We start from the raw sequence: 72,089 nt of genomic DNA, 5'->3' as shown, positions 1-72,089 counted from the left end.
GAGTAACCAAGTTAAGCGAGCCGGGAACCCTAGCGATGCGTGGACCGTTGACTGGGAACCTGGAAAACATTTTTAGGACTTAAATAGACCCTTATTGAAGAATAAATATCATTAGAAAGATCAAAGAAAAATTATATAATTAGTACAAAGAAAAGTGAGAAATCGAAAAACGGATAAAACGAAAAATCGGAATGCAACCAGCAGGGCATTATGGTCATTTGACATCCCGAAGTGTCTTTTGACCTAAATGTCCATTAAAAATAAATAATATTACACTTAGAAAATAAAATGAAAAATTAAATTGAGGGTACCTAATACAAATAGCCAAAATGGAGTGAAAAATGTGTAAATAACACATGTAAACATATTATATGATTTAGTCCAAGTAAGTGGACCACTAAAGGAATAAATTAAAGTTAAGTGGGACATGTGTACACCTAATATGCAGCTGAAACTTCATCTTCCCTAAGTCCTCTCAACATAGCCGAATTGAAGGAGAAAAGAAACCTCCATTGGCGTGTTCATGCAAGCTTGGTCCACTCCCCCATTTCAACTCCAATCACTTTGATAGCTTCATAAAAAATTGTCCCCACAGCACAAGGAAGAGTTTGATACCAATTTTAAGAAGTTTAATCAAGGTTTGACAAGTTTCAACCATAAGGTAAGTTAGTATTTTTGAAGATAGCTTTGTTAAATTTTGTGTGCATGTTATGGGTGTTGGATTTGTGAAGAAAATTTTTGAGTTTGAAGAGTTATTGTTGTGTTCATTTTGGACAGCCATGGAGTCATGTATTTGATGAAATAATTGTGCATATATTTGATGAGAAATGATGTTGATCATGATGATTTAATAACCTAGTGAATTACTTCACATGTATATGGTGAATTTTGCACTTGGAATGGGATTTAATGAATTGTAGGACACTTTGGTGTTGAAGGACAATTTCGGCAGCCTTGAAACTCTTGGATAAGTGTATGTGTTCATGAAGATATGGGCAGAATTGTGGCATTAAGGATTGATGGATATGTGTATGAAATTGTTGTGTAAAGTGTATGTAAAAACTAGTAATGTTTGTGTGTATGTGTAATGGTATTTGAACTTTGGGAATTAGAGTTATATTTGGTGTGTTGAGGATAATTGTAATCTGCCCAAAGTGATGTTAATGTAAAGTAATATATAGTTTTGGTAATGTACCAAAACAGATTTGGTAGGGAAGCAAACATATTGCAAGGTAAATGTGTGTAATTGATGTGTGTTAAGCAAAGTAACTAAGGGCAGTGTACATTTTAGCCAATAAGTTTAAATGTGTAACCTCAATTGGTATGAGACCAATTGGAGGTGAAACTAGGCACAAAATGTGCCAACTTTCATTGAGAAAACATACCAAAATTCTGCTTGCAAGGTGACCTAAGAAAATGACCAATTCGGATTAGGTGCAATTAGGACCTGAAAAATGACCAATTGGGCAGCAGTGAGTGTTTAGGCCATAACTCACTCAAAACAGGTCCAATTGACCTGAAATTTTAACCATGAATAGTTAAGACCCATACCTACAAGTCTTATGAAGACACCAAAGCCCAGAAATGACCAGAAGCAAGTCAAAAAGCTTGCACAAGTTCGGGTCCAAAAACTGGCCGAACCAAAGTTGACCAAATTGACCTAAAAATGACCTAATTTGATACCAATTGACCAGCAATAGTATAATGACCATAACTTGGTCTACTTAACTCGGAATGACCTAAAATTTTGCACCGCGGTCCATAAGACATAGATCTACAAGTTTGTAGTTTTGAACGAAACCCGAAAACCGAGGGAACTAGGCCGTCCGGCTAGGTCAAACTAGTATCCAAGTTGCATTAAAATGCACTAAACAAGGAAACGAGTTTGGTAAAACGTACCAACCCTAAAACCCTATCAAATATGACATATTAATAACGTTAAGACCTAATTTACCTAGAAAACATCGAGGGTCAGTATATTAGGTGATTAAGCAAATAAAGGTATTCAGTGAATTGCTTATCGAACATTATCGTCATAAACAATTTAATTTAGCACTGAAACACTTCAAATTGTGTTTCTCAGTTAACAAGGACAAAAGGGAAAGAAAAGACAAATATCAGAGGTTTGTGCACAACAACTGTTTCTTTTGAATTATTTTCAATTGAAATAAATATTGACTATTTGTATATTATTGTTTTAAATTGTGGAAATGAGTTTGATGGACACTTATTGATTGAAAAATATTGTGAATGGTTTGAAACTGTGAAAAATTGTTTGAATGACATTGATGGATACTTATTGATTGAAAAGCATTGAAAATGGTTTGAAACCACAGCTATCATGTATATTGATTGTATTCCTCATTAGCTTGTCTAGTGGGACGAAATGAATTCCCTCTCTGGCTGAAGTGTTGAGGTGTGTGCCTGTTGAGGACGAATTGGATGAGTACTCATATTTTTGCTAGCTAGCTATGTTATTCCTCATTAGTCATCGACTTTTGGGACGAATTGAATACCTCATTAGCCATCGGCTTTTGGGACGAATTGAACTATGGATCATGATTAAGCTGTGTGTGATTTGTTGAATTGCATTGTGAGATTGTGAAATGAATTTAAACTCTTATTGGCATATATTGTCTTTTGAATTCAACCATGATCTGACTTATTGAAAATTATTGTGATATTGACAAATGGAGTTTAAATTCTTATTGACAATTACTGTCTTGAAATTGACTATGGTTTTAAGTATCCACTATCGATATGATTTATGAATTGTGATTTAAATTGTATTTGGTTAATGTTGGAGACATTGTCTCTGATAGCTTTATTTGCATATATCTCAAGAGATCTCCGTGTATAATGAGTATACGATTTTGCATTTGTAATGTATGTATGTACATTTTGTTTTTGGTTTTGAGCAGTTGTAAATTCAAATTGTACCTTGAAGTTGTAAATTAATTATGAGTTATTTGACTTGTAAAAATTGTATTATATTTCCTTATCTCAGACTTTGAAAAATTTCTATGGAATTGAGTTGATAAATTATTGTGTTGAGAAATGTATTGGAGTTGAGATTTGGAAAATTATTGAAGTTCTTTTTTTGTCCAAAATACAGATGGCACTCTGCCAAAATTTTCTGAAATTCCAAATAAACCAACGAGTTAGTTGTTTCACTTGATTCACCAAAGTCTTTAACACCTGTAAATAGTGCTCACCACTGTAAAAGAAGTAAGAAAAGTTTTTAAAATCCCTTGTAGTATATTTAATGGGTTATCAGTAGACGGAGTTGGTAATTCATTAGGTATACTACGGGATCATGTTATGCCTTACAGAGGGGTAGGGTGTAACACAAACAATGTGATTATTCTTATTTATTTTATTTTTTAAAAAATTTTTATATTTATTTATTTTATAATTACCTTGAAAAAAGTTATTAAAAAACACTTTTTAGAAAAAATAAAAAATAGAAAATGCACAGTGACACCAAACACACCTTAAAAGTATTGTAGCTTTGTTGGTTATGGCATAAAGTGCCTCCATTTAGTCTTGGGTTTAATCCATGACAGCATCTCATGTGTGTGTGTGTGTGTGTGTTTTTTTTTTTTTTTAATAACTTGGATTTTCATTTCAGACCCAGTTGGGTTTCTGGTTCACTGATTATCCAATAGGTTCACACCGAGTTATAGTGTCAAACCAAATTAGATTTTGATCCAATTTCCGATTAACCTGGTACACGTAAAAGCGGTTTGGTCCGAGTATAACAATCATACTCATATGTTTAGAAATATACCTCACTTAATATTTAATCTCGTAAGTTATATGGGGGGAATATAATTATTATACGAATCAATATAAATTATTTTTCTTTTTATTTTTTATTGTCATAATAAAATTAATTTATTAGAACTTGATAATTAAATTAAATTTTATTATATTTGTTTATCATTTAATTCTTTCAACTCTAAAACTTTATAGTTATATAGACAATTTGTTATATATTCTGAGTTTTCTTTTTCTCTCTGTTGGATCTCTTTTTCCCTAGGCTTAGTTGTCTTAACTTTTGCTTGTCGATTTGCGGCCTTCCTCTAACCCTCTAGGCAATGGAAGGCTTTCCATTCCTAACCCAATAAGCGGTTTTCCTCTCTATTGTTCGTTGGATGTAAATACTATTTGAGTGCCTACTAGTGAGAAATTCTTTGTGGATAAGGCATCTTTGGAGTGCTTTACACCAGCCATGCTAACTTAAGTACAGTCAATGAATTACCTACTAATATAAAATATAGTCGGTAATGTTTTTGATCAATTTATATTTTCTTTAAATAAAATACAAAATTCTTTTTTAAATTACCTACTAAAGTCTATTTAGTCGATAAATACCTACTAATCCACAAAGTAGTCACTAACATATTTTGTCCAATTTAAATTTACTTTTGCTAAAATACAAAATCACTTACTAAATTACCTACTAACTTAATTATAATCGGTGAATTACCTACTAATAAGAAATATAGTTGCTAATGTTTTTTATCAATTTATATTTTGTTTTACTAAAATACAAGATTCTTTTTATATTACCTACTACAATACATTTAGTTGATAAAATACCTACTATTCCAAACATTAGTTGCTAATATATTGTAATATTTAATTTACTTTATAAAATTTTTTATTAAATTACCTAGTAACTAAATATGGTTAGTGAATTCCTACTAATATGAAATATAGTAGCTACTATTTTTTATCAATTTAAAATTTATTTTTATTAAAATAAAAAATTCTTTTTATAGTACATGCTAAAATACGTTTAGTTGGTAAAACACTTGCTAATCCAAAACGTAGTGACTAATATATTTTGTCCAATTTAAATTTGTTTTTACTAAAATACAAAATTCTTTTTTAAATTACCTACTAACTAAAATATAGCTGGTAAATTACTTCAACTCAACTCAACTCAACTAAACTTTTATCCTAAAAATTTATTGGGGTCGACTATATAGATTCTCTTTCTCCACTCTAAACGATTTTGGGTTAAATCTTCCGAAATATATAATGTTTTTAGGTCATATTGTACTACTCTCCTCTAGGTCAGTTTAGGTCTACCCCTTCTTTTCTTTCTATTCTCTAACCCAATGTGCTCTACTTCTCTAACTGAAGCCTCCGTATGTCTACGCTTCACATGACCAAACTACCTCAATCTCCCTTCTCTCAACTTATTTTCAATTGATACCACTCCTACATTTTCTCTAATACTCTCATTATGGACTTTATCTAGTCTAGTGTGGCCACTCGTCTACCTTAACATTCTCATCTCCGCAACTCTTATCTTAGACACATACGACTCTTTCATTGCCCAATACTCACTATCATATAACATGGCCGGTCGTATGACTTACGGTAAAATTTTCCTTTCAATTTTTTTGGGAATCTTACGATCACATAAAACTCTCGTGGCGTATCTCTACTTCAACCATCTAGCTTTAATCCTATGACTAACATTCCTCCTCACATCCATCCCCCATCTACTTAAAGGATTAAGCTGAGATATTTAAAGTAATTATTTTGGGGCAATACCACTCCATCCAAACTAACTCCTTCCCTATCGTCAGCTGGTAAATTACCTACTAATTTAAAATATAGTCAGTACTATATTTTATCAATTTATATTTTCTTTAAAAAAAACACAAAATTCTTTTTTAAATTACCTACTAGCATCCATTTAGTCGGTGAATCACCTACTAATATGAAATTAGTTGCTAATATATGTTGTCCAATTTAAATTTACTTTTACAATAATACAAAATTTTTTATAAAATTACCTACTAACCTATATATAATAAGTGAATTACCTTCTAATGTGAAATATAGTCGTTAATATTTTTTAATCAATTTAAATTTTTTTTTGCTAAAATATAAAATTCTTATTATATTACCTACTAAATTGTTGTTAGTCAGTAAAATACCTACCGTTCCGAATATTACTAGCTAATATATGTTGTGCAATTTAAATTTACTTTTACTTTTACTAAAATGCAAAATTTTTTATTAAATTACTTACTAACCAAAATATAATCAATGAATTACCTTCAAATATGAAATATAGTCTTCAATATTTTTGATCAATTTAAAATTTTTTTTGCTAAAATATAAAATTCTTTTTATATTGCCTATTACATTGCTATTAATCGGTAAAATACATACTATTTCAAACATTAGTCGCTAATATATGTTGTCCAATTTAAATTTGCTTTTATTAAAATACAAAATTCTTTATTAAATTACCTACTAACCAAAATATAGTCGGTGAATTACCTTTTAATATGAAATATAGTCGCTAATATTTTTTATTAATTTAAATTTTCTTCTGCTAAAATATAAAATTCTTTTTATATTACCTACTAAATTGCTATTAGTCGGTAAATTACCTACTAAGTTTTGGAATAGTAGCTAATATGTTCTAAATTTTATATTTACTTTTACTAAAATACAATTTTCTTTCTTAAATTACCTACAACCCTAATATTAGTTGGTAAATTACCTACTATTAATCAGAGTAGTCGGTAAATCAGTATTTACATTGTAAAATTACCTACTAAATATTAAGTAGTCTGTAAATCACCGAGTAAATTATTCATATTGCCGGCTAAATATCAAATAGTCACTAATAAATTATTTATATACTATTTATTTTTACCCAATAAGTTACAAACTAAATATTTTGTCAGTAAAGTATTTACAATAGTAGCTACAATTAGCGTGCCAACTTGACTCCATAATTAGTTACTAATTTGTTTATTCGGTAACGCATTGTAGGTAAATAGTCAGTAAATTAGTCAATAACTATTATTTGTATTTAACAATTTTATTTAACCTTTTATTAGTCAGTATTTACAGACAAATATTTTATTATCGATAATTTTAGTAGCTATTTTTTTAATTTCTTGTAGTGAATGGAATTGCATATTATCTAATCAAATTGGAAAATAAGCGAGAAGATTTTATATATATATATGATTCCGAAAATGGGACATCAATTTTTTAAATTTATTAGGAGATCAATATGATCCACCAACAAATGCAGCAACACTAACAAGTTAATTAAAGAATTTTGATTTGTAGATGTTGACCCCGTGTAGCTCAAAATGAGCATTGATTTTGATGATAACAAAACTCAAACAGAATCTATCTAACCCATCTTTAAAGTGATGTGTAGATTCTTTGTCTTATTCCTAAAGTATTTTTGAAGTTGCATCTAAGGAGAAAGGATACTCAAAGGCATTTCAAGACAAATCCAAAATAAGAAAAGAACAAGACTATGGAAGCCAAGACTCAAAGAAAAGGTATGAAAGGCATAGTGTTAAAAATTGAGTCTTAGGTCTTTTGTGAAAAGAATGGATGAGAATTTAGTCGAATGGAGCTCAAAAATGAAATTTTATTTTCTGATTACTTTTTCTCATCATGACCTTGGACACTACTATTGAAACATTTTTTTTTAAGGTCTAAATCATTTTACATTGCAAATTGAGACATGCAGCTGTTGACTTAGTTTGCTAACTGGTTTGCTAAAATTTCTAGTTTGCTAATGTGTTTGCTAAAAACGTTAGTTTACTAAACAGTTTACTGACTGCTACCAAAACTTCATTAGTTTGCTAATTGATCAGAGCTGCTCAACTTCACACAAAAGGACAAAATAACGGTCATTTTGTCTTGGGTAGTGTGTATAACGTTCCAAAAGGGTTTCAAACGGTCTAAAATGATTTGGGACTATAAATACACCTTCTTTACTTCATTTACACTTGATGAAAGCTTACATTTGAACTCCAACTTTGATTTTTCATTTATTGCTTTCATTCAAGAGCTTTAAAGTCTTTGAACTACCATTGGCAAATCAACTCATCTCTTCTTTATAGTTTGATTTGTATTGAGTAAGAGTGAGTGTTGAAACATTAAAATTGCATTTAAGAGAGGTTGTACAAGCACCTATTGAAGCTTGAGAGAGTAAGTGCTCGAGATAGCACTTGTGAAGGGTTCAAGCTACCTTGGTAAAAGCTTGGTGTTGAAAAGTTGTAAAGGGCTTTTAGTCTCTTGCCTTCAAAAGAGCAAATAGTGGAGAGAAGACTCAAAGAGGGTTCTTTAAGAGAGTGGATGTAGGCTAGTTAAGCCGAATCACTATAAAAATCATTGTGTTTGAGCTCTCTAACCTTGACCTCCTTACTTTTGTGCAATTTAAATTTTTCTTGTTATACATGATATTGAATGTTGGTTGAATAGATTGAATTGATAAACTTAAGAATATATTGAGTGACATGAGAAATTAGTTGTATATTGTATGATGCATATTTTGTTAGATATTACCATATACATTGATTGAGGCTTGAATTGCAACTTAGGAACTCATTGTTGAAACACATATCACTATCATTTTGTATAGAGAAGCATCTAGTTGAACAAAGCCACAATTTTTCATTAGGCTACAAGCAAGGGCCGAAAAATTGTTAAAGTCCAATTCACCCCCCTCTTGGACTATTTTGGGACAACAAATTGGTATCAGAGCTTGTCTCTCTTGCTTAAGGTGTTATAACCTTAGAGTGATCCATAATGGCTGGTTCATCTAGCAATACTGCCGGTATACCCGCACCATTAGCTGAAGGCTACTCAATCACTAGACCATCACTCTTCAATGGCACTAATTATTCATTTTGGAAAGTAAGAATGGGAAATTTCATACAATCTGTAGATATTGATGCATGGAGAATTATTAAAAATGATCCACATGTTCCTCAAAAGAATGGTCCAGGAACTACAAAAGTTCCAAAACATGAAGATGAATATGATGACAATGATTGGAAGAAAATTTCTATAAATGCTAAAGCTATTAATATTTTGCATTGCTCACTTGACCTTAATGAATACAATCGTGTTTCAGGATGTCAATCTACTAAGGAAATTTGGGATAAGCTTGAAGTCACTTATGAAGGAACTGATGTCGTCAAAGAGTCCAAAGCAAACCTTCTTATTCGAGATTATGAGCTGTTTGAAATGAGGCCAGGAGAATCAATTGCGGATATGAGCACAAGGTTTACCGATCTTGTAAATCTTCTCAAAGCACTTGGTAAAAGATTTGAGGAAGCCGAACTTGTGAAGAAAATTCTTAGATCACTTCCAAAATCTTGGGAAGCAAAGACTAAAGTTATCCAAGATACCAAGGATTTTAAAACATTCACATATGATGAACTCATTGGCTCTCTCATTGCACATGAGATGGTATATAAGAAAGATGAAGTTAAAAATGAGCAAAAGAAGAAGAAAAGCATTGCTCTCAAGTCAAACAAGGATGAAGATAAGAAGAAAAGAGTTGCATTCAAAGTTGACTCAAGTGACAACTCAAATGCTTCAAGTGATGATGATGATGAAATGGCTATGCTTGCAAGAAAATTCAAAAAAGCTTTCAAGAAGGGAGGAAGCAAATACAAGAAATTCTTGAAAAAATATACTCCTAAGGATAAACATTTCAGAGATTCAAAAGAAAAAATTGTATGTTATGAGTGTCACAAACCTGGACATATCAAGCCCAAATGTCCATTACTCAAAAAGAAGAAAGGAAAAGAAGATAGGAGCAAGAAAGCTATGAAAGTAGTATGGAGCAACAGTGAAGAATCTTCAAATGATAAATCAAGTGACGAAGAGACTGCTCTTCTTTGTATGATGGCACTTGAAGAGAATGTCGAGAGTTCACAAAAGGAAGAAGAAAGTGACAATGAGGTAAATTCTTATGAATCTCCTAATGTAGAAGAACTTGAACTTGCATTTGCTAGAGTATATGATGAGTATAGAAATTACAAGAGAAAATGCACTAAAATGAATTTAGAGATTGAATTATTGAGATCACTAAATATTGCCATTTCCAATGTGTATAAAGAAAATGAATTTTACAAAGGACAAATTGCCTTGTTTAAAGAACTAGATTTAGAGTTGAAAATCTCAAAAGAAACATGTGAAATCCTTATCGAGAAAAATAAAGTTCTTGAAGCTAAAGTAGAGTCTTTGACAAATGATTTGGCAAAATTTACAAAAGGAAAAGAAACTCTAGATGTACTTCTTGGAACCAAAGAATTTCAAATGAGAAATATGGAATTGGTTTTAATGGTTTTATGAACTATGACAAGTACAAGAATTACTTCATTAAAGCATCTACATCCTCTTTGCCTAATGTTACATGTTATTATTGCAATAAAAGAGGTCCTATGATTAGTTCTTGTGCACTTAGAAAAGGTCATCTTAAGGTAAAGAAGGTTTGAGTACCAAAGGGAACCTTACCTAAGGTCACTAACCCCCAAGGGCCCAAAGTTGCTTGGGTACCTAAAGCTCAGTGATTAAATTTCAGGTTTGTTTCAAAGGGATGAAGGAAAGTGATAAATGGTATATAGATAGTGGTTGTTCAAAGCACATGACTGGTGAAAAGGACAAGTTTTCAGAAATTACAATGATAGATGGAGGATATGTAAAATTTAGAGATAAAGGAAAAGGAAAAATAATTGGAAATGGCACAATTGGAACCAAACCTTGTATTGAAGATGTATCGCTTGTTGAAGGTTTGAAATACAACTTGCTAAGTGTAAGCCAACTGTGTGATAAAGGTTTTGAGGTAAAGTTTACTTCTTCTCTATGTACAATCAATAACTTAGATAATGACACATTGTTCATTGCAAATAGATCAAATAATGTTTACTTGCTTGACATGAATAATTTTGAAACTAATCATGATACATGTCTGGTATCTCTTGATAACTCTAGTTATTTGTGGCATAGAAGACTGGATCATGCAAGCATGCATACACTCTCAAAATTGTCTAAAAAAGAACTTGTTAATGGTCTTCCTAAGATTAATTATGAAAATGAATTTCAATGTAGAGCATGTGCACTAGGAAAGCATACTAGAGCATCTTTTAAATCTAAAAATATTGTGTCTACCACTAGGCCATTAGAATTGCTTCATCTTGATTTATTTGGACCCGTAACTCCTACTAGTCTTGGTGGGAAGTCATATGCTTTAGTTATTGTTGATGACTATTCAAGATATACATGGACATTTTTCCTTGCTCACAAAGATGAAACTTTTGAAAAATTCACCTCTTTTAGTAAAATGGTTCAAAATGAAAAAGGCTTTTGCATCTCATCTATAAGAAGTGACCATGGAACTGAATTTGAAAATCATTTATTTGAGAAATATTGTGATAAACATGGAATCAATCATAATTTTTTAGCTCCTAGAACACCACAACAAAATGGGGTAGTAGAAAGGAAAAATAGGACTTTGCAAGAAATGACTAGAACTATGTTGAGTGAAAATAATTTGCCAAAGCACTTTTGGTGCAAGTCATAATACATCTTGCTATGTGTTGAATAGAGTTTTGATTAGACCAATTTTGAAAAAGACCCCCTATGAGCTATGGAAAGGAAGAAAACCAAATATCTCATATTTCAAAGCATTTGGTTGTAAGTGCTATATTTTAAATAACAAGAAGGATAACTTAAAGAAATTTGATGCTAAATCCGATGAAGGAATTTTTCTTGGGTATTCAACAAAGAGTAAAGCCTATAGAGTGTTCAATAGAAGAACTTTGGTTATTGAGGAAACTATTCATGTTTTGTTTGATGAGACTAACCCTTTTATCAGAAGGAAAAATGTTTGTGATTATAATATTGAGCAGGTTTTTGGAAAAGAAAATATAATATTAAGTCAAGAGATGGAACAAATTGATGAAAAAGATGAAGAAACTCAAGGAGAAACTACAATAGATGTCCATGATGCCAACGAAGATCAAATCAATGAAGAAATACCAAATTTGGAAGAATTACAAGTAAATGAGCCCCAACATGAAGATTTACCTAAAGAATGGAGATTCCATAGAAATCATCCCTAAGAAGACATTATTGATGATCCATCTCAGAGGATGATGACTAGAGCACAATTGAGAAGATATTTTGGTAATGTTGCTTTTGTTTCACAAATTAAACCTAAATGTTTTGAAGATGCTCAAAATGATGAAAGTTGGATTCTTGCCATGCAAGAAGAACTAAATCAATTTGAGAGAAATAAAGTTTGGAATTTAGTGCCTAAACCAAAGAATCATTCAATTATTGGTACTAAATGGGTTTTTAGAAACAAAATGGATGAAAAAGGCAATGTTGTTAGAAACAAAGCTAGACTAGTGGCTCAAGGCTACAACCAAGAGGAAGGGATTGATTTTGATGAAACCTTTACTCCGGTTGCTAGAATTGAAGCTATTAGAATGTTGTGTGCCTTTGCATGTTACAGGGATTTTATGCTTTATCAAATGGATGTCAAGAGTGCATTCTTAAATGGTTATATTGATGAGGAAGTGTATGTTGCACAACCTCCAGGCTTTGAAAATCATGAGCATCCAAATCATGTTTATAAACTTACTAAAGCTTTATATGGTTTAAAACAAGCTCCTAGAGCACGGTATGAAAGGCTTAGTAAATTCCTTTTATAAAATGATTTTCAAAGAGGCAAAGTGGATACAACACTTTTTGTTAAGAAGCATCATAATGATATGCTCATTTTGCAAATTTATATTGATGATATAATTTTTGGTGTTACTAAGGAATCTCTTTGCAAGAAATTTTCTAAGATTATGCAGAATGAATTTGAAATGAGCATGATGGGTGAGCTCACATTCTTCCTTGGACTTCAAATTAAGCAAATGAAAGATGGCATCTTCATAAATCAATCAAAGTACATCAAGGATATGCTAAAGAAATTCAAGATGGAAGATTTGAAAAGCATAGGCACTCCTATGAGTTCAACAATTAAAATTGACAATGATGAAAAAGGTAAAGAAGTGGATACAAAGCTTTATAGAGGTATGATTGGCTCTCTTTTGTACCTTACTGCATCTAGACCAGACATGCACTTTAGTGTTTGCTTGTGTGCAAGATTTCAATCATGTCCAAAAGAATCCCATCGAAGTGCAGTTAAAAGGATCTTTAGATATCTCATTGGCACATACTCAATTGGTTTATGGTATTCAAAATGTGAATCATTTAATCTTGTTGGTTATAGTGATTCTGATTTTGCTGGAAGTATACTGGATAGAAAAAGTACTTCAGGTAATTGTCAATTTCTTGGTCTTGCACTAGTTTCTTGGCACAGTAAGAAACAAACTTCAGTAGCTTTATCTACAACTGAGGCAGAATATATAGCTGCTGGTAGTTGTGTTGCTCAAATCTTATGGATGAAACAACAATTGGAAGATTTTGGTTTAAAATATAATCTTGTTCCAATTAGGTGTGACAACACAAGTGCCATAAACTTGATCAAAAATCTAGTCCAACATTCAAGAACAAAACATATTGAGATCAGACATCATTTTATTAGAGATCATGTTCAAAATGGAAATATCAAAATAGAGTTTGTTGCCTCTAAAAATCAACTTGCTGACATTTTTACAAAACCACTTAATGAAGAAACCTTTTGTAGAATTAGAAGGGAAATTGGTATGTGTGAACCACTTGCTTGAAATGTAAGTCATAATAATTTCATGTTTTACATTTTGTTTAATATGTGTGTGATCTGCTGTAATATAAGTTTGCTAAGAAATCTTTAAAGAATATTAGCTAACTTGTTTGTGTACTCGTAAAATTAGTTTACTAAGTTGTATGCTAATATTGCGTGACTAAAATTAGTTTGCTATATCATGTACTGTTCAAATTTCAAACCAAAAGGTGATTGTGCTTGAAATTCTCTGCGTGTCCAGCAATGCATTTATCTTTTCACATTTGATATCACATTCTCAGTGCTGTGTCAGACATGTAGAAATATATATTTGTGCATATAAAGATAGATAGACTTGTTTGAAATAATAAAAAAAAAAGAGGAGAAAACAGGTTCAGAGAAAGTACACTGAAATAGAAAAGCGCGGGACTCAAGAGAACTTAAAAACCTCTGCCACACGAAACCGTCACCCTCTCTCTCCTCTGCTTCGGTTCACGACACCTCCAAAATAGACCCATTTTCTTTCTGGCAAAATTTATCCAAACCCATCAGACCTCTCGTCTCTCCTTTCTTCTCCACTCCCAAGACACCGAAAAACCAGTGTTCAAATTCACCATTTTTTTTGTCAATGGCTCGTGCTAAACGGAAGTCTCCTGTTGCTGCGGCTGCTTCGTCTTCCTCATCAGCCTCCGACGACATCCCTGTCGCCACATTACGAAAAATATTGAAAGGGAATAAGAACTTACCTGAATCGAAATCAACCAGTGCCTCTTCCAACCCATCCAAGGCTGTCGAACCTACTGCATCGGCACTAGATAAGAAAAAGAAGCTACAGAAGTCAGGGATTGATACCCAAAGAAAAATGCGCGCCGTAAAATCTTCGGGCTTAGTGGATAAAGCACTGTTAGATTGCAAATTTATCAAATGGGAGTACTTTAATTAGGTAAACTTTCAATTCAAAGAGCTTTTTGAATTTCAAGCTTGGATGGATGTGTGTGAATGTACAAATGAGTATTACCCTAGGCTTGTTCAAGAGTTTTATAAGACTTTAAGAACAGTTGATGATGAGAACAAATTTGAGGTAGTTTTGAATGACAGTGTATATGGTGTCGCTGTTGAATTGATAGCTACGGCTTTAAACTTGCCTAATGATGGAAATAAAATTTCCACACATAAGGATGTTGCTAGGGTGGCAGGCTTCAATTTGGTTGAGTTTGAAAATGAAGTGTTCCCTGCTAACACTGCCACAAATGAAAAGTCCACTAGCACCAAAGCTTTTCAACATATCAAAATTATTCACAGTATGGTGAACTACATTTTCTGTCCTAAATCTGGTAGCTATGGTTATTTGAGTCATCTGGACATGTGTATTATGTGGCACATTGTTAACAAAGTAAGGCTGAATTTGGCTTATTTAATTTTCAAGAACATGTGCAAAGCTTATGGGATTGGAAAACTGCCTTATGCACATCTTTTGACTGCTGTGTTTAAAGAGCTGAATGTGAATGTCTCTAAGGAAAGCTCTAGGACTAATTTGATTGTGCTCAGAGAAATTCACTCTGACACTGATGGGAGAAAGAAAAGGTTTGAAAAGGGTGGTTCTTCCTCTGCTAAGGTTGGTTCTGATTCTGCTAGTGAATTTTTGTGTGAGATTCAAGGGCTAAAAGCTGCTGTTAATGATCAACTTAGTTCAACCCATCAGTCCATTGAACTTTTGCGAAAATTTATGGATGTGGTTGACTACAAAGTGAGTCACCTGCTTACTCAAAATGAGGAATTGAAGAGGCTAATTGTGGATCTTCAGCAGGCCAAGGAAATTGGTTTTCCAACTAAAGTTGAGGCTGCTACTCAAGTCTCTGCTCATAGTACTGGTAAGGGTGAAAGTAATAAGATTGGTGAGTCTCCAGCTGCTGTGGCACATGAAAGTGACCAAGTAGCTGAACTTGAGCTTGAACCTGCAGTAGAAGCTCCTGTTGAGCATGCTAGTGACCAGGTCATTGAACTTGAAATTGGCCCTGCAACTGGTGTACCTACTGAGCATGATGGTGAAAAGGTTGTAGAACCTGAAGGTGAGCTATCTGTTAAACCTCCAAGTGCACCACCTGTTGAAACTGCTGCTGCCCCTACGCAACAGAAGGAAGCTTCTCTCAAGGATCACTAAGAGAGTGCTCCAACTCAGCTATCTGCAGTTACTGTCCCTGTAGCCAAGAAAGGGAGAAAAAGGACTAAATCCACCGTGTCAAATCCATACCAGTCCCTAGCTGCTGCTCTTCAACCACCATCTGATGAAGATGAGCCACCGAAGGATGATCAAGTGGCTGACCAAGGATCTCAGCCCCCTGCTGCTAAACCAACCAGGAAGAAGTTGATGCCTTCCAAATCCACTCACAAGAGCAAAAGACTTAAATGATTCCCATCTAATCTGGATTTTTAGTTTCCTATCTGCATATTTAGTTTACTAGTCTGTTTGCTAATATTGGTTTTTAGTTTGCTACTGTTTATCTTACTGCGCTTAAATTTGGGCTAACATGATTCTTTTTGGTTATTTTCTCCTGTTTCCTTTTTAATTGATGACAAAAAGGGGGAGAATAGGATGGTTATGTGAATATGTGGTATCAAAATAGGTTGGATATGGTTATGTGAAGTGAATATGTGGTATCAAAATAGGTTGGATATGGTTATGTGAATATATGTGTTGAATATGTGTTTATAGGATGGATATGAATGTGTTGATACTTGTGTTGATGGATATGGATATGTGAATATGTGTTGATACTTGTGTTGATGGATATGTGTTTATACTCGTGACAACTGGAAATTTTTTTTGAGAATATTGTGAATATGCTTTATAGCATAAACTCAGGGAGAGCTTATGTACAGAAAATAGATTTCTCGGAAATTATGTGCATATATTTAGGGGGAGCATTTTCGGCATACTATACTGCTTAGATTTACATACTCACATAAACTTTAACACACTTTTATTTTTGATTGTTGATTCAATTGAGTTTTGTCATCATCAAAAAGGGGGAGATTGTTGACCCCGTGTAGCTCAAAATGAACATTAATTTTGATGATAACAAAACTCAAACATAATCTATCTAAGCCAATTTTAAAGTGATATGTAGATTCTTTGTCTTATTCTTAAAGTATTTTTGAAGTCGCATCTAAGGAGAAAGGATACTCAAAGGCATTTCAAAACAAATCCAAAATAAGAAAGAACAAGACTATGGAAGCTAAGACTCAAAGAAAAGGTATGAAAGGCATAGTATTAGAAATTGAGTCTTAGGTCTTTTGTGAAAAGAATGGATGAGAATTTAGTCGAATGGAGCTCAAAAATGAAATTTTATTTTCTGATTACTTTTTCTCATCATGACCTTGGACCCTACTATTGAAACATTTTTTTTAAGGTCTAAATCATTTTATATTGCAAGTTGAGACATGCAGCTGTTGACTTAGTTTGCTAACTGATTTGCTAAAATTTCTAGTTTGCTAATGTGTTTGCTAAAAACGTTAGTTTACTAACCAGTTTACTGACTGCTACCAAAACTTTATTAGTTTGCTAATTGATCAGAGCTGCTCAACTTCACACAAAAGGACAAAATAACGGCCATTTTATCTTGGGCAGTGTGTATAACATTCCAAAAGGGTTTCAAACGATCTAAAATGATTTGGGACTATAAATACACCTTCTTTACTTCATTTACACTTGATGAAAGCTTACATTTGAACTCCAACTTTGATTTTTCATTTATTGCTTTTATTCAAGAGCTTTAAAGTCTTTGAGCTACCATTGGCAAATCAACTCATCTCTTCTTTATAGTTTGATTTGTATTGAGTAAGAGTGAGTGTTGAAACATTAAAATTGCATTTAAGAGAGGTTGTACAAGCACCTATTGAAGCTTGAGAGAGTAAGTGCTCGAGATAGCACTTGTGAAGGGTTCAAGCTACCTTGGTAAAAGCTTGGTGTTGAAAAGTTGTGAAGGGCTTTTGGTCTCTTGCCTTCAAAAGAGCAAATAGTGGAGAGAAGACTCAAAGAGGGTTCTTTGAGAGAGTGGATGTAAACTAGTTAAGCCGAATCACTATAAAAATCATTGTGTTTGATCTCTCTAACCTTGACCTCCTTACTTTTGTGCAATTTAAATTTTTCTTGTTATACATGATATTAAATGTTGGTTGAATAGATTAAATTGATAAACTTAAGAATATATTGAGTGACATGAGAAATTAGTTGTATATTGTATGATGCATGTTTTGTTAGATATTGCCATATACATTGATTGAGGCTTGAATTACAACTTAGAAACTCATTGTTGAAACACATATCACTATCATTTTGTATAGAGAAGCATCTAGTTGAACAAAGCCACAATTTTTCATTAGGCTACAAGCAAGGGCCGAAAAATTGTTAAAGTCCAATTCACCCCCCTCTTGGACTATTTTGGGACAACAGTAGAAAGCAAAGAAGTGATAAGAGGTGCAAGAGCAATGTAGTAAGTGGAAAAGCAACACCTGTTATATAAGATAAATTCAATAGCACAAAATAGAAGGTGAAAAGCTTTGTCCAGGAGCAAAATGATCAGAGTCAAGAAATCTAATGGTGAAAGTTCAGTCAAAGGTGAAATTGTAGTTAGAAATACTGATGAATCCAAACCTTCCAAGGAAGTAGGTTCAAAGCTGAAAAAGAGGAAGCTACCAAACCAAGCAACACAATAAGAGGGAGAAAACAATTTAAAAAAATACTAAAAAAAAAAAACAAAGATCCTTTAGGGCAAGACATAGATACCTCACGCATGGAAAATCTTAAGGCACATAATGTGCACTCTTTACAATAAAATGACATTTAATTATTGTTCTACATCAAATATTCACTAACTTAAATTAAAGAAGTTGGTTTAAGTTGGTATTCAAGAGTGAAACAAGGTGTGCTGTTAATGGTACTATTTTATTTACAGCCTAAATAATTAATTCACATGTAGCTTTAATGATTTTGATTCCAACATATTATTTTTTACTTGATTAATTATATGTATTAGCAGTAATTTAGAATCATGCAAAATTCTATTTAATCCATTTTCTATTTCAAAGAAGACTAATTTTTTTAAATTCTCTCAACATATAAAGTTGGCATCCCTCAATAGGATAAACAATACCCACCAAAATGAGAAGAATTAAATAGAAAATCCTAAAATGGATAAACATAAATCCACTTTCACACTATTTATCAAACAAGTGATAGGCAATTGCAAACTAACAAGTCATAGGCAATTGAAAACCTAATGGTTCACCCTTAATTATTATTACATTATTGAACTCAACTCACGTACAAGTCATATGAATCAACACCATTCAAAGGGAAGGGAAAGCGAATTATAATGCATGACTAAATAATACACTTACTACGATGGAGGTATTGTAGCCCAATCCTTTTGTATGCAAGTCGTAGTAATGGGGGTATTGTATTAAGAGTAAATTTTGTGATCCTTTACAGTAAACCCATAAATTCTCCATGCTGCAATGTTGCAGTAGTAAACCCACACACGTTTATAATTGGTGACTTCCAAATCCACATTTAGAGGGTATTTACAGAACCCTAAGGGGAGGTTGATCAATATTAATAGGAATTATAAACCTCTTTAAGAAATAACATGTCGGAGGGAAACTCCAATTCTAAAAAAAAAAAAAAAAAAAAATTTCACAAGGACACTATTATCCTCATTGAAGACTTAAAAAAAATAGAAAATTGAATTTAAAAGAAAATTCTAGATATAACGACTAACATTTTACCTTTTAACAAGGGTAATTTATTGTGGTAGTTAAAATTCTACACAATTATGACCAATTGTACAATTAGTTGTTATTTATATATCATTAATGAGAAAATTTAATTTTGTCATTAATACTTGGTTGTTAAAAACCATAATTTTTGTAATGTAGGCTATCAAAGCAAGAAGCAAAAAGGGATTTTTTTTTTTTTTTTGATTTGGATTTGATGTTGAAGGAAGATTGTTCTTTTTGTTGATGCTCATTTTTGTTTTTTGTTTTTTTTTTTTTACATAGTTGGGACTAATTTGTGTTTTGTGGTTCATATGCTTTTTGGTTATTTTGGGTTCATCGATTTTTTTTATAACACACCTCAAACTCCAATGTTGAGAACCGACTTGTAATGGATGTTCTGTTCAAGTTTAGACAACCTAATGGGATTTTGAAAGGAGTACGAGTTAAAAAAAAAAAAAAAAAAAAAAAAAAAAAAACCCTTTTGGTTATGAATATTACTGTTTTTGTATGTTTTATGTGCATTTTGTAATGTTTATAAGGCTTTTTGTGAATTTAGTCTTAAAGTTGTGAGAAGGATGGAAGAACTGAGGTTTTTTTATAAATAAAACTTTCAACAGCCAAAAGTGCCTTTATAAATAAGGGTATTTAAGAACCAAACTAATTGAAATTGGAGAAAATTTTTGGTGAGTTTTCTCCCCTCCTCTGTTTTAAGCTTTTCTTCCTTCTCCTAAGTCATTAAACTTTTCTAATCAAGATTGTTAGTGTATGTGAGTTGCATGTGAATGATTTGGATTCAAGAAGCTTTCGGGTGAAGGTCCTCGTATCTCTTCCTTTTGGGTAGGCTCTCCTCTTTCTTTTAATTCTTTTATTTTGTGATTAATTGCATTTGCACGTGGTTTGAGAGTTATGGGAACTTCAAACAAGAGATTTGAGTTTTGTTGCATGCAAATGGAAATTTGATTCTCTTGTGAGTTTGAGAAATGTGGTTTTGAAAGCATGCTTTAGGTTATACTCAAGTGTTGGTTTTAACGTCAAGCATAGATTTAGGGTGTAGGAGCTTTTAAGTTAAAATTCACAAATGCGTGTTAAAAATTGGTTTTTTTAAAAGTTGTTAAATCATGTTTTTAAGTTTCTTTATGGTTGGATTATGTTTTGGAAGCTTTAAGTTGGGTTTTGATAAAATGGGGATACATGTTCAAATTATAGGTTTTCTCATGTGGTTATGACATGTTTATGTGTATCTATATGTTTTGCTAGTGTTATAGAGGTATAGAGTTTGAGTTTGGTTGTTTGGGTTGAGATAGGACGCTGCAGAATCGAGTTTGGGGTTCTGGAATTCCCCAAGTTCGGTTAGTCGAAAGAGAGACTTTTGACTACCGAAATTGCTTCTATTTCTTGGGAATTTTTAGGACTTTGGACTTTTACAGTTGAAACCTTAGGGTTTGATAGCCAAAGTTACTTTTGCTAGCAACTTTCCTTTTATATTTTCAATGCTCCAATCTTGTTTTTATGTAGTGTTTTGACCTATAATTAAAGATTAAGATTCTTAGAAAGCTTTTAGAGATTCCTTCATATAAAATTCATGTGTTTTGTTTATTCACCACTTATTCAGAGTTAGTGATCAAGGTTCAAGGAAGTCAGACCCTAAGTTAATATTGTGTCAAAGCACCCTAGGGAACACACACTGGAGTTAATATTTACCTACCAGAACAAGGGGTAAGAATAATTGATAAGTTGTATAAGAGGTAAGTATAAACTGCTTGATTGAATTTCAAAAACTTTTTATTTATTGTAATTAATGCTTTAAGCATAATAATGCATAATGAAATGCATTAATATTATGTTTTAATGTATTAGAATTATACTTTGTTGCAAATGCATAAGTCTATGATGTGAGGCAAATTATGTATGACCCATTAACTTCTAAATGATATATGAGATCATGTGATGTTATATTATGTATATTTCGGATCCAAAAGGCCAAGAAACATATCATGTTTAAAGAGCAAGTCCTAAGAAGCTTTTATATGAGCCAAGAATATTGGTTATAATAAGAAAAAGTTTCGAGGAGCTTCTATATAAGCTAGGCATATTGATTTATAGGGGAGTCACTGGTGACATGATTGTCATATTTGCAAATGTTTGAGATTTGATGCATTTATTTGATTACACACTCATGTGTATGTGATAAAAGGAAAATATAATTGCTTTAAATAGTTTATTCTTACTAAGCCTCTCAGCTCACCCACTAAACCAACTAAGGTTTTATAAGTAACAGATGCATCAAAACCTAGGAGGATTTTGTCATGTTAAAAAGATAACTCATGTAATAATTGTAGGTTCATAGAAGTTCCTAATTCTGTATTATGTTGTTATAATTGTGCATATTTGTATAAACGTATGTTTATGTCTGTCTAAGTCTCATAACTGTAAATATGTGATGTATTGTATGTAATATCCAACTATGAGATAGTCTAGTGAATGTATGTATGTATGTATGTAAGGTTAGCATAGGCACGTATATCTAATATATGTTAGAATACGAATGTGCTTGCCAGTAGGACTATATGGTTATATGAGTAAGTGAATTGTTTTCCCTAGAACTGAATGGAAAAGCATGATAAATACATAAAGAATAAAACATGATATTGTAGGAATGTTCAATAAGTAGGTGTAAGAATAGAAGTAATAGAGAAATGATAAAGAAATAAAGGCAACTAATTTGTCAAGTTAACTTTACAATAGTTTGTGTTGCATAAATGATATGGCTGATGCATGGTAATGAATGAATAAATAAAGGAAGTAATGTCCTATTAATCACAATAAACATGAATTATGCATAATGGAAGTCTATTGGGGTTATCAAAGACCCTCTTGTACATTTCAATATTAAGGGTAGATTTAATAATGAAAAAAAGTAAAGTTAACTGATATAATATGGTTATGTAAAAGAGTTTCCTTAAGGGAAAACTTCCAAACTTAATATATCAAATGCTTTGAGCAACTGTAAAAAGAAATAAAAAGTAAACAAAAGCGAGTATGTTCTTCCTAGAGAAATAATTCTAAGTAATCCTTTTTTTTTATGAAAGAAAATTAAAAAGCTCTTAGTAAAGTAAAAAAAAAAAAAGGATCTTAGTGGAGAGGAAATGGTAAAGTAAAATAGAAACAGAAAAAAAAAATATCAGCATAACACACTTAAAGTGTCAAGCTCTTTCTACTCAGTTTGAATCTTAGTGGAGAAAAGAACTTTCTTTTGACTTTAGAAAAAATTCTGAATAAGTACAGTGAACCCTTAGATGGTTAAAGTCTACAGTCTTAGACTTGCTACGAGTTTTAGCAACTTTAAGAGGATTCATTCTTTAATGTCAGTTGTGACCCCTAATCGGGTTGTGACATTTTTTTTTTAAATTATAAGTCATGTACAAAGTTTCATTTGGAATTAAAACTCATTTTGGAGTCAAATTTCATAGAAGTTATTACTATAATATATTTGATGTGGATAGAGAATAATAGTATTTATAGTGAATTTTTAAAATTAGGATTATGAGAATGGCAGTATGAACAAAAAATCTACGTAAAATATAGGCAAAAATTTTTTGTCTAATTGTATAAAATATTAGGTGAAAGATGAATTCAACTTTTTAGTATTCTTCAAGCTTCCAATCATTAATGTTATTAATATTAAGGTGGAACTAAAATATTAAACTTGGAGGAGCCAAAATCAAAATAGAGTGGCATACAAATAATAACAAGAATAAAATAGAAAGATATATACACTAAATATGCACATATATTGCCTAATTATATGTAAAAAAAAATCACAAATTTTATCTTTTTCATGATTTTAGCAATAATTTTTAATTTTAGTAATTAAGCTCTATTTGTTTCATAGAAAATGATTTATACATTGAAATGTTTTATGTAAAAATTATTTTCTAACAAAATGTTTTCCATGAAAATATTTTTCAATATTTCATTGCAATGTTAAATTATTGATATGTATTTATGTTATATATGTATAAATTTTTTCATATTTTAATAAGATTATTAAAGTTAGAAAAATGACTTAACTTTCTCTTTGAGTAAAAAAATATTTTTTATTAACTAAATTTCTTTAGTGCCTCATATGCTAAAAAATGCGAAAAATATTTTTTGCAAAACAATCAAGTCCTAATCTCACAAACTTGGTAATTTTTATAATTCTATTAGCTAACTTGATTCTGGTCAATTTACTTCTCAAAATACTAACATGACGTCTATGAAATGGTGCTTTTAAGGCCAAAAAAAAAAAGTAAAGCAAAAAAAAAGAAACTATGCATTTTGAATGTCTGGTTTGTTTCTGCTTGCTATGTCTGTTGCCTTAATCATCAGTTTTTTTGTCATCCTTCACATGGAGATGGTTGTGTTAGCTATGCAATGTTTTTGCTCTTATTGGATTGCCTTGGAATTGCTTCAGTCTAGATCAAGAGCCAGAATCTTTAGTTCTTATATGCAGCAATTTTGTCAAGCATCACTTAGAATGGATTTGTGTTATCTTTGCAGTGTCCTGCTCTTACTAGGTTGCCTTTAGAGTTGCTTCAGTGTAGTTCAAGTGTCAAGAGTGGTTCATTTTCTTTGATCTTTCTTATTGTTTGTGTGAAGCTAATTTTCAATTTCTTTTCTAGTTAGGATGTTGTTTTTCTCTTTCAATCTCTCCTAATTTTTTTAATAAAATTCTCGTACTTATAAAAAGAATAAAAAAAAAAACCTTCATTTTTCATTAGAACTCAGACAGTAAAATTTCATTTTCTACCTTATTCTACTCAATCAACTTCTTTATTTATTTTTGTTTCTTAATGGCTTCCTCCTATATAAGCGTCTCTAACATTGTTGAATTAAAGGAACAAACATTGGCCAAAATGAGTTGTTTACGAAAATTGTTGAATCATCGTTTAAGGCTATATATATATATATATATATATATATATATATATATATATATATATATATATATCCTTTCTTGCGATCTTAAGTTTAAGATTCATCCACTAAATACAACTCAACTCAACTAAACTTTTATCCCAAAAATTTAGAGTCGGCTATATAAATTCATTTTCTCCACTCTAAATGATTTTCGGTTAAATCCTCAGAAATGTGTAATGTTTCTAGGTCATGTTGTACTATTCTCCTCCAAGTCAATTTAGGTCTACCCATTTTTTTCTTTTCATCCTCTAACCTAATGTGCTCTACTTGTCTAACTGGAGTCTCCGTATGTCTACGCTTCACATGACCAAACCACCTCAATCTCTCTTTTTTCAACTTATCTTCAATTGGCACAACTCCTACATTTTCTCTAATACTCTCATTACAGACTTTATCTAGTCTAGTATGACCACTCATCCACCTTAATATTCTCATATCTACAACTCTTATCTTAGATGCATACGACTCTTTCAGTGCCCAACACTCATTACCATATAACATAGCCAGTCGTATAACTGTACGGTAAAATTTTCCTTTCAACTTATTAGGAATCTTATGATCACATAAAACTCCCATAACACGTTTTCACTTCAACCATCCGGCTTTAATCCTATGACTAACATCCTCTTCACATCCCCCATCTACTTAAAGGACTGAGCCTCGATATATAAAGTGATTACTTTGGACGGTACACTCCATTCAAACTAACTCCTTCCTTATCACCAGTTTGGCATTCACTGAACTTGCAATGCATATATTCTGTCTTCGTTCTACTTAACTTAAAACTCTTTGACTCTATAGTACTTCTCCAAAGCTCTAGCTTTCTATTGACTCCTTCTCGTGTCTCATCTATCAGAACAATATCATCCGCAAACATCATGCACCAAGGAATACTCTCTTATATATGTTTCGTCAATTCATCTAAAACTAATGTAAAAATGTAAGGATTTATGGCTGATCCTTGGTGTAATCCAATTGAGATTAGAAAATCTCTTGTATCCCCTCCCATTGTGTGTACCTGATAGATATCATCTTTTGTTCTAACATATTCCATAAGACATCTCTTAGAACACTATCATAAGTCTTCTCTAAATCAATAAAAACCATTTGTCGATCTTTTTTTCCATCTCTATATTTCTCCATCAAGCTTCTAATAAGAAAAATCACTTTCATAATTGAACGACCGGACATAAAATCAAATTGATTGAAAGAGATAGAATAATCATAACGTAGTCGATGCTCCATAACTCTCTCCCACAACTTCATAATATGGCTTATGAGTTTAATTCCCCTAGAGTTTGAGCAACTCCGTATGTCTCCCTTATTTTTAAAAATAGGTACTAAAATACTCCTCCATTCATTAGACATTTTCTTTGAGTTTAAAATCTTATTAAATAATTTAGTTAACCAATATATTTCTTAAACACTTGCAAACTTCAATTGGTATTTCATTCTCTTAAATACTTTCTTTACTTCTAAATAAATATCATTTTTACTTTTCATAACAATAATTTAATAGCTATATTTTAGAGGTATTTTAAAAAAAAAAATTGATCCATTCAAAGAACATTTTCCTAAACTGAATTTTAATAAAGAAGTTTTTTTTTAAACTTAATTTTAATAATGAAGTTAATAAAATTATTGTGCATAAATTTTTAAATTCAAAAAATGAAGTTGGTAACGAGATATTTAGGCAAAACCTCCAAAATAAATATCCGACTAAGTAGAAATTAGCACCCAACAAACTCAAACTAGCCAATTTGAATTTTCACAACCTTGCCAAGTATTTAAATATCCAAATGAACGAACAATAGAAGAATTTATTAGACGGTTAGCATTGACTAAACATTTATTTTTTCTATTTAAAAGAAATTACAATTTTTATGTTTTATTAAAATCCATTAAACCCATAATTCAAAAGAGTTCTTACAAAAACTTTGTAAAGAATGATTTTGAAATTATTTTTTTTGATAATATAAAAAATTTACAAAAATAATAATAATAATAAAAATAATAGATTTTTACTTCTTTGGAAATTAATTTAGATTGAATATTTTTAACAGTGAAAGAAGATGCGAACCATATTTTTCACAGTGTATTCAGATGACAAGAAATAATACACCTAAAACTGCATTGGCAATAAGCCAAAAATATTAAAAGTTAACAAATAAAAAAATAAATTTAACTTAAAAAATTAAAAACAGATGGAATATTAAAACGACTTAATAAAAAAATTTTTCACAAATTATTTTCCACGCAACCCTAATAATAATACAAATTACAACTACATGCAACTTTACGTGGCGCACATGGAACCAGAACCACACTATGACCAGAGTTGCAATTATCAGAACTCATGTTATAAAAAAAGTTTTTGTCGCACATAACAAAGTAAATTCTATCGTCCTGCATCAGATTCTAGTTTGTTATCATTTTAGGATCCTCATAGCTCTTGCTTTAGCTCCAAATTGATCAAATAGCACCAGTATACCCTCTCTTTCAAATTATTTTCCCTCCAAGCCATTGATTCTTAACAATCTTTTACAACTTGATAATAATCTTAAACATTAGTCTGGTTACTTTTGCAGGCCCAATTCCATTCTTTCCAGCAAAGAATATCCAAGGATTGCACATATAGCTCAAAAAGAACTTGGATTCATAAAATCAAGAAATATAGCAACCTTTTTTATTTTGCTATTGCACATAACTAATAACTATTATTATCATTAACTAACTGATAATTTATATTAAAATTTTAATAAAACTACATTTAAACATATAAATGAAATGATTAATAAAGATATTACTATTAATATATCACATAATTTATTTTATTATTAAAATAAATATAAAATTATAAATTTATTATATTATATTATTTATTTTATTATTAAAATTAAAAATTAATTAAATTCCTCAAAAAATTATTAAATAACTTTAAACATATAATAAAATAATTATTATCATTAATAAAAAAATTTATAATTAATTTTAAATTTTAAATGTAAATAAATATTTTATATTTTATATTATTAATAAAAAAATATTTTAATAAAATTAAAATATAATAATTAAAATATTAAAATTATAAATAAAAAAATAAAATATTCATAACATTAATTTTCAAAGTAAATAAAAAAAAATATAAAAAATAAAATCAAATCAACAAATAAAATTAATTTTAAAAATAAAACTACCCAAAATAAGTACTATATTAGTATCATCTATTTATGCGTCTATTATTTAAGTGTCTATTATTCCCACAACATTTGACCCCTGAGCCTTTATCTTTTGACAAATATTTGAGAAAGGCAAAAGAAGCAAAACCAATGTGCCTCAGAATTGCAGAATAACAGCAAGGCTTTTAAAGCCATTCAGTCCCGAAAGATGGTATTTTGGTGTACTGATATCATCATGGGCAACATTGTTTAAGACACAATGCAAATCTTAAAGCCAGAGTCCCAGTTATACAAATATGATACCTCCCTTTGAAGGAGAAGCTTTTCCAAAGAAAAAGGCTTCATCATCAACAACACTCATGCCTATTTCCTGTTCTATCTGTGTACCATTCACCAACGAAGCATATCGACATCACTTTAAAAAAATCAATATAAATGTATGACTCATGGCCAGTCCCAAATTGTAATGGCGACGACGCCGCTACACAAGGCGATGGAATATGAGTCCTTCCCTTCTCGCGGAGGAGCTCCACCAAAAATGGAGGAGGACCTCAACGCCTTAGGGAATTTCTATTTGACGTTTACTTTTGGATTATACAAACACTGATTTCTTGTTTGCTCCAACTCAAGTAAAGGATTTCTTCAAGAAATCCCCGTCAGATCAATAACTCAGAACAAAGTGAGATAGAACTACCAATCAATGGAAAACAGACCATACAAGCATATTAGAAATATTTTAGCTCATTCTATTTGCATAAGATAATATATATATATATATATAATAATAATAATAATAACAATAATAATAATAATAAATTTGTTAGACAAGAAACAAATTAAAATATAATTATTATGCTGAAAAAAGTGTTTTTCTAAAAGTCAATTCCAAACACAAACACTACCTTGGCCAACAAATTAAAATTATCAACAAGCAAACTAATCAACCTGAAACTTCAATTTTCTTTCAACTCAATACATATTGAACCTACTAAATAAAATAAGTTTCAGACATCCAAGGAAGGATAAAGCAGCACAAGCTCTCAAGCCTGGCGAAGGCGAAAGCTCTTAGGCGGCCACTGCGAATGTTTTGAGAAACAAGCCTTTGGATTTATCATCATCAACATATAACAGGAAGTAAATGCTAAAGCACAGCAAATAAATTCCAACTTCCCATTTTGTTGAATAGCTTATACACAAATTTCTTTTGTGAAAAGCACAGCAAAAAAAATTAATAATATGTGCTCACAAATATTCTAGAAAATGTGTTCCCATATTAAAAAAAGATTAGAAAATCATATTCAAATACAAAGAACTATTCTAATGTCTGAGAAACAATTACATCCAACAAGACACAAAAAATAGCAAAGGTTAAAGAGAAATCAACCTTCCAAATTCCTTCAAACATTTCTTGGAAGATAAAACACGTAGATGCATCGTTATCAAGTGAGCTCAAACAACAGCATTAGACAAGCAGCACTCAATTAGAAATAAAGAGAATTATATGCAACTCAATACACATTGTAGATACCCAAAAAGAGTGATAAATGAAACATATAGGTTTCAGACATCCAAGGAAGGATTAGAGCAGCACAAGCTCTCAAGCCTGGCGAAGGCGAAAGCTCTCAGGCGGCCACTGCGAATGTTTTGAGAAACAAGCCTTTGGATTTGTCATCATCAACACACAAAAGCAAGATCAAAAGATGCAGCAATCATCAAATCTATAAAAAGAATAATAAAAATATAAAATATTAACAGAATCATATCAAGAACCAATAGATTATCAATACAGTGACAGCTAAGAAAATTGTAGCTTCAATTTAATTAATCAATTGTTGCAATTGCCAAGAAATATAATCTAACTTGGTTCATATCATTGAAGCAATCTTCAGAAACTAAGTACTGAACCATCACAAGTTCTCAATCCCAGCAATGCAATCAGGCAACACAACAAAAATTTGCAGAAACAAACCATACAACTAAGACTCATTCATTCAATTAATAAACTCCAAAAAGCCAATATGATAAATCCATGCTTTGCCTGCCCCAATGCTATTAGGAATCCAAAATAACAGAAAAAATTAAGCATATTCCACCCTCCAATGATCAGCAAGATACTAGAGAATAATGCTGACAAAGTGATACAGATGGATTGAATTACATATCAGGGACTTGTTCATCCCTAAAGCACTCCAAAACCTGCTAAAGGGGCAGACGTATAGTCCCCAAGAAATGCATCCCACAAAAGACACCCTCTAGTTTTATACTTGTGAAATGAGAAATATCGAACGTCACAACAAAGAAATCAAAATTACCCGTTCTCCAGTTCATAACAAGTTAAAAAAAATATCAAATCAGAGAAGAAGAAACGACAAAATCAAGGTGAAAATGCAACAAATCTCCAATTCTAAACACCAAGACAAATTCCATAAATCAAGCCACACTTACGATTAGCAAAAGATATCAAACCAAATGGGTTTAAAAAAGAGAAACAACCATAAACAATTAAAGCAAAAGAGTTATGAGAAGAGAGAATTCTGAACGAGAGAAGCTCAGACATCCAAGGAAGGATAAAAGCAGCACAAGCTCTCAAGCCCCGCGAAAGGCGAAAGCTCTCAGGCGGCCACTGCGAATGTTTTGAGAAACAAGCCTTAGGATCTATCATCATCGGCCTCAACCCATTCAGCCATTGAGAACAAAACGCAATCAATCAAACAACAACACAACAACATAATCGCAGGCCAAATATCGATTTCTTCAACTGACAAGAGATCGGAACGGTGCTAATTTTATCGAGAGCAGTGAATTATATAGGCAGAGGTTGCTGTTTAGGGTTAAGAGTTTTTAGGGTTTTGCGCGATGGACGGCTGTGATTTGTAGAATGGAACAATCTAGATGGATTGCTTTGCAGCAGCTGCCAATTAATATGGGCTGGGCTTCCATATCCATGAATTAACTGGTTTGGATATCATGGGTTGGATTACTAAAAACACAAAAAAAAAAAAAAAAATCTGATTCAAATTGAAATTGGTTTTATCAGATATTTTGAAGATATTTAGATAACCAGAAAAAAACAGAGTGACGCATCAGTGTTCAGTGTTCACCCATGACATTGGCTACATTATCTCAATACCCTTTTCATTCTTCTTGTCTCTGCAAATTCAACACATACCCATACTACACTCTCTCAATTGTTATCCATTCATGTAAGTTTAATCCTCATCACAATGCCTATGCTTTTTGCGTCGATGTTTGCCTTTTGGGTTTTCATTTTTATTCTTTTCAGATGCTTTTCTTATCGTTTTGTATGCTATTCTTTGTTCTTTGATATGGGTTACCATGGAACTAGCAAATCAATAACGTTTCTCTGACAGTGTCTATCCTATATAAATTCTTTCTGGTTCTTATTATGTTCAAACATTGTTGCATTGGTTTGTTTTTAGGGACTGATTCTTATATATGTTGAACAAACAAGCATTTATTTTACTCGAATAAAATTTCAATAGTTTGATCTCTTTTGCTTTGATTTTAGCCTTAACATTCTGCTTTCTTGAGTCATGTCCTTAAGTTCTTTTCTTTTTTCATGCTTTATTTATGGGTAATTTTTTTTGTTTTATTTTAATTTTTTAGCAAATCAAGTTGTCAAACATATTTCATTTGCCAGCGACTCCTATCATTGTTGAACTTTAGTAGGTCTTTAATAGCTCATGGTCCTCTCCTCAATAAAAATTAAAAAAAAAAAAAAAAAAAAAAAAAAAATTCATAATCCTGAAAGTGTTATTTTTCCAATAGATTGCTCAGTGATATTTTACCATTTACTTCCACTTTGTGCCCACCATTCGTATGAATTATTAGAAAAGCGGCTATTTTTTGAAGTAACATTTTCATAAATTTGAAACTAATATATATATTCAACCTTTTTTCCCCTTATTGTTGTTCTGGTTTTGCATTTTATGTGCTTGCTATTGTGAATTTGAGATCAAAAGAAAATGGATTCCCTTTTTCCACATTTAGATGCAGTCCAGCATCAAGACCATCCCATATAGAGGTTTATAACTATTGCTAATTGCCAGCGGCAATCATATCTTAACTTGAACTAATTTTTGCAGGTTGATTGTTGCATGCAAACTGAATTATTTATTTATAGAACCAAGAAGCTGTAAATATGATTTCAGATACCAAGCAAAGAGCTCCACTGGTGGCACTGTTGAGAAGCACGAACATGACGCTCTTTTTATTGATAAACATGGCAGATGGCGAAGCTTTAATCGCAAAAAATTGTCAAGGAAACGATGTAATGCAAAATAATGTACTTTGTAATTTCTTCATGTGCATGAGCATGCATAAGATTGTAACGCACGTATCATAGTAAATATTTGAAGTCAACATATCTTTGCAGGTGGTTCTTTGAGGGGACAAGGATGGAAATATGGATCTGGATTTGTTGATGGAATCTTCCCAGTGCTGAGTCCCACTGCGCAGCAAATTCTCAATTTCATGCAGAAGGAAGTGGATCCCAATATTGTTAGTGCTGCTCTTGATACTCTTCCTTCTAGTCATGCCATATGGGATGATCTTATTAATGTAGCTGTTCAACTTCGATTGAATAAGAAGTGGGATCTAATTATGATGGTAAGGAAGCTAAATGCTATTTCACTGTGATTTTATTTGTTGTGGATAGGAATGGATTAAGATATCGAGCTATCTTTTATCAGAGTGCACAGAAGACTCTGTGAAATTGTTTCTTGGGATTCATTGTCATTAGAATCAGTGGTGGATCCAAAACATTTTTTTCTAGTATTAACATATAAAAAATAAATTATGAAATACTACTAAAAATGTCAATACATTGGACTAATGAAATCTAACACCCTGAAAGTATCAAGAATTTGTTACATTATTAGTGCTATTAAATACATCTCTGTCTATATAGGTAACCAAACAGCATCACACATGAGGTTGCATAATTTTGTCTTGATAAAATACTATTATACCCTTATTTAGTTTTAAATTTTACCAAAAAGAGGGTTTTCAATAATTAAATTTATGAGGGTTCAATTTATACTATACATATATATATATATATATATAGAGAGAGAGAGAGAGAGAGAGAGAGAGAGAGAGAGAGAGAGAGAGAGAAGAAGAGTTTTTATTTAAAGAGTGGTCAATTGACCCTCATTTTTACATATACATTGCACCCATCACTGATTAGAATGGCAGTAATTGGAATAAAATATTTGTATGACAAGATATAAAATGCCAAGTTCTTTGAATCTATGAAAATAAGTCATTGATGCTGCCTTGGTGTTTACAGAATTTTGTCACTGCACACTGCAGTTGGTTTTATTGGCATTTCATTTTATTTTTATAAATATAATTATCATAATTTAACTTTAATCTACATTTTTGTATGGTATAGCTTGTCATCTGTGACTCTATTGGTCATTATGTACGCAATCATTTGATCTCTAAACATTCTTTTACACATAGGTAATGCAATTACACTTGCAGATAAGTAAAGAAGATGATTAAAACTTCCAAATATTTTTCTTGACCTGATTAACTTCAATAAGCATCTTGATCTTGCAATGATGCACCTCCAATGATTGCATGAATCAATCATAATTTGTCTATTATTATTCCAGTTTGAAGTTTAAAAACAGAATTTGGTAAAAAGAAAAAAGCATATAAAAATTATTTGACTTAGATCAAAAGATTAAGTTCTCATCATTATTCAAAATCTCAAACTTTATATGATAATCAATTACCAAGGCCAGAAGATTTGATTTTGTTTTCTGTGTTTTATTTTCTTATTTGATGCAAGTCAAATTATCAGGTCTTAAACTTCTTATTGTTCTTGTTGAGTGTAACACTACACAAATCTCCAGTTATGTCAATGGATATTGTATAGGAGCTCCTTCCAGTCAGATGTTATGATCTACAATCTACTCATTGATGCTTATGGGCGAAAATCACTGTACAAGAATGCAGAATCCACATATTTTGAACTTCTTGAAGCTAGATGTGTTCCTACTGAAGATACTTACGCTCTTCTTCTAAAAGCATATTGCATGTCTGGACTACAAGATAAAGCTGAAGCTGTCTTTGCTGAGATGCGAAAGTATAGCCTGCCTCCAAGTATGTTTTCATATTGTTTAACAATAAGTTATTTTTGTGCAAGCTGATATTCTCAAGAACTAATTTGCATGTCTATTTGACAATTACTAAACTATTTATGCATTATCCTATAGCATATTCTCTGGAAATTTTGAAAATCAATCTCAAATCTCGATATTTATCTCCAGTCTTGTCAGCTTATGATGCAGGATACTTATTGCTGGTATTTATCCTTGTAAATTGTTGTGATGGATGTGCTGCCATTTTTCACTTTTACTTGTGGCAGCTCATAGTTGTCTAATATTGTGTTGGAGTGACACTAGGCACCTTAAGTAAAGAAAAACTATGTTTTATATTTCTACCTGACCAACTGTCTTTGGAGACATTCCTAACAACCCCTCTCTCCCCCCTCTCTATCTCTCTCTCACACCACACGCATAGAGCTGCTTGATTTCACACTATATTATATTTTCTATGAGCATTCTTTCCTTGATTACTTCGCAATTTATAACAATTATGAGACGTTCATTCTTGTTTTCTGACAAAGGCTTGCTTAAGAAAGCACTAACATCCTTCATGTGTAGGTAAAGTGCCAAGTTTTGGTGAAGGAAAATATCACCCAAGTTCTGAATTTTGCATATATTTTGTTATATTTACATATGCACAAGTCTCAGCTATTGATACATTTCTCTATTCAGTTGGTGAAATGAGAATTTACATAGACATTTATTTTGCATAGGTGCGATTGTATACAATGCTTATATTGATGGCCTAATGAAGTGCGGAAATCCTCAAAGAGCAATAGAGATCTTTCAGCGAATGAAAAGAGATTGCTGCCAACCATCTACTGAAACTTATACATTATTGATCAATTTGCATGGAAAGGTAAATTCAGTGGTCTTATTTTTCCAACAGTATTGCTTGTATGGCATAGGCAATAAATAGGTCTCACACTCTTGCTATGACTACAGAAGGCTTTGTCTTGAAAACAAGGCTCAAGCCAGTCCTAAAATGGTGTGATGGTGTAACTTGCATCAAATTAAAAACCTCATATCAGATCCATAAGTTCACAGTCAACATTATTAGACTGTTTATTTGCAAGAGGATGATATATGGATCAACATCATTGGTCTTCTCTCTAAACTTCAACATGTAAACATGCCTTTTCTAAATGCAGGCAAGTCAATCTTACATGGCCTTAAGTTTGTTTAATGAAATGAGAAGTCAAAAGTGTAAGCCGAATATCTGCACGTACACTGCTCTAATGAATGCTTTTGCAAGGGAGGGACTTTGTGAGAAGGCTGAGGAAATTTTTGAGCAGCTACAAGAAGATGGCCTTGAGCCTGATGTGTATGCTTATAATGCACTTATGGAGGCATACAGGTCAGTATCGTAAAAGCATATTGGTAATTTTAATTATCTTTAAGAAGTAAGAAATAATACTGCTGTTGCTGCTTGTTTACAATGGCCACTCAAGGACAAAAAAGAATTATTTATATATACAAGAGAAATTTGGAAAAATATGAAAAAATTAAATCTGAATGATAAAGAAAGCCAAAGCTTTTTACAAATTTGCAATTTAATCCAACGGTTTCAATTTTGATAATTTTGGCAATTTGAGGATTTTTTTTGTACTTTTGTTCAATTGACTAAAATTAGGGTTCCAAATTTTGACAATTTGTGAAAAAAAAAATACATAGTGAAAACTTAATTTTGGTCAACTAGATAAAATGGGAAGCTCAATTTTGGTCTATTGGATAAAATTATACCAATTTGCTCAAATTCACCTGAATTGTCAAAATTCAAACAATTGGATTAAATTGCAATTTCATGAAAAGGTTTGGATTATATATATATATATATATATATATATATATATATATATATATATATATATATATGTATATGTACACACACACACACACACACAAAGAGGCATGCTCAGGCTCAACTTGAGCTCAAGCAAAGTTCAAGTCCATGGAAAGTCAACCATGTCAAGCCTGAAAATTTGAGAACTCAGTCTATTTGTTTTGCTTGTATCCCTAATTGTAGTTTGCATGGGTGGTTTGCCAGGTAGGACATGCTTTTTTTTGCATAATTGACTGTTGTGTTTTAGCATAAGTGGATCTTGCTATAGACTATGATATTGTCTTTATAACATATGGAGTACTGTAATGAATTCAAAAGAGGATCAGTTGTCACAGCAGTTATATTTTAAAGTGTCCTTCATCATATCGTAATAACTTAGTATTTGTCATGATGGAAGTTGAAACTTAATAGTAATGCAGACCATATCTCATAACTCTAGGTATGTGATGTTCGTATTATGAGAAAATATTGTTTTCCTTTGTATTCTAATACCTCTAATATGGTGCATTTTTCTAACCGCCATATAATTTTAATTGTGATGTTAGTTGTAACATTAAAGTAGTTTGGCTGTCTCATTTGGGAAAACTGAACAATGAAAATCAGAATTACTATTGGGAGTTTGTCCACATGGAAACAGTAGAAAATTGTCCTTGAATATATGTCTGAACAGATTTCCTATATGCAATTTAAGGTAAAATAGATAAAAGGATAAGAGAAATAAATGCCAGTGTTATTGGTGCATCTCCATAGAAAAGTACAAATGCTGTCAACATAGTACCATGCTTGCATGGATGTGCTTATACATTGAATCCTTTTTGGTTGCCTGCCTTTTAGCAAACTGATTGATTCAAGTGGGTTCAACTTATAGACCATTTTACCATAAGGTTATATGGCCTGTAAATAAGTTTGATCTCAACCATGAAATTTTAGATCAACCTTATATAATATTCTCTTTCTTTCCCCCTTTTACTCTTCTTCTTTTTCATTCATATCCAGTATAATTTAACAAATTTTGCTGTGAAATTTATAAAATTCTTGGTGATAATTTGCAAGATGTTGCTTTAGATTTTACTCTTTAAAATTCTAAAGGTGGTTTTCCCAAAAACTAATTGGCAAACTCTTCACAATTGTGGACCAAGACATCTCATTGTGAAATTACCTTTTCTGCCTCATCATTTTTTTTTTTTTTAATTTTCACCATAATCATTTCCAACAATATGGCTATTGCTATATCTTCACCATAAGCATTGCCAAGAATAAGGGTATAAGTGCTTTAAGCAACTTCATTGCGGAACATCAGGGCAAACCTATGAAAGATTTTGGACTACATGGAGAAAATTGAAGACTTAAAACTATTTTAGGTGCTTTGTTTTTTGTTACATTTAGGGTTTCTTATTTTGTGATAGGATTTGGTGCTTACATAAAGCAACCTAATTTTCTCTTGATGTTAGGCTATTATTGTGACAAGCTCTCTTGAAAATGGTTCTTTTGTTTGTATTCTCTTTGCTTAGCTAAGCATTAGAGATCTCTATTGCAATGTAAATTAGAAAGATTATATGCTTCTGCTTTAAATATAAAAAATAAATTTAAAAAAAAAAGCCACTGTGGGCTTATTTTAAGAACTGGGAAACACTTTTTGAAATTTCAAGTGCTAAAATCGTATGTTCCTGTATTCATTGAGGAATAGGTGATAAGAAAGCATTCATGCGAAGTTAGTTAGTCCTTGGAGTTATTCAAGACGCCCATGAATCTTGACTATTTTGTGTTTAACAGTCGTGCAGGTTTTCCTTATGGAGCTGCTGAAATATTTTCACTCATGCAACACATGGGATGTGAACCAGATAGAGCTTCATACAACATCATGGTAGATGCATATGGAAGAGCTGGCCTTTATGAGGGTAAAATGCTTGAACAAAATAATGATGAATTAATTATTCTGTTATTAATAAACTTTTCTGCTAATCATTTCTATAACATGATTATGAATTAATATTGTATAAGTTAATAAAGCATCAATTGAAGGAGGAAAAAAAAACAAAGAGCTCACAAACAACTTGGGACAAATTTTCCATTTCATAGTCCACTTAGTGGCAAAGGTATTTTTTAGTGGACCCCTCATTAACTTATTACCAGGGCAAAATATATTTTCAAACATGAAGCTAATCTAAAAAATGAAGAAGATTCAAAATCTTCAAACAATCATTGCAAATAAAATGACCTAGTAAAAACCTAATAATTTAAAATTTTTTATAATATTTCAACTAAAAGATAAGGCAGAAAAGAAAGGTTGATTGTGGAACCACTTCAGAACTGAATGCCCACTTCATTCTTTCTTTATTCCTTTATACCCTTCTTATCACTCTTCCGGCTGTCCTTCACATGTCATTTGCTCCCTCAGCCTTCTTTTTGTTGGAATCCTTCTGGAATCTTTTGGAATGGCCAGTTAAGTCATCCGTCTTCCTATCAAGTTTCTACTTCTCAAAAATTACATCTTTTGCATTCTTTCTTCTCCCTATCTCTTTCTCTCTCTGCTTTCATATTTATTTTCATCTCTTTCATTTTCTTTTTTGCCTTAATTTATATGAAGTGAAGAAAGCCATTACTTCTTTCTGATGGAGGTTCACGTAAATTGATTCCATTATGGAATTCCATGTTTGACTTTAATCAAAGAGACAAGCTATTGAATTTGTCACAATTGTTTGTAAAACAATATCAAGCAAAAACCCACTGAATCAATAGAAGCCTTGGTTATTATGGGAACATCATTGATGTTGAAAACCAGAATTTTTGCTAACTGCGCTTATCTAGGTTGTTCTTTCATATGATCATAATTTCATAGAAGAACATTTGTGATCACATATATATGGATGCAGTTAATTCTTATTTATCAAATTTATATAAAAACATCTCCATCAGTTTTCCACTGCCCTATTATGGAGCCTCAAGTGCAACATTTATTACTGTTTAACTGTATCAAATCTTAGAAATAAGCATCTTGAGAATGCCTAGAATAACTGGACACTGTAAAAATGACACCATTGCCTGTTTGTGAAACCTTGTCCATTTAGTACCGATATTTGTTTTATGATTTAATTGTTCCTATTCCTCTTTTTTTTTTTTTCTTTGACATAAAGATATGATTGTTCCCATTCCTTGCATTTTTTTAATGCTTGTCAGATGCACAAGCTGTATTCGAAGAGATGAAACGACTAGGAATTACCCCAACAATGAAATCACATATGCTACTTTTGTCTGCCTACTCAAAAGCTAGAAATGTGGCTAAATGTGAAAACATTGTGAACGAGTTGCATGAATCTGGGCTTGAACCAGACACTTTTGTCCTGAACAGTATGCTGAACTTGTATGGCCGATTAGGTCAATTTGAAAAGATGGAGGAAGTTTTAACTGGAATGGAAAAGGGACCTTATGTGACTGATATTAGCACATACAACATCTTGATCAATATTTATGGGCGGGCAGGATTTTTTGAGAAAATGGAAGGCCTTTTTCAATCTCTTTCCACCAAAAATTTGAAACCAGATGTGGTGACTTGGACTTCAAGGTTAGGAGCATACTCCAAAAAGAAACTATATACAAAATGCTTGGAAATTTTTGAAGAGATGATTGATGCTGGATGTTATCCAGATGGAAGAACTGCAAAAGTACTTCTCTCAGCATGTTCAAGTGAAGACCAAATTGAGCAAGTTACCAATGTAATTAGAACAATGCATAAGAATATGGATCCTGTTCTGCCTATATGATTCTTGCTTATCTTAGGAACTCATAAAGATAGAAAAATAATAACAGTTTGGTTAATATGTGAATACACATTTTGTTCTTGTTAGCTTTCACTGTGGTAGGATCAGTACATATGGGAAATTTTTGTCTAGATTCGGTCCACCATGAATCCAAGACACAAATATGTGGGGCTTATGTATTTAGTAAGTGAATTTTATCATACATATTATATTTTGAATTCATGATAAACCAAGTCTAAGCAAGAAAAATTCCAGTACATATAATGCATATATTTTTTATTGTGGTAGAGCATCAAGGATCATTGATTGTTCAACTGTTGTTAAAGTTGAATTTTCTTTTAATTACTTAGCTAAGTTCTGTACAAATTATGCGAACCCTTGCCAATGCTCACATATCTATTCCATATTTGTATTGGTTGCAAAATATTCAAGCTACTCAATCTCAATTGGATTGAGAGTTGTATTTAGTTTTGTATTTGAAGCAACTTTTAAACCAAACAAAAAATTTTGGTTTAATATTTTCATTAAACTATTTATATATAAAAGCCAAAATAGATCAAATTAAAAATATTAGGATTTATAATGTGTTTGAAGGAGGTGAAAATCATTTTCATTGTTATCGTTTAGATTGATGGAGGAAAATGGGAGGAAAGGAAATTTAAAAAAAAAAAAGAGGCGTAAAATTGTAAGAATATACCTTGTCATTTTTAACGCATGCCATTCATTTATAGACAAAATAGTAAATTTGGTCATTTTCACCCACTTTCTTTCTAAAATTGCAAGGAAAATGTTAGTGGACACAAAAGAAAATTTTCTTTTCCTATTTTCCTCTTATCTCTTCTCAAATAAGAGAAAAATGAAATATTTCCAAAATTTTCTCTCATTTTACACCCTTCCCAGCACATGCTGTTAATACGGTTTGAGTTCATTATTTTGGTTTAGTTAAATAATAAATCATGTATAATAACAAATAAAATTAATAAGGTAAAATAAATAAATAAAAACACTTGGAAAAAATTAAAATTTTTGACATGCATTACAATATAAAAGGCTTGAAACATACAGTTTTGAAAAACACCTCATAATAATAATAACAAATTTTTTATAAAATTAACATAGCATATATATATATATAAGATAGTCTATAAATATTTTTAAAATTTTAAATAATCTATATCATACTTTTACTTTTATAATTATATCATATTTTAAATAATAATTATTAATATATTATTTCATATTGAAAAAATATATATATATTATTTCATAAAATAATTATAAATGAAATAATGTATTTACAGTATCACCAAATGTAATAATCTATATATATAAATGTATAAAGTAGTGGAACATTAACTTTATCCAAATTACCTTTCATTATTAAAATTAATTATAATTATATTTTTATTATTTAAATTAATTTTACAGTTTATATAAATTTAAAATTATTAATACTACTTATTCTTAACTTCAATTAAATATAAAATTTTATAAGAAGTAATTAGCTAAAATAAAAAAAAATAAATAAATAATATTATTAATCTATCGATAATTTTTTATTATAATAATCTATGTCAATATCTATAATCTATAATTAATCTATAATCTATATCTATACTATATATAAATGTGGTAAGGGGGAAACACTAGATTTGTCAAAAATACCATTTATTTTTTAAATTAATTATAATTATATTTTTATTATTTAAATTAGTTTTAATGTTTAAATAAATTTAAAATTCTTAATTTTAAAATTCAAATAAATTTAAAATTCCTAATCTTACTTATATTATAACTTCAATTAATATAAAATTTTATAAGAAATAATTAATTAAAATAAAAAATTAATAAATGAAAGATAAAAAATATAATTAATCGATGATCTATCTATAATAATTTATAATTTATATAATTTTAATTATAATTATTATAATATATATAAATATATGAAGGAGGTGAAATATCTGGATTTTCAAAAATACCTTCATTATTTATATTATTTATAATTATTTTTTTTGTTATTTAAATTAATTTTAATTTTTATATAAATTTAAATTTCTTATTTGTCAAAAAATCAATATATGAATTGGTTTATATGCTGTTGTTATATTACAATATTTAAATTTAATTATACATACGATTGCTTAGATATATAAAGATTACGAACTGCTATTATATATATTTTTAATAAGAGAAGTATACGTTTGAATTTGATCCCTAGTTAATAAAATCATTCTAAATTCATCTCAAAGGAAAAGAAAAAAAAAAAAATAGATCAAAATGACTTTATAGGTGAGTTCATTGAAGGAGTCTAATAATTAATGTGGGATTTATATTGATGTTGAGCTATAATAAATTAATACACAGTAAGTCTGTTGGATGCAATTGATATAAAATTAAAAAAAAAAAAATATTATGGACTATATTAATAAATTAAATGTCTATTTACAATGAAATACTTTTATATTTTAAATTTTTACGATTTTATCATGCATTTTTAATATTTAATTTTGACCATTAAAAAAAAAATCAAACTTTGATAGTTCTTTCGCAGACCAAATTCCGTTGAAATTTGATATTGAAGGTGTTATGTGGCATTCAATTATGTAGGAGGTTTGGAATACAATTTTCTAAGTGTAATTTAATTATGTGGTGTGATAGAGGTTATAAAATTTTTATTCCTGCGTATTGTGAGATACACTATATATATAGTGGTTATATGTTATTTATTGGACTAAGAGATGAGGATGTACATTTCATTAACTCGAAGAAGCTTGAAATTTTCTATGAAAAACATTTAATATCTTTTGAAAAAAGTAGTTGGTTACAACATAAGATACTACATGTTTGGCATTAAAGTTGATGGACAAAACTGCATTTCAAGAAAAAGTGCCATTTTAGACGTTGAACAAAGAAATTTAGAAAAATTTATTTTATTATTTTTGTATTCTTATAATTGAAATTAATTAAATTTAATTTTAATTCATTTTTAATACTCTCTCTCTCTCTATATATATATATTAGATTTAAGGCAATGGTTACTCTATAACAGTTTATAATTATTACCTTTATATATATAAGGCAACAGTTTTGTAACAGTATAAAATCGTTACAAACTTATTGATAAATTATGTAAAAAAATTAACAAAATTACTACTAAAACTATTAAAATAATAATAATTTACACTTATTCAGGGCATTTTTTGTCCGTTGTGAAAATATAATTAAATTGCTACTTTATGCTACGGCAATAAAGGCAGATGTAGTTGTTCTCAAACTATTACCAATGACTTATGACTACGATTTAAGCATACAAGGTAGCAGTTTTTTGCTGCCACCTTAGATCCATTAAGTAGTAGTGTATTTATGTTTGATGGGAACTTTCTAAGGTACTGATAGGTTTGTTGTCTTTGATGCTCATGAAAGATTGTTTTTTGAGTCACAACTATTTTAAAAAGAATCATTTGGACGTCGTCTTATTCTCGTGGACGGAGTTGGCAATGCTTTTCTCACTTTGAAACCTTAGGTTAAGTAAGCTTAGTAACATCCTCATCCATTCAAATGATATTTGAAGTGCATTTTTTTTAGGTCAATAAGCTTAATGATGAAATAAATAAACAGATGCTAATCATGCATTTTCAATGGAATGCGTATAGAGGAGAAGATGTGTGTGGAAATTGGAAAGAATCAACAGATGAAGATATTCTCAATGATGAGCACATCGGCACTTATACAATCAACTTAAATAATTATATTGCAAATATAAAACAAAAGACACGAAGTAAAAAAATTTCATATGTATACTATGAAGTCCTCGATCATGTGAGACACTAAGTAATTTTGGCATTCTTGCATAGTGATTGCTTAGAGTGAATCAACTCCAAGTAGTAATTTGAAGAAAGTCATTAGTGCCCATACTCATTAAAAAAAAAAAAAGTAGCTTTACTTATTGTCATTAGAAAACTATCTTCCATAAGAATATTTATTTAATAAATCATATTTTAATTATTATTAATTTAATTATCATTATTATATTATATGAGAAATTAGTAGAAATTACAAAAAAAAAAGTTTAATAATGAATATATCCAATGGGTATAAACAACATTCAATGCACGTTCTATAAAACTAGTATTGGGGGGCGGAGGGGGGTGGGGGCCTTCTTAGTACATGAAATTATTTACAATTATATTTTTTATTATTTAAATTAATAAAAAAAACTAAATTTAATTGACTATTTAAAAAAATAAAATAAAATAAAAATGTTCTAAAACAAAAAAAAATAAAGTGGAAATTGTAATTTTATTAAAATATGATTATATAGTTGTACCTTGTTAACCTATCTTAGTTTAATAATTTAATTTGATAAGTAATTCTAAATAAAATAAAATTATATTGATGAATAGATTTTATCAATTTAAATTTTTATTTTCTTTGTGTAACTCATTGTTCCCTTCTGCATCCCTTCTCTCTGTTTATACATTTATAAATGTTATTTTGTAGGTTGGCATGTAATCAAGGGGCATAATATGATGGATCCGTTTGCTATGACCAAGGATTTTAGTTTAAATTTTATAAAATTTAATATTTCAAAATATTATAATTGATTATGAACAAGTATAACGAGTTTAAAAAATTTTTTTGGTTTAAATATAAATATTTTGTTATTTGTTGAATATATAACATTAATTCCTTTAAAATATATAAATAATAAGTGTAATGAATTATTTTAAATTAATTTTATATTTGACATTATTTCTGTGTCGAAATTTAAAATTTTATTTAGTTGAGTCATTTATTTAATTTGTCAATTTTAAGTATTCATAAATATATATATATATATATATATATATATATTAAATTTTTAATAATTAAAATTTGAAATAATTGTAAATAAAAAACTAATTTCAAAAAATAAATTTTAATAATAAAGACATTTTATAATTATTGTAATATATTAAAATATTAAAATTATAATTATAAATTACCAGTTTTTTTCTTCTTTATCTATGCTACCTAATAGAGTTTTTAAAGATAAAATACTTTTATGTATATCTAAAAAAATTTTTTTTGTATAATTGGGTCTAATTGTTAAGGCCTTACAGTACTAGAGGCCACTCCTATACCACTATACCACAAAATTAAAACTCATTGATTATATCTTAAATTTTTATATATCATTTAAAATATTAAAAAAATTATAAATAAATTATATAATCTTCTATTTTAAAAAACAAATTATATAGTTATTTGAACTCTTTTTACATATATTAATGAAAAAATATAAAATGATGGACCCATTTTATATTTTTTATTAATTTTAGTGAAATTATATTGAAAATTATTAAAAATATTTTATGTGTTATGTATTTTAATTTTTTTTAGTAAAGTTAAGTGGATGAATTGACCACATTCAATAGCATAGCATGTAGTTTAGATATTGTATTGGCCCCCTCAAGTAAAATTTTCTGGCTCTGCCCTTAACAATAATACTAAAGGTGACAGCTCCAATCAAAGGGAAAAAAAATATATTACAAAGAAGTCTATTCCATAAACAACAAAAATAATAACAAAAACCAACCATAAATTCACTTACAGACTCAGATATGGAGTTATAATTCCCATGCAGACGCATTGGTTATCAATGACTTGTTCGTAACCATATGCTAAGACATATGGTAGTCGATGAAGGCAATTCTATCAACACAATCACAACACAAGCATACCAAAAAATAGGGTTGAGTTTAGAAGACCTAAAGCATGTTAACACCTCTCTAGTTAGTCTCAGTAAACGACCATTACACTCCAATGGGGTTTCGATTTTAAGAGTTGAATTCAAGCAATCTCCAGTCAAAAAATTTGACGTTGAGTTCATGGGAATTGATGTACCACTTCTTTACAATGATATCTTCTATACTATTTGACATAGGTGCCTCTGCATATGCATTCGGTACTTGTCAATGAAGGTTCCGACTGAAATGGCACACTCTCCAACATTTTCAAAGACTCACATCATATGCTTTTAGTAGAAAAGACATTAAATAATCTAGTTGATATATACTTGTTACAATATTTGTTTCATTTAGTTTAAATAATTTTTTTTTCTTATTCCTATATTATCTTTCTTACTTTTAAGACATGATGACATATCATAAAGGTCAAAAGATATTTTTCTTCTCTCCACTGAAATGCGAGGATAGAACCTCCACTATCATGCCCAAACATGGGTTTGACAAATAACTTTGAAGTATTCTATGTGTAGCTTTACTTTAAATTAAAAAAAAAAAAAAAAAGAGAGAAAATAGCTAAAAGTGTAGAATTTCTAAAAAAAAAAAAAAATCTAAGATAACTAGAAAACAAAGTCTATATTTATGTTAGCTTTCCAAAATTTAACTAAAATTCAGAACACATATTTAAGTTATTTTCCACTTTTATTTTTTATAATAAAAGTTCCGTTTTCTAAATAGAAAATAGTGAATTTTTTATATTCAAAATTATACTATAACTTTTCGTAACTAAAATTAATTAATTATTAAGAAAAATATTTATTTACAATAATAAAAAAAATTAACATATTATGATAAAATAAATGAATAACATATAAAAAAAATTTGAAAGTAAAATAAGTTTTTAAATATATCTTATAATAATTTTTTATTATAAAAGATATGAATAATTTTTTTAATTTTTCAATTAAAAAATAGTTTTCTATTACTAATAAATGAATATGTTTTATTTGTTTCTCCTTATTTTTCATGATGAGAAAAAAAAAAAGATTTTCATAAACAAATGAAAAATAGAAAATTATTTTCCATGCGTAAACTGCTCGTCTGTTTACTTATGAAAAACTAGAATAGTTTTTGAAAATGTTTATTAAGGAAACAAAAAAAAAAAAAAAAAAGAGTTTCATGTTCATATATGCTAATTTTGCAAATAAATAACTGAAAAACTACTTTTCCAGTTTTCTAAAATTTAAATAAAATTTGAAAAACCATTTTAAGTTGTTTTTCATACTGTTTTTCTTTATAATAAAAGTTCTGTTTTCGATTGATTTCCTAATGGAAAACAATGGTTTTTCTATAACCAAAACTACACTATAATTCTTCATAATTAAAATTAAATAATTATTTTGAAAAATATTTATTTGCAATGATTAAAAAAATTAAGCATATTAGTATAAAAATAAATAACACATTAAAAATATTTAAAGTAAAATAAGTTTTAAATATGTTTTTTAATAATTTATTTTTTAAATTATGAAAGATATGAATAATTTTTTTTATTTTGAATTACAAAACTTTTTTTTATTATTAACGGGTGAATGTGCTTTCCTTATTTTTCCTTATTTTCCATGAAAAAAAATGAAAACTGTAGTATTTTAAAAAATAGAGAATCGAAAATTATTTTCCACAAATAAAAATGCATTAAATTTTTCTGGAAAAGATTGTTGGAGTACATTGTTAAATAGAAGGGACTCGTCACTAAGTCCTAAGTCTATGTATTCTTTATTGTTTTGAACCTTTTTTTTATATTCTTTGTTGTTTTGAACTTTTTTTTTACAACTTTTTTAAAACTTTTTTATTAAAGGATTCTTTCATAAAAATGATTGCTTTAGACCAATTAGCTTTCATAGTTCGAATTAGTGTCTAATTTGTAAGAGGAATATGCCACTATTTCAAGAACATCCACTCTTAGGGTATTTTGATCATTTGTCTCAAGTTCGTGTAACGTGTCATTTACACATGAGCTATGACATCTTATGGTTAAGCCATAGTTGTAATTTGTTATTGATCCCATTCTTTCGTGAAGACACTGATTTCAATCAATGCTTTTGCGTTTACTCTTGAAGCATTAGGACAAGGCAAAAAATTGTTCTCATAGGTATCTTGTTGCATTTATGTGTTGTCATTGTCATCATGCTCTGTTGCATGATTGTGTTGATTTTATGCTTCATTTAAGGTTAATGTCAGTACTATTGTTCCTTCAAAGGGAATCTCCTCCTTGTCGTAAGGATTATCTAGAATATGAGAATGTGCTAATGTACTTTCTATTCGATTTCCATGGTGTGATTGTGGTATTTTATTCATGCTCAAAGCACTAATTGATGACAAGTAGTTTTCAATTCTTGATATAGCTAAGTTGGAAGTTACCTGCAATCACGAATAATACCTTAGAGGGAATAATTATCTTCAGCTACAAATTCACTCTAACAATTAAGTTAGAAAGCAAGAAGGTTAGTGAACCTAATTGTTAGATTTGCAACTTAAAATCTTAGTAAGATTTGGAGAGAAACATTTTCTTAATTTGAGTGAAATAAATATTCCTCAATAGAATGAAGGAATATTTTTTGTGTAAAGTAGAACTTTTATTTTAGTATTATTTCTAAATTGAGTGAGACTTTTAATCATATTAGAATTGAGGAAATTCACACTATAAATAAGAGAATGGTAAAAATGTTATTTGGCTTTGCCCATGGAAGATGGCTTCGTCCATTGCAAAGAGTGGCTTTGCCAATTGCTAAGAATTTGACTTTACCCATGGAGAGTAACTTTGAGCTTGTAATTGATGATTTATTATTAATGACAGCGGAAGATGGTATGCTAGTAGATGTAGCCCTATGTAGAGAGAGTGAACAATATAAATATTAGTGTTTTATATGCTTATTTTATTTCTTTATAGTTTACACGCTTTTACGGTGCACAATAATTAGTATTCAGAGCATAGAGATAATTCTGGTGAGCTTAGTTAAAGATAGAGCTATTGTGACATGTATAAAGTTACACATGTAATGGTGATGTAAGCTCAAGTTAGTGGAGAGTTGAATTTAAGGTGGAGCTCTTGATGCAAAATCAAGATGGTTGATGACGCAAAGAATTTTTGAAGAAAGAAGCAAGTTACACCTAAGATAAAGATTGAGAAACTAAAGATTTAAAGGGTACAACCTTAAGCATGAAGATTTAATGATTGAAGGTACCAAAAAATTTGTGGTATGTAATAGTTGATGGATTTTGTGTCAAGGTGGAGATTGTTATATTTGTAACTCAAAATCCTAATAGAATTTGAAAAGAGACATTTTCTTAATTTAAGTGGAAGAAATATTCTTTAATAGGATAGAAGAATATTTCCTATATATTATTTCTCAATTAAGTGTGACTCCTAATTAGATTAGGATTGAGGGAATTAATGCTATAAATAAGAGAATGGTGAAAAGGTTATTTGGCTTTACCCATAGAGAGTGACTTCGCCCATTACAGAGAATGGCTTTGCCAATTGCTAAGGATTTCAATTTGCCCATCGAGAGGGGCTTTCACCCATTGCAATCCTATGGAAGGAAAGAGGCTTCGGCCTAAGGTGGAGAAAGGATATAAAATTCAAGAAGAAGGAATTCTTGTCCAATGGTGAGAGGGCTCTTTCCATGTAGTTAAAGATATTATTAAAATCCTTGTAATTATTAGGTGTATCAGATTATAGGAAATCTATGTAATTAGAATCCCTATAATTAGCTAGGCCTTTATTTAGCTTCCTTTTATATTTGTAGCTCACCCTATATAAATAGGGAACCTTATATATGTTAATACACATAGAGGAATATAGAATTTTTCTCCAAAATTTATTGTTCACGACATGGTATCAAAGCTTAGCCAATTTTGGCGTGAGCTGTAACGATCGGGAACCAATCATCTTTCTTTCACCCACGTCATCCCAACACAACCGGGTTCTACATTTTCTGCCATACAAAGCTTCATAAAAGGTCCCTTAGGCAAATCCCATATCGGCAAAGCACGAAGATAGTCTTGGGTTCAAAAAGTAATAATATATAAGATGGGGGAACTAATCACTAGAGGCGCCTTTTGGTGGAATAGCCTGGAGAGTTGGAAGAACTTCAGGGTTAAGCGTGCTCGCTTGAGATAAATTCTAGGATGGGTGACCTCCTGGGAAGTTCTCCATTCCACCTATGGGACAAAACTGTGAGGCTTATAGCTAAAGCGGACAATTCCTCTAGGGGTTGGAGCCCGATCGTTACAATTGGTATCAGAACCGCTGGCGTGTCCTCTTGAGCGATGGTGGGGCAAACCTCAGCGACGACGCTGAGTCCCGAAAGGGGGGGAGAAAGGTCCCTTAGGCAAATCCCACATCGGCAAAGCACGGAGATGGTCTTGGGTTCAAAAAGTAATGATATATAAGATGGGGGAACTAATCACTAGAGGCGCCTTTTGGTGGAATGGCCTGGAGAGTTGGAAGAACTCCAGGGTTAAGCATGCTCGCTTGAGAGAAATTCTAGGATGGGTGACCTCCTGGGAAGTTCTCCATTCCACCTATGGGACAAAACCGTGAGGCTTATGGCCAAAGCGGAAAATTCCTCTAGGGATTGGAGCCCGATCGTTACACTCTATATCTGCGACAGCAATAAAAGCTATCGCTGAGTACTAGAACTCAGTGGTGCACAACATACTAAAATAATCTTTATGTAGGACTAAAATCACATTTATTCGAAAATTTGACTGAACATGAGAATTAAATACAAATTATGCATTATGAGATTTTAATCCCAAACAATTTCATTTTGAAGTATCAAATCACATTTCATAAAACCCACAGTTAGATCATGCTATTCGAAACAAATAGAATCTCAATAGCCAGAGGCTAAAGAGAAATCACATCACAAGGCTAGCTAGCTCAAATATATGGATATCCATTCACATCCTCTTCTATTGGCACACCTCAACACTTCTCCAGAGAAAGAATCAAAATTCGAAACTAATTACCCCCACTAGTCGTGCTAGTGAGGTGTTCAAATATATGGTCATGATATTATGGTTTCAAAACTTATCTTAACAATTTGCTAAACATTGTCATTTCAACTATACACAATAACTTTCACAATTTAAATCAAAACATCATAAATAAGGTCACAATAAACTTTCAACAATTCAAAGCAAAAGTAAAATGCATATTTCATTCACTTTATCAATGAATTTTAAAGCATAGTGATGTTGTGCACAAACCTCAAGCGAGTCGCCTCTTGGCCTTGACTCGGTTCCTCGAGTTCTTTCCCAGTATTCTTTTCAACTGAAACACACAATTTCACAGTGTTTCAGTACCATAACTTAGCATAAATCAAAAAATAATAACTTCACTTTTACCTAGCTCTAACATGCTAAACTCGACGTTTTTGAAATTTTGTGTTTTTGGGTTACTATTCACTACACTATTCAAGTCAAATTGCTGACTTTCTAAGGCTTAATAGGTATGGGAATTCCAACTTCACCCACATACCACATTTTGGTCACTAAATTTGTTGGTTTTGGTTGTTTATTCAAATTCTAAGTCTTTTAGGCAAATTTGATAAATTTTTAGTTTTGGTATCTAAGGTTGCACTGTTCCATTGGTCACTTTTCTGTTGGAATTTGGCAAAACTTCCTTCATAGAAAATGTTCCCTATTGTCTTAAGTTTATTCTCCTTTTTGAATCACTCCAGTTGGAGTTTTGTAGCTCAAGTTATAGCCATTTGAACCATGGCTGCCGAATTAGACACAACCCAGAATTTTGGGTAATTTTTGGTGCTGGCAGTTTTGGGTCACCAACTTGAGGTGGCTAAATGACTTGGTTAATGGAATAATTTGGGTTGGTGTTCTTCATTAAAGTTTTAGGTCTATATCTCATCTAACCACTGGTAAAATTTCAGGTCATATTGACCTCCCTAGCTCAAGTTATGGCTAAATGAACAAATACTGTTCATTTGGTCAGTTTGTACAGAGGCAGACTGTGATTTTTCAACTTTGGTCAATTTATTCACTAGGTTTTGGTCAAATTTTGAGCATGCTTCCTGAATGAAAATTGTGTCATTTAGTGTCTATTTTCATTCCCAATTGGTCTCATACCAATTGGACTTGTAAATTTTTATTTTTGGTCCCTTAAAGGGACTTTGGTCATGCTGCCAGCAGCATGACCACACTCAATCCGAATTTGATCTCAACTCCAACACTTTCAACATACTTCATTTGGTCACCATTGACCATTTCCCACTTAAAACTAGGTCAAATATATCATTTACCAATTTCTCACATTTTTGTCTCTAAACCCTAAGTGTCCAAACCCTAGTTTACTAATTCTTTACATTTGATTGATTCAATGTCTATATACATGTTTCTTCATCTCAAATAAAATCACATATACTTTTAAATCTATCAAACCATGCAAATATACCCCCATATAGATGCTGGCCGAAATTCACTCATGGTCCCTCAACAAATAATTTCATTTCATTTCTTTAATTTCTAAATTACTTTAAGCATATTTACATGAAATTTGAAGAAATAATTTAGAGTTTATTACTAACCTTTTTTGTTGAATTTCTCCATCTTCAAATCTCCTTTCTTTCCTCTTCTTTTTGTTGTCAATAGTTTTATCAAGCTTCAAAAACAAAGTTTAACGAAGGAATTTGTGAAATTTATGGTTAATTTTGGGGTTTAATAAGCTTGAGAGTAAGCTTTTATGGAGGTATATAGTGAGAGAATTGGGAAAGGAAGTGGTGCCGGCTACATGAGGAAGAAGAAATGAAAATTTGATTTTTTAATTCTTTTGTTTTATCCCCTCAATTGACTTAGTCAAAATTTAATTAAATGAGAATTAATTATGAGGTCATTGCTTAGGTCATTTTGGGTGATGTCATCAATTGCTTTAACTTTCTTTTTCATTTTTTTTTTGTTTTTCTTTAGTTCTTTTAATTTAATTCTCAATTATGAAATTTTTTTTTCTCCGATTTTATTTAACAGTTAGGTCAGGAGTCAGCTCTGGGGGTCAATTGACCAAATTGCCCCTCGCCGGTTCGACCCAGTTTACAAATAATTCAATATTTCTTCTGGCTCCTTGACCTAATTATTTGACTGGCTTAACAATTATTTTTCGTGATTTTCTCTTTTCCACTGTGTTCGTAATGGTCGTAAGGATCGCAGCATCACATTTTACGTTTCAAAATTTGAGTTTAAAACGACTTCGCAATCCTTCCTGAGAAGGTCACCCATCGCTGTGACTCTCGGCTCGTTTAACTTCTTATGTTATGTTTTTCTTATTTATACTTAACTAATTGACAATTACTAATTATTTGTGTTTATGGCTTATCTAGTTGTCTTAAGTGTAGTTTTAATCCCCTTAACTGTCCGGACCGACACCGATCACCGGAACAGTGAAATATACCAGGCTATACAAATAGGGGTGTTACAACTCCAAATGGTACTGCACTATCTAACAGAAAAGACCTACAAGCTATATACGATTACATGGAATTGATGAGCAATAACATGATAAGAGAGTTTTTTTACTCCCACTAACTATAGGTAGAAGTATAAGTGTTTTGTTTTTTTTCTTATCTCCAGTAAGGTACCCCTTTAGTCCTCTAACCTAAATCAACAAAAGGCATGACCTTAATCAAGTAAGGCAGTTGGCTCTATTAAGCTTCACGGGACTAATTTGCAAAAAAGGGTTGTCACTTACAAAATTATTTTTTGAATCCACTGCCTTTCAATCAACTATTTTTTTAAAAAGCATAAGAAAAATACATTGATAGTGGTAGAAAAAATACACTAACAGTAGAATCCATAGGAGCAGTACCAAACAAAAAAGGGTGAATCAATGAACAAAAAGCAAACCAGCTGAAGGTGACAGGTTGAATAGGATCGTAGCACACAGGCGAGGTTGCTGGAAGAAGATTTGGCCAGAAAAGATCATCAAAAAGTGCTTCACGCACCGACGCGTGAGAGAGAAGCTAGGAACAAACAAGGCGCATGTACTCATGCACATGGCCGGACGATGGTGCTTCCTCTGGGAAAGTGCCGATCCATGAGTGGGCTGGCATTTGAGATGGACAGTGACCTCTAACTCCTATTGTGGGTGGTGCTCCAAGTATTGGCCTTAAAAAACCCTAGGTCTAGTATTATTGTTTAGGAAAGCTCATGTAACACCCCTATTTGTCTAGCCTGGTAAATTTTACTGTTCCGGTGGCCGGAGTCGATCCGGACAACTGAGGGGATTAGAACCACACTTAAGACAAGTAGATAAACCATAAACATAAATAATTAGTAATTGTCAATTAGTTAAGTATAAATAAGAAAAACAGAATATAAGAAGTTAAACGAGCCGAGAGTCACAGCGATGGGTGACCTTCTCGGGAACGACGACGAAGTCGATTTAAACTCAAATTTCGAATCGTAAAATGTAACGCTGTTGTCCTTAGGACCATTACGAACACAATGGATAAGAGAAAATCATGAAAAAGAATTTTTAAGCCAGTCAAATAATTAGGTCAGGGAGCTAGAAGAAATATTGAATTATTTGTAAACTAGGTTGAACCGGCTAGGGGCAATTTGGTTAATTGACCCCGAGAGCTGACTCCTGACCTGACTGTCAAATAAAATCGGAGAAAAGAAAATTTTGGAATCGAGAATATGTGTTCCTAATGATGTTGATTTGAGGCCTAGCTTGAGAATGCAAGTGGTAGGGTTTTGACACCAGAATTTTTCTGAATTGATTTCACAAGCCCTGGAACTGGAAAGGATAGAATCAGAATGGGCAGTAAAAGAGAGTACACAAGAGAAAGAGAAAACTGAAAAGGTTACTGGTCAAGCTACTGAGAGTGGATCTGGAAAAAGAAAACATTTTGGAGGATCTAGCTCGCGCGAATCGGGTAGAGGTATACCTTCTAGACAGAAATCATCCCAATCCGATCAGCAAACTCAACAGAGACGCAAAAATACACTATCGGATCGACTTTGTGAGACTTGTGATAAACCACATAGTGGAGTATGTTATAGAACTATAGGAGCATGTTTCAATTGTGGAGGGACTGGTCATTTTGCTAAGGATTGCATAAGTCCACGCCGTTATGGATCATTTACCACGGCAGAAGGATCAGCCCAAGTTTCTACCCCGAAAAGTTTACCAACAGTTGGTAGAGGCAGAGGCAGAGGCAGAGGTAGGGGTAGTACACCTAGAAGTCAGAGTACTGTGAATCAACCAGGACAAGGTGATGCTCCAGTGAGAGTATACACTATGCGACAGAGGGACGAAGATGAGACTCCTGGCATGGTTCCTGGTATTTTCTCGATTCTTGACTAAGATATGAATATGTATAACAAAAAAAAAAAAAAAACTAAAAGTCTTCTTCTTCTTCCCTAGTGCCGCCTCACCCTCTCCCTTAAGACCACCATTACCACAACTCCATTAAAGCTTGTTTCAAGCTTTTAAATCCCCCATTAAATCGTAATTTCTTCCCCAATCACTCCATAAAACCTTATTTCCTTCCCTTGAGAAAGAAATTTAGCAAGAAAGAAAGAAGAAAGAAAATTGGAGAAAAGGGGAGTTAGAAGTTGCTACACAAAGGTTAGTGATTTAAGTTACAAATGAGTTTATTACTTGTGTTTATAACTTAGTTACCTTAGAAATATGCTTAAAATGAAATAAAAATTTGTTATTGTAACGATCAGGCTCTAACCCCTAGAGGAATTGTCCGCTTTGGCCATAAGCCTCACGGTTTTGTCCCATAGGTGGAATGGAGAACTTCCCAGGAGGTCACCCATCCTAGAATTTCTCTCAAGCGAGCACGCTTAACCCTGGAGTTCTTCCAACTCTCCAGGCCATTCCACCAAAAGGCGCCTCTAGTGATTAGTTCCCCCATCTTATATATCATTACTTTTTAAACCCAAGACCATCTCCGTGCTTTGCCGATGTGGGATTTGCCTAAGGGACCTTTCTCCCCCCCCCCCCCTCTTTCTAGACTCAGCATCCTCACTGAGGTTTGCCCCACCATCACCCAAGAGGACATGCGAGCGGCTCTGATACCAATTGTAACGATCGGGCTCCAACCCCTAGAGGAATTGTCTGCTTTGGCCATAAGCCTCACGGTTTTGTCCCATAGGTGGAATGGAGAACTTTCCAGGAGGTCACTCATTATAGAATTTCTCTCAAGCGAGCACGCTTAACCCTGGAGTTCTTCCAACTCTCCAGGCCATTCCACCAAAAGGCGCCTCTAGTGATTAGTTCCTCCATCTTATATATCATTACTTTTTGAACCCAAGACCATCTCCGTGCTTTGCCGATGTGGGATTTGCCTTAGGAACCTTTTATGAAGCTTTGTATGGCAGAAAATGTAGAACCCCGTTGTGTTGGGATGACGTGGGTGAAAGAAAGATGATTGGTTCCCGATCGTTACATAGAGACTAGAGGAGCAACAGACTGAGCTGCTGAGGATTAAGGATTTATCAGCTTGAAGTTATCGGGTATAATTTATACCCTGCCTGTAAAAATTTATTTTGATGTATGTATTGCACATAAATGTAAGGACATGTAAATCGGTCTTGAGCAGTTTATACAAAGTTTGTATAAAGTTGTAATAAAATTTAGTGGAATTTTCATACTGTAGATTTTGGTATGATGTATATATATATAGTTTGTTGTCTTTAATGAATGGAAATGTTTTATTTTAATTTGAATGAGATTGATAGATATTATTTTACTGATGATTGAACTTTGGAAATTGAGAAATGTTAACTGTTGAATTTTGAGATTTGAGAAATTATTGAGATTGATTGTGAAATTGAAGTAGTGGTTGAGAAAATTTTTGGAAGTGCTTTTTTTTAGGTATTTGAAGAACTGTTTTCTCAAAATACAGACGGAATTCTGTCAAAAATTTTATAAAATTTGCGAAAAAATAAAATGGGCCAAAATTTCAATTAGCTTTCAACTTTAATTAAATATTTTGATACCAATTAGAAAATGCTCACCACTTATCAAAAGTAAGAAAATTGTTTAAAAATCCCTTGTAGGGTACTTAATGAGTTATCGGTAGGTGAAGTTCGGTAGTTCATTAGGTATTCTACGGGATCATGTTATGCCTTACAGAGGAGTAAGGTGTGACATGTTTTAGTGGTATCAGAGCAAATTTTTAAAAGTATGTTTTAACTTGAGAATTTGTGTCTTTTCCCTGTTAAGTACAACTGCTCAATGTCCATATTTGTTACATACAGTGCATTACATCATAAATATGAACTAACGGAGGGAAATCTCCTTATGTTATTTGTTCAGGAGATACCCTAATTTCATACTGAAATGGAAGAAGGGGATCGCTCAGTTGAGCAATCTGTTGAAGCTGAGGCACAAGGGGAAGCTCCAGCTTTACAGAATATTAGTGGATCTGTAGCACCAGCTCCGTAAATGCCGCAATTTCCTGCACAGTTCGCACAGTAGATAGTGGCAATGTTTCAACAAATGGCTGGGGGTATGCCTGCTCTAGCTCCACCGCAGACACCTGTGGCACAACCACTGCCTCCAGCCAGACAATATGATAAATTACTAAAGTATGGGGTTGCAGAATTTAAGGGTACAGTGGACCCTTTAGAGGCAGAACAATGGATTGAAAAGGATGGATAGAGTATTTAAGAAGCTGCACTACCAAGATGAACTGAAGTTTGAATATTCTGTGTCGCTACTGTAAGGGGATGCGTATGATTGGTGGAAGACCATCCCCCACAGCTTGGCTGAACCACTAGTGCTGACCTGGGATGACTTCATCAGAGAATTCAGACAGAAATACATCCCAGAAGCATATGTTGATCAGAAGTTGCAAGAATTTTTGAGTCTGAAACAAGGGAACCGATCAGTGGCAGAGTATGAGAGGGAGTTCTCACGCTTAAGTCATTATGCTGGGAGTCTCCTTTCCACCAGCAAGGCAAGGTGCAAGAGATTTGAGACGGGTTTGAAGCCCAGCATAAGGATGCAGGTTGTGGGATTTTGACACAGCAACTTCTCAGAGCTCATGTCTCAAGCACTTGAGTTGGAAAGAATAGAATTAGAAGCAACCCCAGTAAAAGAAAAATCAGAGAAAGCTGAGAAATCAGAAAAAGACGAGGGGGAAAAGTCAGTAGAACAGAGTTCTGGTGGGACTTCTGGGAAGAAGAAGAAATTTAGTGGACCCAGCAGGGGTCGAGGTGGAAGATTTGGTAGGGGTAAATTTTTCGGACAGAGACCCCCTAGGTCTGGTCAGCAGTCGAGCAGGGGTTCACATTCTCCCCGGCCCTGTGAGACTTGTGGCAAGATTCATGGGGGGGAATGCTATTGGGCCACTAGAGCCTATTTTAACTGTGGAGGCAAGGGCCATTTAGCAAAAGATTGCACTAGTGCTCCTAAATATGGTCCAGCTCCTACTACTTCCGAAGGATCTATTCAGAGTCCTGCTCCCAGAGGTTCACAATCAGTTGGCATAGGAAGAGGCAGAGGTAGAGGCGCTGGTTCTGGCAGTCAGGGCACAGTTGGTCAGTCAGCACAAGGAAGTGCGTCAGCCAGAGTCTACACAATGAGACAATGAGAAGAGGCTGAGACTTCTGATGTTGTAGCTGGTACATTTTCTATCTTTGATCAAGAAGTATTTGTATTGTTTGATCCGGGTTCAACCCATTCATATGTTAGTGCTAGCATAGTCAGTTCACTTGTTGTTCCATGTGTCCAAATGGATTTTGAAGTGCTAGTAACTAGTCCGTTAGGACAAGAGGTCCGGGTCAACAGAATCTATAGAGATTGTCCTTTGGTGATCCAAGGACACACTTTTCTGTCTGATTTAATTGAAATGCCCTTTAGAGATTATGAAATTATCTTGGGCATCAATTGGTTAGCCAGGCATCATGCGATGATTGACTGTAGACTGAAGACAGTCACTTTTGGTCTCCCTTTGTACGGTGATGTGGTAATACATGGGGAGAGGCATTTACTGCCATCAAACATCATTTCGGCTGCACTAGCCAGAAGAATGATAAAAAAGGGGTGTGAAGCATACTTGGCACATGTGATAGACACCCAAGTGGGGAGTCCAACATTAAGGGACATCCTACAGTATGTGACTTTCCGGATATGTTTCCTGATGAATTGCCAGGATTACCTCTAGAAAGAGAGGTGCAGTTTGAGATTGATGTTATGCCTGGTGTGGACCCAATCTCCGTAACACCATATAGAATGGCACTTGCAGAATTGAAAGAATTGAAAGTGCAATTGCAAGAATTGCTTGACAAGGGCTTTATCCGCCCCAGTGTGTCACCTTGGGGAGCGCCAGTGTTGTTTGTAAAGAATAAAGATGGCACTCTCCGCTTATGTATTGATTATCGACAGTTGAATAAGGTGACAATAAAGAATAGATATCCATTGCCCTGTATTGATGACTTGTTTGATCAGTTGAGGGGTGCAGCTGTGTTCTCCAAAATTGACCTGAGGTAAGGCTATTATCAGCTGAAAGTACAAGAGCAGAGTATTCCTAAAACTGCCTTCAGAACCCGCTATGGCCATTATGAGTTCTTGGTTATGCCATTCAGGTTAACTAATGCTCCGGCTGCTTTTATGGATCTGATGAATACTATCTTCAGACTATACCTCGACCAGTTTGTTGTGGTATTCATATATGATATATTGGTCTATTCGAGGAATGTAGAAGAGCATGATAGACATCTGCAGATTGTACTGCAGACTTTGAGGGAGAAACAGCTATATGCCAAACTGTCAAAGTGTGAATTTTGGCTGAAGGAAATATCTTTCTTGGGGCATGTAGTATCAAAAGAGGGCATCAAGGTAGATCCAAGTAAGATTGAAGCTATCCTTAATTAGAGGCCACCCAGAAATGTCACAGAGATTCGCAGGATTCTCCATGTTGGCATCTCCATTGACCAAGCTGCTTAGAAAGGATGTGAAATTTCAGTGGACAGACAAATGCTAATAGAGTTTTGATGAATTGAAGAGATGTTTAACTGAGGCTCCAGTTCTAACTTTACCTACACCGGGTAAAGAATATACAGTTTACAGCGATGCTTCTCACAATGGGTTAGGTTGTGTGTTGATGTAAGATCGAAATGTCATTGCTTATGCATCACGCCAGCTAAAACCGCATGAGAGGAATTATCCGACACATGACTTGGAGCTTGCAGCCATTGTGTTTGCTCTTAAGATCTGGAGACACTATTTGTATGGGAAAAAGTGTTACATCTACATAGATCATAAGAGTTTGAAGTATTTGGGCACCTAGAAAGAGTTGAATTTGAGACAGAGGAGATGGTTAGAGTTGATAAAAGAGTATGATTGTCTGATAGACTATCAGCCAGGGAAAGCTAATGTTGTGGCTGACGCCTTAAGTCGTAAGACTATGGCAAGTCTACGGGTTACTCCTTTGTCTATGGTACATGAGTTGAGATCATTACATGCCAGCTTAGAGATTAATGATGACGGGCAGACAGCAATTACATGGCATGTACAACCAGTATTGATTGATAAGATTAGAATGGCTGCTCAGAATGATCAGAAGTATCAGAGATTGTTGGAAGAAGTCTAGCAGGGCAAGAAACCAGAATTCTCAATAAGAGATGATGGTCTACTACTACACCAGGGCAGAATATGCGTTCCTAATGATGTTGATTTGAGGCAGATCATTTTGAAAGAAGCACATGAGTCTCCTTTTGCCATGCACCCTGGTGGTACAAAAATGTACCTACACCGGGTAAAGAATATACAGTTTACAGTGATGCTTCTCACAATGGGTTAGGTTGTGTGTTGATGTAAGATCGAAATGTCATTGCTTATGCATCACGCCAGCTAAAACCGCATGAGAGGAATTATCCGACACATGACTTGGAGCTTGCAGCCAATGTGTTTGCTCTTAAGATCTGGAGACACTATTTGTATGGGAAAAAGTGTTACATCTACATAGATCATAAGAGTTTGAAGTATTTGGGCATCTAGAAAGAGTTGAATTTGAGACAGAGGAGATGGTTAGAGTTGATAAAAGACTATGATTGTCTGATAGACTATCAGCCAGGGAAAGCTAATGTTGTGGCTGACGCCTTAAGTCGTAAGACTATGGCAAGTCTACGGGTTACTCCTTTGTCTATGGTACATGAGTTGAGATCATTACATGCCAGCTTAGAGATTAATGATGACAGGCAGACAGCAATTGCATGGCATGTACAACCAGTATTGATTGATAAGATTAGAATGGCTGCTCAGAATGATCAGAAGTATCAGAGATTGTTGGAAGAAGTCTAGCAGGGCAAGAAACCAGAATTCTCAATAAGAGATGATGGTCTACTGCTACACCAGGGCAGAATATGCGTTCCTAATGATGTTGATTTGAGGCAGATCATTTTGAAAGAAGCACATGAGTCTTCTTTTGCCATGCACCCTGGTGGTACAAAAATGTATAGCGAGCTAAAGGAGCATTACTGGTGGATGGGTATGAAAAGAGATGTGGCAGAGTTTGTTTCCAAATGCCTAACTTGTCAGCAAGTAAAGGCAGAGCATCAAGTACCCGCTGAGTTGTTACATCCACTACCAGTACCATAGTGGAAATGGGAGAGAATAACGATGGATTTTGTAATGGGACTTTCAAGGACACAGAAGAGTCATGATGCAGTTTGGGTCATTGTTGACAGACTGACTAAGTCTGCTCATTTTCTGCCAATCCGGATGGACTATAGTTTAGAAAGATTGGCCACGTTGTACATTGATGAGATTGTGAGACTGCATGTAGTGCCAGTATCCATCGTATCAGACAGAGATCCTAGGTTCACTTCTAGATTATGGGCTAGTCTTCAGAGAGCCCTAGGAACTAGATTGAACTTCAGTACGACATTCCACCCACAGATAGATGGCCAGTTTGAGAGGGTAATTCAGATCTTGGAGGACATACTATGGGCTTGTGTGATTGAATTTGAGAGCAGTTGGGATACACACTTGCCTTTGATTGAGTTTGCTTACAACAACAGCTATCAATCAAGCATTGGGATGCCTCTATATGAAGCGTTGTATAGCAGAAAATGTAGAACCCCGTTGTGTTGGGATGACGTGGGTGAAAGAAAGATGATTGGACCCGAAATTGTTCAATAGACTGAAGAGAAGATCAGGGTGATCAGAGGTCGACTTAAGATTGCATCAGACTGTCAGAAGTCCTACATTGATTTGAAGAGAAGGGATATTGAATATGCAGTGGGTGACAAAGTATTCCTCAAGGTTTCTCTTTGGAAGAGGATTATGAGATTCGACAGAAAGGGGAAACTGAGTCCTCGTTTCATTGAGCCTTATGAGGTTCTGGAAAGAGTGAGTCCTTTGGTATACCGTTTGGCACTACCATCAGAGTTGGAGAAGATACATAATGTCTTTCATGTGTCTATGTTGAGGAGGTATCGATCAGACTCATCTCATGTACTATCAGTAGAGGAAATTGAAGTAAATCCAGACCTCACATATGAAGAAGAACCCATAGAGATTCTAGCTTATGAGGTGAAACAGCTACGAAACAAGTAGATACCGTTGGTAAAAGTGCTTTGGAACCATCATTTGAGCCAAGAAGCTACTTGGGAACAAGAGGAGGACATGAGGAGACAACACCCACAACTGTTCAGAGATTGATACCAGGTAAAATTTCGAGACGAAATTTATTTAAGGTGGAGAGAATTGTAACACCCCTATTTGTATAGCCTAGTATATTTCACTGTTCCGGTGACCGGTGTTGGTCCGAACAGTTAAGGGGATTAGAATCACACTTAAGACAACTAGATAAGCCATAAACACAAATAATTAGTAATTGTCAATTAGTTAAGTATAAATAAGAAAAACAGAACATAAGAAGTTAAACGAGCCGAGAGTCACAGCGATGGGTGACCTTGTCAGAAAGGACTGCAAAGTCATTTTAAACTCAAATTTTGAATCGTAAAATGTGACGCTGCAGTCCTTACGACCATTACAAACACAGTGGAAAAGAGAAAATTATGAAAAAGAATTGTTAAGCAAGTCAAATAATTAGGTCAGGGAGCCGGAAGAAATATTGAATATTTGCAAACCGGATCGAACCGGCGAGGGGCAATTTGGTCAATTAACCCCGAGAGCTGACTCCTGACCTAACTGTCAAATAAAATTGGAGAAAAAAAATTTCATAATTGAGAATTAAATTAAAAGAACTAAAGAAAAATAAAAAAAAAAAGAAAAAAAAGGTAAAGCAATTGATGACATCACCCAAAATGACCTAAGCAATGACCTCATAATTAATTCTCATTTAATTAAATTTTGACTAAGTCAATTGAGGGGATAAAACAAAAGAATTAAAAAAATCAATTTTTCATTTCTTCTTCCTCATGTAGTCGGCACCGCTTCCTCTTCCAATTCTCTCACTATACACCTCCATAAAAACTTACTCTCAAGCTTCTTAAACCCCAAAATTAACCATAAATTTCACAAATTCCTTCATTAAACTTTGTTTTTGAAGCTTGGTAAAACTATTGACAACAAAAAGAAGAGGAAAGAAAGGAGATTTGAAGAGGGAGAAATTCAACAAAAAAGGTTAGTAATAAACTCTAAATTATTTCTTCAAATTTCATGTAAATATGCTTAAAGTAACTTAGAAATTAAAGAAATGAAATGAAATTATTTGTTGAGGGACCATGAGTGAATTTCAGCCATCATGTGTATGGGGGTATATTTGCATGGTTTGATAGATTGAAAAGTATATGTGATCTTATTTGGGATGAAGAAACATGTATATAGGCATTGAATCAATCAAATGTAAAGAATTAGTAAACTAGGGTTTAGACACTTAAGGTTTAGAGACAAAAATATGAGAAATTGATAAATTATATATTTGACCTAGTTTGAAGTGGGAAATGGTCAATGGTGACCAAATGAAGTATGTTGAAAGTGTTGGAGTTGAGATCAAATTCGGATTGAGGGTGGTCATGCTGCTGGTAGCATGACCAAGGTCCCTTTGAGGGACCAAAAATAAAAATTTACAAGTCCAATTGGTATGACACAATTTTCATTTAGGAAGCATGCTCAAAAAGTGACCAAAACCTAGTGAACAAATTGACCAAAGTTGAAAAATCACAGTCTGCCTCTGTACAAACTGACCAAATGAATAGTATTTGTTCATTTGGCCATAACTTGAGCTAGACAGGTCAAAATGACCTGAAATTTTACCGGTGGTTAGATGAGATATAGACCTAAAATTTTTGTGAGGAACACCAACCCAAATTATGCCATTAACCAAGTCATTTGGCCACCCCAAGTTGGTGACCCAAAACTACCAGCACCAAAAATTGCCGAGAATTCTGGGTTGTGTCCAATCCGGCAGCCATGGTTCAAATGGCTATAACTTGAGCAAAAAAACTCCAATTGGAGTGATTCAAAAAGGAGAATAAACTTAAGACAATAGGAAACATTTTCTATGAAGGAAGTTTAGCCAAATTTTAACACAAAAGTGACCAATGGAACAGTGTAACCTTAGACACCAAAACTGAAAATTTATTAAATTTGCCTAAAAGACTTAGAATTTGAATAAACAAACAAAACCAACAAATTTAGTGACCAAAATGTGGTATGTGGATGAAGTTGGAATTCCCATACCTATTAAGCCTTAGAAAGTTAACAATTTGACTTGAATAGTGTAGTGAATAGTAACCCAAAAACACAAAATTTCAAGAACGTCGAGTTTAGCATGTTAGAGCTAGGTAAAAGTGAAGTTATTATTTTTGGATTTATGCTAAGTTATGGTACTGAAACACTGTGAAATTGTGTGTTTCAATTGAAAAGAATACTGGGAAAGAACTCGAGGAACCGAGTCAAGGCCAAGAGGCGACTCGCTTGAGGTTTGTGCACAACATCACTATGCTTTAAAATTCATTGATAAAGTGAATGAAATATGCATTTTACTTTTGCTTTGAATTGTTGAAAGTTTATTGTGACCTTATTTATGATGTTTTGATTTAAATTGTGAAAGTTATTGTGTATATTTGAAATAACAATGTTTAGCAAATTGTTAAGATAAGTTTTGAAACCACAGTGTCATGACCATATATTTGAACACCTCACTAGCATGACTAGTGGGGGTAATTAGTTTCGAATTTTGATTCCTTCTCTGGAGAAGTGTTGAGGTGTGCCAGTAGAAGAGGATGTGAATGGATATCCATATATTTGAGCTAGCTAGCCTTGTGATGTGATTTCTCTTTAGCCTCTGGCTATTGAGATTCTATTTGTTTCGAATGGCATGATCTAACTGTGGGTTTTATGAAATGTGATTTGATACTTCAAAATGAAATTGTTTGGAATTAAAATCTCATAATGCATGATTTGTATTTAATTCTCATGTTCAGTCAAATTTTCGAATAAATGTGATTTTAGTTCTGCATAAAGATTATTTTAGTATGTTGTGCACCACTGAGTCCTAGTACTCAGCGATAACTTTTATTGCTGTCGTAGATATAGAGACTAGAGGAGCAGTAGACTGAGTTGCTGAGGATTGAGGATTTATCAGCTTGAAGTTATCGAGTATAATTTATACCCTGCCTGTAAAAATTTATTTTGATGTATGTATTGCACATAAATGTATGGACATGTAAATCGATCTTGAGCAGTTTGTACAAAGTTTGTATAAAGTTGTAATAGAATTTAGTGGAATTTTCATACTGTAGATTTTGGTATGATGTATATATATATAGCTTGTTGTATTTAATGAATGGAAATGTTTTATTTTAATTTGAATGAGATTGATAGATATTATTTTACTGATGATTGAACTTTGGAAATTGAGAAATGTTGACTGTTGAATTTTGAGATTTGAGAAATTGTTGAGATTGATTGTGAAATTGAAGTAGTGGTTGAGAAAAATTTTGGAAGTGCTTTTTTTCAGGTATTTGAAGAACTGTTTTCTCAAAATACAGACAGAACTCTGTTAAAATTTTTATAAAATTTGAGAAAAAATAAAATGGACCAAAAATTTCAATTAGCTTTCAACTTTAATTAAATATTTTGATACCAAATAGAAAATACTCACCACTTATCAAAAGTAAGAAAATTGTTTAAAAATCCATTGTAGGGTACTTAATGAGTTATCAGTAGGTGAAGTTCGCTAGTTTATTAGGTATTCTACGGGATCATGTTATGCCTTACAGAGGAGTAAGGTGTGACAGGAGTGTTGCTTCCCAAACCTATTCTCAAGTCGAGAATAATACACAGGTTTATGAACTGAGAAACAAGGTTCATGGTATGAAATAAGGTGAGATGACTATTGCTTAGTATTATACTGAATTGACTAGTTTGTGGTAGGAACTAGACTACTATCGAGACTTTCAAGCTACATGTCCTGCAAATGCTATTAAATTTTAAAAGTTTGTGACACCCCTTACCTGTCTACAGTGTAGCCGAGCAAGTTATGCCACTCAGTGTGCCGGAGCACCAATTTATGTTTCTATTACAATTTATCCCTTTATAATTTATTTATTTTCAATTTTGATAAATATGAATTTATCCGCAAATTTTATAAAAATCCGCAGAGTCTGCAGAATTGGAAAAACAGTTCTTCTGAACCTGTTTAAAAACACTTCCAAAATAATTTTCAAATCCAAACTCCATTATACACATTCAAGTCAATCTCAAAATCTCAATCTCAAATCACAATACTATTTTCAAAACATTTCTGTTCACTTCATCACTTGAAGCATATTCACAATTAATTCTCAACATTTCATTTATCAACATACATTATGCAAAAGATCTCAATAATATGAAATTTCATATATTTACATTAATACATAATTACAGGAGTTTAGAGTTACAATCCAAACTAATACAAAATACAAAATACAAAAGGGCCACCTATAGTCCTAATGTCCTACCATATGCAGTGCAGATGTGAGGTGACTCCGGACCCCGGATGCAGCTCTGAAGACTCACCCCGTCTGATGTCTACTGGGCTCCACAGCTAGGTCTCCAGTACCTGTGCGTGGCAAAAGCGACGCGCTAAGTAATTCTACTTAGTGGCAACAATATAAAATAAAATAAAATAGAATAAAATAAGTATGCAGAATGTATGATTTCATTTTTGTGTAGACTTAATTTCTAGTATTATTTGTAGTATTATTCACTTAAAATTTGATAAGGTTTATTATCATTGCCCGAGTAACCCGTACTAGTTGACTGAACTAGATAAACGGGTAAACTGGCACTGGGTACTAAGTACCTCAGACCATCACACCATCGGTCGCACTGTGTCTCCCGGTGTGCAATAGAACAGCTAATAAGCTGTAATAATTATCAGGATTAAAACTCAAGTATATCAACTCAAATAGCATAGCTAAAGGCTATTATGTCACAGAATGGCATGGGAAAGCCATGAAACACAGAATGGCATAAAGCCATATGCAGTACTGCTAACAAAACCCTATTGGCATGCCAAGCTATCCAAACCAATCTTATTAAGGTATACTAAGGCATTTTACACTTTTAAGTTTTATAATTTTTGAATTTCAAGTTTTGGTGTTACTATTCACTTCATTAGTCAACCAAAATGTTGACTTTTACATAGACAATAGGTACATTGGTTTTAATACTCCCAATATACCATATTTTGCATTCAAAATTTGTTGGTATTGGTTGCCCATACCATTTCTAAGCTTAATGCTAATTGAGCAGAATTTTCAGTTTTCACGCTTCATTTTTACTGTTCCATTAGTAATTTTTACAGTGGGAATTTGGCAAAATGATCAACATGAAATTTGTTCCTTATTTTGTCTAGTTGAATTTCCTTTTTTTATTCACTCCATTTGGAGTTTTGTGCTCAAGTTATGGTCCAAAAACCACAACTGGCCGGATTGAAATTTTTCTGGACTGACCATATCTATAGTGCAATGAACAGTGACTGCAACTCACTTGTTGAATAGGTTCTGGTCATAATTTGGGCTAGGTTTCTTCATGAAAGTTGTTGGTCTATATCTCAGCTTGTTGCTGGTAAAATTTCAAGTCAATTGGACCATTCTACACTGAGTTATGGCCAAATGACCAAACACTATTCATTTGGTCATTCTACAGAAACAGACTGCAGGTCACCCAGATTAGGGCAAGCTTTTGGCCCACTTAGTTTGGTTTTATGGGCATGGTTTCTTCACCAAAGTTGTGCTATTATATGTCTAGTTTCATGTCCAATTAGCCTTGCACCAATTGAACCTCTACAATTCAAGTTATGGCTACCCAAACCTGCTGGACTCATGTCCAATTCTGCAGGTCACCATGGGCAGCCACACCAACTGCAATTCCCACTAATCAAACCACCTCATTTCTTGTTTACACATAACCAAATGGTCACTAATTGATCATTAAAACTCACTTTTATCATTACATAATCAAAGTCTCCATTTTATACCCAAACCCTAACCCTAACATCTCAAATCATGCATTTAACTTGCATTTCATCAATCCACTTAGTGGGTACAGATTGTGGGCTGCCATGATGGTCTTTTAACTTCATTAAGCTCAACACAATCAATCCCTAACCTTGGCTACCGAAAAAAATGGGATAGCATACAAGTGGTTTTTTTTTTTTAACAAATTTCCTTTGAAATTTACACTTATTCAAAGTCCTTAACATGAATTTAAAATAAAATCCATGGTTAGATCACTAACCTCAAAGGAGTGAGATTTTCCCACTTGCTAAAGCTCTTGTTTTCCTCTTCTTTTTGCTCCCAAAAGAATCACCAAGGTGTAAGATCAAGTTTTTGTGTTGAGAAGTTTAAGTTTTAATGGATGGAAACCCAAGAAATCAAGCTTGGTAAAGCTTTGGTTATAGAGGGCAAAGGGGGCAGCATGAAGAAGAAGGAGAGAGGAGCTTCCCAAATTTTGGGACTTCTTTTTCTGCCAATTAAGTCTTTTTAAATACCTTGGTGACATGTGTCAATACTTGATTGGGTTGGAGACTTTTAATGACATCCTTGTGATATCATAATTTCAATTTCTTTCATTTTTCCATCCTTTTCTTGTCCAATTAATTTCAATTAAATTTTTAACAACATTTAATCATATTTTATGTTATATAAATTATTTATTTAACTGGACAAGATGTCTCAAAAATCATCTCTGAAGACGAAATGACCAAAATGCCCTCCGTTTGGCTTAACGGGCCAAAATTGTCTGTACCGATTGAAAAATTTTTCTCAGTATTTTCTTGGCATTCTAATGCCATAAGAACCTCAATGACCCTTCTCTGGAGTCCCAAGAATCATTTTATAATTTTCTCTAAATTTTTTTCTTATTAATATTTGAGTTAATTTTTGGTTCCTTACTTTAGTTTAAATATTTTTTTGAATGTTCTAGCTGTCTGGACCGACACTGGTCACCGGAACAGTAAACTGTACGGACTAGCTAAAATGAGGATGTTACAAAGTTAATTAAGAAAGAATGGATCTATGATTTTCTTGCTAGACTAAATATGGAATATGATCATATACAGATTTGGGTTCTTGGTCAGGAGCCCATGCCTTCCTTAAGGCAAACTTACTCCTATGTACTGGAGGAGGAGAGTCACAGAAATGCTATGATTCATTCTTTGCTAGTTGACAGAGAAGGACTAATAGTTGCTTCCTCTAAAGAACAGTCACAGGTTATATAGGGTCTATCAAATAAGGATCATTTACACTATGATTATTGTTATAAGTCAAGACATACAAAGGAACATTGCTCGAAGTTACATGGTCACCCAACTAAGGGCCTTAGAGGAAAAAGGTTGGGTTCTTCCAAACCTTAAGCACATGTTTTTGAGATAGTGGAGACAGTGGAATCATATGAAGAGGTTTCTGATAAGGGGAGTTTTTTAAGTTCAAAAATTCAAACTCTAAAATATTTATTGTCACAACTAAAGTCTAAATCAACCACTGCTACCTCCTCTAACTTTATCAAGTAAGGTACATCTCTTCTTACCAATCTTGATAAATCTTTTTAGGTTATAGATTCAGGAGCAAATAAACATATGATAGGCTCTTCCAATAAATTTTTTACTTACTCTCCATGTTCAGGAAAGGAAAAAGTCCATATAGCAGATGGGTCTTTAACCACTATTTCTGCTATAGGTTCTATTGCTTGCACTCCTACACTTAACCTTATTTCAGTTCTTTATGTTCCTAGTTTTCCTATAAACTTGTTATCTGTCAGTTCTCTTACTCAAGCCCTTAATTGTAAAATTAAATTATTTGCTACACACTGTGTTTTTTAGGATTAAAAGTAGGACGGACGATTAACAGTGGTAGATTATAAGTTGGCTTACATCTTTTGGATGACACATGTGGCTTTACAGACCAAGATTTACTAGGACACTTTATAACTACTGATGATGAGATTATTTAGTGGCATAGACGTTTAGGACATCATTCTTTTCAAGTTTTACTAAGGTTATACCCTATTTTGTGTAAGAAGTGCAAATCTGATTTACTTGTTTGTGATGCTTTTGAGTTTGCTAAACACATAAGACATTCTTACCCTTTAATAAATAATAAAAGCTTGGCTCCTTTTGAGACTATTCATTCTAATGTGTGGAGACCTACCCAAACTGTTTCTTTATTTGGTTATTGATGGTCTGTTTCTTTTATTGATTATTGCACCCGACTAACTTGGGTATATTTAATGAAAGCAAAAAGTGAAGTGTTTACTTGTTTCCAACAATTTCATAAAATGAGGTTAAAATTTTTAGAATAGATCATGGGACAGAATATGTTAATAGTGTTTTTAGTGCCTATCTAGATTCTTATGGTATATTACATCAAATTAGTTATGCTAACACTAATAAACAAAATAGGGTGTCTAAAAGAAAGAATAGAGATTTGCTTAAGGTGGCTAGGCCTCTTATGTTCACTATGAATCTTCTTAAACCTTATTGGGGTGATGCGATTTTATCAGCAATATATTTGATCAATAGAATGCCCCTGAGGACATTGAACTTTAAGAGTCCTTTACAGGTTCTGCAGGGTAACAATTCCTATACTGTTCCTCCAAAAATCTTTAGGTGTGCCTATTTTGTTCATAAGACCAATGTAGGAAAATTAGAGCCTAGAGTGTAACACCCTCAGATTAAGTAGTTCCGTACATTCTACTGTTCCAGTGACTAATGTCTGTTCAGACAGCTAGAATGTCGAGAACCATAATTAAATTACAGAGAAAAGTCATAAATTAAATTAATAAACATCAAATAAGGTTGGATGAAAATAAGAAAAATGAAGCACAATCGGTTAAATGAGTCTGAGTTCTGAAGATGGGTGACCTACACAGAAAATGACTGTAAGATCAGTTGCTATCCTAGATTCGTGTGGAACTCTGTAGAATCCTTAACCAAGAATTAATTTAGGCATTATTGGGAATTTGAAAATCAAAGAAATGAAAAGGGAAGAAGTACAATTAAGTAAATTATAACCTAAGGATTCATAGGGTATTATGAAAAAAGATGGACTATAACCCGATGAAGGGCATTTTGGTTATTTCACTTGAAAAGTTAACTTTTGACCAAAATATCAATGAAATTAAGTGAAATTAATGTATTGAAATATGAAAAATTTTGATGAAAATTTAATTAGAAATGTGTAAAGAAAATGAAAAGGAAATGAAAACAAATGAAATATTCAAATCATTTTAATTATAATTATGACATTAGCATGACACTATCATGACACAATTAAAATTGAAGACCAATGAAAATTAGACAACCTTCTTCCATTTTTCTTTTTATTTCATTAATTAGCCTTCTTCCTCTTCTTTCTTTTAAGTATGCCGTCCCATGCTCTTCCCTCACTCTTTCAATTCTTTTATCTTCCTCCATTGTTAACTTAATTTTAAGCTTTGAACCTCCTCATTTCTTCCATAAATCACCTAGTCTCTTAAGTAAAAACTTGATATTGATTATGAAAAGAAGATTGGAAGTAAGGATTGAAAGAAATTTTGAAGATTTTGAAGTTTGGAAAATCATAAATTGAGGTAAGTTTTCTTCCAAGTTAATTTAGTGGTGTAGTCATCTAATTTGAGTGAAATATGGGGAAATTATTTGAGAAATTGATGAAAATCTTGCATGAACAATAAGTTGAAAATTTGGCCAGCTTGGATACAAGTAGGATTTTTATGTGTTTGATGATATTGAACTTGAATTCAAGTTGTATGGAAGTGTAAACATGAATGGTGTGTTGAAATTTCATGAACTTGTATGAATTTGGAAGGTGGAGCAATTAGGGTTTAGTGAAAATTAGGGTTTTGGTGATATGAAGTGCAATTAGGGTTTTTGATACCAAATTAGGGTCATTGATGTGCAATTAAGGTGATTTGTGTTGATTTGATAAAAGAAATTAATGGAATGGTAGGGTGCTAATGTGCTGGAATCTGGATAGCTTGTGTCCACTGAACTTAAATGCTCATAAGTTGAGCTATACAACTCCAATTAGTGTGAACCAATGGAAAATGAAACCTAAGACATAATGCTAAATTTTTCATGTAGAGAGTCTGCCCAGAAAATGACCATAAGTTACCCTAATTTAAGCTTAAATCCGAAATTGCAATTTTGGACCTGGAGAAAATGACTATATGAATAGTACTTATTTAATTAGGCATAACTCATTCTAGGAAACTCCAAATTAGGTGATTCTTGAACCAATGGAAACCTGAGACATAGGAGAACAATTCTTATGAAGACCATAGAGTTAAATTGTTACGCCCTCACTTTAAATAGTCCGTACATTCTACTATTCTGGTGACTAATGTCCGTCTAGATAGCCAAAATGTCTGGAACTATATATAGACTAGAGTGAGAAGTCATAAATAAACCAAATAATAACAAGAAAAGTTAAGGAAAAATTTAAGAAGTGAAATGCAATAAGATTAAATGACCCAAAGCTAGACGATGGGTAACCCTAATAGGAAGCGACTGTGAAGATAGTTAGCAACCCTAGACCCGTGGGGAACCCTGTGAAATAATTTTTGGGACTCAAGTGAAGGATTATTGTGGTTTATATGACAATAGATTGCTAAGAAAATACAAGAAAATTTATATAAATCGGTACAAACAATTTTAACTCGGTAAACAAAATGAAGGGCATTTTGATC

The 72,089-nt window shown here is 32.4% G+C and overlaps 1 protein-coding gene and 5 non-coding genes across 6 annotated transcripts; 1 reads left to right on the top strand and 5 right to left on the bottom strand.

Moving 5' to 3' along the window:
• Window positions 1–27,587: 27,587 nt before the first annotated feature.
• LOC131170040 (small nucleolar RNA SNORD96 family) lies at window positions 27,588–27,678 on the bottom strand. The gene has a single exon (XR_009140982.1). It is a non-coding gene; the product is annotated as a small nucleolar RNA SNORD96 family (small nucleolar RNA).
• A 757-nt stretch (window positions 27,679–28,435) lies between these two features.
• Window positions 28,436–28,558, bottom strand: LOC110632196 (small nucleolar RNA SNORD14). Its single transcript, XR_002490633.2, has one exon. It is a non-coding gene; the product is annotated as a small nucleolar RNA SNORD14 (small nucleolar RNA).
• Window positions 28,559–28,991: 433 nt separating this feature from the next.
• LOC131169943 (small nucleolar RNA SNORD14) lies at window positions 28,992–29,115 on the bottom strand. Its single transcript, XR_009140888.1, has one exon. It is a non-coding gene; the product is annotated as a small nucleolar RNA SNORD14 (small nucleolar RNA).
• A 402-nt stretch (window positions 29,116–29,517) lies between these two features.
• LOC131170146 (small nucleolar RNA snoR99) lies at window positions 29,518–29,623 on the bottom strand. Its single transcript, XR_009141086.1, has one exon. It is a non-coding gene; the product is annotated as a small nucleolar RNA snoR99 (small nucleolar RNA).
• Window positions 29,624–29,980: 357 nt separating this feature from the next.
• LOC131169955 (small nucleolar RNA SNORD14) lies at window positions 29,981–30,106 on the bottom strand. The gene has a single exon (XR_009140900.1). It is a non-coding gene; the product is annotated as a small nucleolar RNA SNORD14 (small nucleolar RNA).
• Window positions 30,107–30,464: 358 nt separating this feature from the next.
• Window positions 30,465–39,262, top strand: LOC110632190 (pentatricopeptide repeat-containing protein At2g35130). The gene is made up of 8 exons (XM_021780315.2): window positions 30,465–30,638; window positions 31,542–31,726; window positions 31,832–32,064; window positions 33,321–33,570; window positions 34,289–34,434; window positions 34,727–34,932; window positions 37,192–37,316; window positions 38,596–39,262. Coding segments are annotated over exons 1-8 (1,731 nt in total). The 5' UTR covers window positions 30,465–30,636; the 3' UTR covers window positions 39,180–39,262.
• The last annotated feature ends 32,827 nt before the right edge of the window (window positions 39,263–72,089 follow it).

This window comes from Hevea brasiliensis, chromosome 10, assembly GCF_030052815.1.
Source record: "Hevea brasiliensis isolate MT/VB/25A 57/8 chromosome 10, ASM3005281v1, whole genome shotgun sequence".
In the NCBI taxonomy this organism is placed as follows: Eukaryota; Viridiplantae; Streptophyta; class Magnoliopsida; order Malpighiales; family Euphorbiaceae; genus Hevea; species Hevea brasiliensis.
The sequence above is the reverse complement of the archived record's forward strand: the minus strand, read 5'-3'. Positions and strand labels throughout refer to the sequence as shown.

Bases quoted from the DNA above. Each gene is read 5' to 3' on its own strand.
- LOC110632190 (XM_021780315.2), top strand. The intron at 32,065-33,320 runs GTAAGGAAGCTA...ACAAATCTCCAG, and splicing joins AGTGGGATCTAATTATGATG to TTATGTCAATGGATATTGTA. The intron at 33,571-34,288 runs GTATGTTTTCAT...TATTTTGCATAG, and splicing joins AAAGTATAGCCTGCCTCCAA to GTGCGATTGTATACAATGCT.